Raw genomic sequence first — 61,054 nt, forward strand, 5'->3', positions numbered from 1 at the left:
TGTGAAACCTTTGGTGACTTTTGGATTCAGAATTTTTCACATTTTAGCAAAGTAATATAGAAGGTAGTCCAGTTACTGTGACTAAATAACAATTAACCCAAAATGTAGTAGCTTAAAACGGCAAAATAATAATAATAATTTTTCTCATGAATCTGCAGTTTGGGCAGGGCTTAGTGGCACCAGCTTGTATTTGCTCATTAGCCAACAGCAAATACCAAGGGCAGAGACCCCCCTGCAGGCTCACTCTCTTACATATCTGGTGATCAATACTGGCTGATGGTAGAGATTTTAGCAGGGCTTGTGGGATAGAATACCTTATGTGGTCTGGGCATCCTCACAACATGATGGCTGGTTTCTAAAAGTGAGCATTTTGAAGAAGGAAAGAAAAACAGACAGAAGCCATATTGCCTTTTACGACCTAGACTTAGAAATTAAGCAGTGTCATTTCTACTGCTTTTATTCATTGAAGCAGTCATAAAATCACTCCCACTTTCAAGAGGAAGAGGAAACGAACCTCATCACTTAGTGAGAAGTGAAAGTTTGGGAGGAATTTGTGGGATGAGCATTACTGTAGTAACCATTTCTGGAATGGGACCACTAGGTTATATAAGACCATCAGTGGGGCTGAAACTTCACTTTGTAAAGAAGTCCACTAATATTTCTGCAATAAAACTAATGAATATTCATACAAAGTGGACTCAGCTAAGATTATATTGGGTCAATGAAAAATTTGAGGTATTTTTATGTTTTTCTTTATATATATATGCACGTTATCTTCAATGATAATTACTCATTTCTTTGTCCCGTAAGTGCTATGCTTTTCTATTTTTCTCCTTAATGTCTTTCCTCAGATGCTCCTCCTTCACCCACCCTCTGTCCACACTGTATCTGATATTTATAACCATTTTCTATGTTTCTATATCCTCTAGTCATTCAGTTTTGGCCATAGAGTGCAGACACTCCATATATATTAAATGGAGACATACAATGTCTCTCCTTCATAGCCTGGCTTGCTTTACTCAGCAGTAAATCTTCCATATTCATCCACTTTCTATCGAAAGCCAGGGTCTTCTTGTTTTTATTTATTTATTTTTGTAATGGCTGAGTAGTAGTCCCTAGAGTATATGTGCCACAATTTTTCAATCCATTCCTCTGTTTATCGACATTTGGGTTGGTTCCATGTCTTAGCAATTGTGAATAAATGCCACAATAAACATCGAGGTGCAAGCACTTTTCCGACTAAGGATTCTTCTGTCCTTTGTGTAGATACCAAGCAGTGGAATTGCTGGATCATATGGTAGTTCTATTTGTAGATCTTTGAGGAATCTCCATATTGTTCTCCACAGTGGCTGGACCAATTTACATTCCCACCAGCAGTGTAGGAGAGCTTCTCTTTCACCACCACACCCCGCCAGCACTTATCTATTTTTTTTTTAATCTTAGTCATTCTGACTGGAGTTAGGTGGTATCTCATTGTGGTTTTGATCTGCATCTCCCTTATAATGAGGGATGTTGAGCATTTTTTCATATGCCTTTTGGTTATTCGTATGTCATCTTTAGAGAGTGTTTTTTTGTTTGTTTGTTTTTCAACTCATTCTCCCATCTTTTAATTGGGTTGATCATCTTTTTTCGGGAAAGCTGCTTGAGTTCCCTGTGTATTCTGGTTATCAGTCCCTTATCTGAAGCATAGTTTACAAAAATATTTTTCCATTCTGAGGGCTGCCGATTCACATTAATTACTGTGTCTTTTGCCCTGCAGAAACTTCTTAATCTGATACAATCCCACTTGTCTATTTTGGGGGTTTTGTGGGGTCTTATTTAAGAAGTCTTTACCTACCCCAATGTCTCTCAGAGTTTTCCCAGTATTTCCACCAGTATTTTATAGTTTGAGGTCTTGGGTTTAGATCTTTGATCCTCTTTAAGTTGATATTTGTCAGTGGTGAGAGTTGGGGGTTCCAATTCATCTTTCTGCAGGTGTATATCCAGTTTTTCCAGCACTATTTGATAATGAGCTTTTCCTTTCCCCACTGGATTGACTGGTACCCTTTGTCAAAAATCAGTTGGCTGTATGTTTGGGAGTTTATTTCTGGAGTCTCTATTCTGTTCCATTGGTCCACCTGTCTGTTTCTGTGCCAATACCATGCTGTTTTGATGATCGTAACTTTGTAGTATATTTTGGGGTCATGGAGTGAGATGCCACCCACTCCACTCTTCTTGCTCAAGATTGATTTGGCAATATGAGGTCTTTTCTGATTCCAGACAAATTGTATGATTGTTTTTTCTAGATCTGTGAAGAATGTCTCTAGCACTTTGATTGGGATTGTGTTAAATATGTAGATTAATTTGGATGATAGAATTGCCATTTTGATTATGTTAATTCTTCCAATCCAGGAACATGGGATGTCCTTCCACTTTTTTGTGGAAGTCATTCAGGAGTATGGTATTTAGTTTCCAAGTATTCGTGTATTTTTGATGATTTTTCTTGCAACTAATATCAAGTTTAATAATAGAAATAATATTTCTATTTATTTTCAATTTCTTTTTTAGCTTCTCATAGTTTTCCTTGTGGAGGTCTTTAACTTCTTTGGTTAGATTAATTCCTAGGTATCTTATATTTTTTGTGGCTATGGTAAATGAAATTACTGTCTTTAGTTCTATCTCAGTCTGCCTGCTGTTCATATATAGAAATGCTATAGATTTCTTTATGTTGATTTTGTGTCCTGCAACTTCATTGTATTATTACTTCCAGGAATTTTTTTGTGGATATCATTGGATCTTCTATGTATACAATCATGTCATCTGCAAATAGAGTTAATTTCACCTCTTCTTTTCCTATTTGAATGTCTTTTATTTTATTCTCTTTTCTGATTGTATTGGTGAGGACTTCCAGTACTATACTGAAAAGGAGTGGAGAAAGTGGGCATCCTTGTTTTGTACCAGTTTTTAGTGGAGAAGTTTTGAGCTTTTCTCCATTCAGGATGATGTTAGCTATGGGTTTCTCTTTGGTAGCTCTTATTGTGCTGAGGAATGACCCTTCTATGCCAATTTTGCTGAGAGTCTTGATCATGAAGGGATGTTGTATCTTATCAAATGCTTTTTCTTCATGAATTGATTTGATCATATGGTTTTTATCTTTCTGTTAATATGATGTATTACATTTATGGTTATACATATGTTTAACCAACCTTGCATCCCTGGAATAAAGCCTACCTGGTTGTGATGTATACTTTTTTTTTTTATATGTTGTTGGATACAATATGCTAGTATCTTGTTGAGAATTTTTGTGTCTTTATTCTTCAGAGATATTGGTCTATGTTTTTCCTTCCTTGTCCTGTCCTTGTCTGTTTTAAGAATAAACATGATGGAGGCTTCATAGAATGAATTTGGGAGAGTTCCACCCTTTTGGATCTTTAGAAATAACTTGAGTAGAATGGGGGTTAACTCTTCTTTAAAAGTTTTGTAGAATTCAGAGGTAAAGCCATCAGGACCAGTGCTTTTCTTTGTTGGGAGGTTAATTATTACTGATTCAATCTCCTGGCTTGTTATGGGTCTATTCAGACTTTTTACATCCTTCTGACTCAATCTCAGTAGATTATATGTGTCCAGGAATTTGTCCATTTGATCTAGACTTTCTTGTTTGTTGGCATATAGTTGTTCACAGTATCCTTTAGTGAAATTTTCTGTTTCTATTATGTCTGTTGTTATATTGCCTGCTTCATTGTAAATTTGATTTACCTGGTTCCTTTCTTTTCTTCTTAATTAGTCTAGTTATTGGTGTATCAATTTTGTTTATCTTTTCAAACAACCAGCTTTTACTTTCATTTATTTTCTGTATAGCTCGTTTATTTTCTATTTCATTTATTTCTGCTTGGATCTTTATTGTTTCTTTTCTCCTGGAATCTCTTTTGATACTATTGCTCTTGCTTTTCCAATTCTCTGAGGCATGATGTTAGGTGACCCATTTGCCTTCTTTCCATCTTCTTCTTATGTGCACTAATTGCTATGGATTTCCCTCTTATGACTGCTTTTGCAATGTCTCAGAGATTATGGAAACTCATGTACTCATTGGCTTCCATGAATCTTTTGATTTGTCTTTTATTTCTTCAGTAGTTGTGAAGTCATTCAGGAGTACGATATTTAGTTTCCATGTATTTGTGTATTTTTGAGGATTTTCCTTGAAATTAATATCAAGTTTAATTCCATCATGGTCAGAGAAGATGCTAAATATAGTTCCTATGCCTTTGAATCCGTAGAGGCTTGTTTTGTGCCCTACCATGTGGTCAATCTTCAAAAAGGTTCCATGTGGGGGTGAGAAAAAAGTGTATCTCATGGTTTTGGGGTGAAGGTTCTATAGATGTCTGTTAAGTCCATTTGATTTATGGTATAATTTAGATCTTTTATCTCTTTACTTACTTTTTGTCTAGATGATCTGTCCAGAGGAGATGGTGGGATGTTGAGGTTCCTGACAACTAGTGTGTTGCAGTCTATCTCTCCTTGTAGATCTAACAGTATTTCCTTCACGTATTTGGGTGCTCCTGAGTTAGTTGCATAGATATTTATAAGCATTATACCTTCCTGATGGATTAGCCCTTTTACTACTGTATAGTGCCCTTTTTTGGTCTCTTTGTACAGTTTTTGTTTTAAAGCCTATTTTGTCAGAAATTAGTATAGTGACTCCAGCTCTTTTTTGGTTTCCATTCACATAGAATACCTTTTTCTAGTCATTTACTTTTAGTCTATATATGTCTTTATCCATGAGATGCATTTCTTGTAGGCAACAGATAGAAGATTTCTGGTTTTTTTTTTTTTTTTTTTTTCATTCAGCCAGTCTGTGTCTCTTGATTGGAGAACTTAATACACTAAAATTCAATGTTATTATCAATATTTCTGGACTTATATCTTGCTGGATATAATAATTTTGGTTTAACTTGTTTCTCACTTAACATTTTCAATATGTCTTCTCATTCCTTGCTTGCATTGTTTCTGTTGAAAGGTCCGATATTAGCCTGATGGGATGACCTTTGTAAGTCACTTGACATTTCTCTCTTGCCAATTTTAGTTTCTTGTCTTTATCTGTGGTTTTGGCCAGTCTGGCTAAGATGAGCCTGAGGAGGATCTTCTTAGGTATCCTTTGTATTTCTTGGGTCTGGATGTTTGTGTGCTTCTCTAGACTTGGAAAAATTTTCTTCCAAGATTTCATAGAATAGCTTTTTCATATTAGTTTCTTCACCTTCTGGGATACCAATTATTTGGATGTTTAATGGAATTTAGTATTTCTTGTATATTATCCTCAATTTTTTTTGTTATTTTCTCTATCATTTTAGTGTTTTTCCCCCTAGGTCAGAGATTTTATCTTCTACATCCAAGATTCAATCTTCAGCATGGTTTAATCAGCTTTTAATACTGTTGAGAGAGTTTTTGATTTCCTATATTACAGACTTCATCTCTAATAGTTCCATTTAATTCTTTCTTATAGTGTCCATTTCTTCTTTCAAATCGTGGAAGGATTTCCTCATCTCCTGGAGTTTGTTGTCTCTTTTCTGCTGCAGCTCATAGACTTTTATCACTATGAGTGTTCTGAATTCTTTCTCTGACATTTCAGTGACTTCTGTTTTTTGTTTTGTTTTGTTTTATTTTTTTAAGAGATGAAGGGGAGTTATTGTGTTCTTTTTATGAAGACCTATTTCCTGATTTCTTCAGACCTGAGGCTCTTCTTCAACTTCTAGCCACTGGGTGATGTATTCATTTTTGGATACCTTTTTGGAGAATGTTTCTGCCACTGGGAACAAGTTTGCTTCCTTTTGGCTGTGGATTGATGAGTGCCGAAGTCTCTCTTCTGCTGTGTTTAGCAATGTGATCCCCACGGGAGGAAGCAAACCAAGATGTCCTTCAATAGATAAATGGATAAATAGACTGCTATACAGTGATGAAAAGAAATCAGATATCGAGCCACAGAAAGACATGGAAGAACTTTAACTGTATATATCTGAATGAAAGAAGCCAATATGAAAAGGGTATGTACTATATTATTAAAACTATACGACATTATAAAAAAAGCAAAACTATGGAGACAGTAAAAAGAACAGTGGTTGCCAGGGGCCTGGGTGGAGGAAAGATGAATAGATGGAACATGGATTTTCAGGGCATGGAAAACTATTCTATATGACACTGTAGTTGTGGATGCATGACATTATGCATTTGTCAAAATGAATAGAATGTACAACACTATGAATGAATCCTAATGTAAACTATAGACTTTAGTAATAATAATAATGTATTTATATTGGCTCATCAATTATAACAAGCTATCAAGGTTGCTGTGAAGGTATATTTTTAGATGTGGTTAACATTCAAATTGGTAGGCTTTGAGTAAAGTGATTACCCTCCATAACATAGGTAGGTCTCATGGAATCAGATGAAGATCTTGAGAGAAAAAGACTGAGGTCCTCTGAAGATGAAGGAATTCCACTTGCAATCTTCAGGTACTACATGAATGCAAGATGTTAATAATAAGGGAAATGAGAGGGTAAGGTGGTCTATGGGAACTCTGTACTTTCTGCTCATATTTCTGTCCTATAGTCATTCTATTCTATACAGTCTATAGTTTATCCAGTCTGTTAAATATTTTTTAATTAAAATTAGGAGCCAGGAGGTGGTGTGGTGGTTAAGGTTCTGTATCCCACATGACTGACTCTGTGGTTTGAGTTCCAGACCTGTCAACTTGAAAATCATGCTAGGCACATGTGTGTGTGTGTGCCCCAAATCCCCAGAGGAGACTGGAGGAGAAGGGATTGCAGAGTGACCATCCTCCTGGGGGGTGATTTCTCACTTTCCCTCTTTCTGTCACTCTGTCTGTCTCTGGCGAATGCTCAAGCCCTATAGCAAAAACCTAAAAATAATTAAATGAAAAGAAAAATTAGAAGAAATTTAAAAACCAATTCCATGAGGAACTTTTAAAAAAACAATGATTTTATTTAACTTTATTTATTTATTTATTTATTATCATTATTATTATTTTCCAGGTTGATTAGAGAGAGATAGAGAAAGAGAAAAAGGAAAAGTGAGAAAGCAAGTCACCAGGTCCAGGACTTGAACCGAGGGAGTCTGGCACCATTAACCACCATGCCACCTCCTGGGCCCAAGGAATTTTTATAGTGATATAAAGTGATCTCTTTTTTAAAAAAATATTTTATTTTATTTATTCATTCATTTATTTTAATTTGACAGAGAGAGAGAGAGAGAGAGAGAGAGAGAGAGAAAATGAGAAAGCAAGCCAGTAGGTCCAGGTATTGAACCATGATCAGCTCTGTGGGACTGTCCAGCACCTTAACCACCATGCCACCTGCTGGTCCCGATATAAATATATCTTAACTAGGTTGGTGGCTATATATGTATATATGTCAAAACTCTATGTATGCACTTAATACATTTTGCTGTACATAAATTTATATCTCACTGTATATAATTTTTCCCTCAATAATAAAAATCAACTATTATCATTTGTTGTTTGATTTGACTGCAGTCAACTAAATATATGATTCAATACTGAAAAGGTAAAAGAAAGCAGAACTCAGCTATAAATACATGTTTTTGACCTTGAGGAGAAATAAAGAAGCACTGCCGTGTTCATGAGCACATGAATAGGTGGAGAATAGCTCACTCAAATATATTCCCTTGTGAGGCTGGTCTTCTTTTAGCTTAGTTAATATGCAGAGGGAAAATTTTTAGTTCCAGGTTTCAGTTCTCTGACTGTGACTTGTTGATATCTCATTTTATCTCTTCTTTTGTATGTAGTTAGAAGGGAAATACCACGTTAGGGTTTGAGCCCACACATCAAGGACATTTTGGTGGAGAAGTACTCTTGTGAGCTTGTTCTTGAATGAAGCAGGAGGGCTGAGTAGGCGGAGAAGTATGGAATGCCTGGCAACAAGACTAGCCATAGTCCCCTAGTGTACGCCAGTGAACAGGGAAAAGGAAGAGAGTTGGTTCTTGGAGTGGAGGTTTACATTCAGGGACCACAGAAAGCATCCTTTAGTATAAGAATGAGAAGTATGGGCTTGGCAAACAATCTGGAAAGAATTGGAAGAAGGTGCATTTGCTTTTATCTTTCTCCCATACATAGTTATTCAGAGACCCTGATTTGTTTCATATCTGTGATGGTTAATCTTTTTTAAAAAGTTTTTGCCATAAGGCATGTGTGCTTGCCAGAGAGAGACAGAGACAGTGAAGGGGAAAGTGAGAAATCACCCCCCGCCCCAGGGGGAAAGGCCATGCCACAATCCCTTCCTCTCCATTCTCCTTCTGGCATCTTGGGCATGCATGCACATGCACCCAGTATGATTTTCAAGTCACCAGGTATGAGACTTGAACTGTAGCCGACCATGTGGGAGTTCAGTGACATAACCACTATTCCATCTGCTGGCCCCAGTGATGGTTAATCTTATATATCAATTTGACTGGGTTATGGTAACCAGCTGTTTGGCCAAACACCAGTTTAACTGTTGCTGTGAAGGTATTTTTTTAGATAAGGTTAACATTCAAATCAGTTGTGTGCGAGTAAAGCAGAATACCCTCTCTAATGTGGGTAGGTCTCATGCAATCTCTCCTAAGAGATAAAGCCCGAGGTCCTCTAAAGAAGAAGGGATTCCACCTGCAGACTGTCTTCAGGATCAAGACTGCAGCATTAGCTATTCCCTAGGTCTCCAATCTGCTGGTCTGTCCTGAAGTTTTGGAACTTGCTAGCCCCACCCATTCATGAGCCAATTTTAGAAAGTGTTTTTTGTTTTGTTTGTTTGTTTGTTTGGCTAATTGGTTTTGTTTCTCTGGAAAACCCTAATACAATGGTAATTGTCTATAACCAGTTCTATATCCCTCATGCTTCCTTCTTTACCTCGACACCAATCAGTTTTCAGTCAATCCTGTTTATGGAGAAATAGATAATATACAATAAGATTCTGTTTATAGGTTGGACCAGCAGATGGCATAATGGTTACATTGCTGGACTCCCACATAGTCGACTGTGGTTTGAGTACTGGACCTGGCAACTTAAAACTCACTCAGGGCGTGTGTGTACGTGCATACCCAAACTCTCGAGAGGAGATTGAAGGAAAAAGGATTGCAGTATAGCTATCCCGCTGAGGGATGATTTCTTACTTTCTTTTTGTCTCTCTCTCTGTGTCTCTGGTGAGCACACATGCCCTATAGCAAAAATCTCTCTCTCTCTCAAAAAAAAAAAAGATGCTGTTTTTGTGAGATTGATAGGGCTTTATATATATTTTAATATTAATGCCTTCAAACCAAAAGGAAGGAGTGCTAAAAAATAAAATTTTATTTCACCAAGTTAACAGGCTATGCCACACATATATATATTTGATTCTATATACATGGATGTGTGTTTTTACTTATTTTGGTTTTGATTAGAGGACCTTTCTGGCTGTTAGTCTCTGCAAACTACAGGTAGTGGGCACTAACATCAGCAGGCTATCTCTTGCAGTCTCTAGGTCATAGATTTTTTAACCCATAGGCAGTAGATTAAGAACCCAGGCCCACTAGTTTCAGACATAACCTACTGCTCCAAACCAGACATTCTGTATGGCAATTCCCTCAAAAACCTGACTTCTTCTATGTTTGTCTGTTGCCTATAGGCTGCAGCCTTCCCTCCCTCTCACTGAGAAAGCCTAGCTCATTCAGCTGGGCTTCTGCCCTGGTTTCTTGTTTGCACTCTAGTGATCTCATAGTTTTCAGAACCATGCCACGAATCTGGGTCTATTTGGCTGAGCTGTGTTTGATGACTTCTGGGCCCCAGAATGTCTCTCTGACATGGCTCATTCTACTTCTATTTCAGCCTAGATAAATGGACTGCAACTGTGACTCACACAGTAGTCTTACTGCTACTCGCTCAGTGACTACTGACACCATGTCTTCACTTACCAGATGAGACCTCCTGGATGGATACAAGATTAACCTGAACCCAGTCCCTTTTGTCCAGAGGATGCTGTGAAATCATCTTGGGATCCAGCATTTGTGTGTGGGTTGGGTGTATCCTAAACCTAGTCCCACTGGTTCCAATTTATTCCCAATTCCTGATGGATAGATTTGGGACCCAACATGCTTCACATTTTGATCTTATTGAGTAGTCAAATCATATCACACAGAAAATGGGCAGATAAACACAAAAGGAACTTTAAAGTAAGAAAGTGATATTAAGGAAGTGGAATTTTAGGATGGTTAATCTAGTGTTAGGCAGACTAGATCAGAACAGGGGACCCTGGATACTGTGTTAATCCATTAATTATGTTGGGCTTAAGATCTGGCATGGGGTGTTGGTGAATATAAGAAGTAATAGGCCTAAAATACTTTGTGCAAATAAGATGCTATTTGCATAAAGATGTTCACTACAGAATAATTTATAATAGCAAAACCTTGCAATGACCTGGACATCCAACAGCAGGGGAATGATTTAAATAAACTCTGGTTATAGCCCACCTAGTAAAATATTATATAATTTATTAACTAAATAAACCACTATGAAGACTACAAATCACAATGGGAAAGTAGATATAGTAAATTTTATATATATCAAATAAGAGGGATACAAAATAACATGTGACAATTATTACAAAGTCTATACATAGGCCTCTAAAATTTACACAAAAGTTGTATCAAATGGCAATGACTGCGTGATAGTTAGAATTATGTGTGATTTTATTTTATCTATTTCAGAAATGCCTATAATATTTTTATCTTAGTTTTTAAGATTCTCTAATCCTAACTTCCTATTTGACTAATTTTATCTTTAAGTGATCATTTTGATAAATTTATTGGTGCCATGATGTCTCCTTGGTCCTAGAATGGGTCTTGAAAGAGTGTAAACATAACCATTTTGAGAAAGTCACCACTTAATGTCCAAAAACAGGTTTGGCCCTTGATCAAAACAAAACAAAACAAAACAAAACAAAACACAACCTTTTTATTTAGAATTGTTTTTTTTTATTAACTTTATTTATTTATTTATTTTAATTTGACCAGAGAGGGACAGAGTCAGAAAGAGAAAGAGAGGGAGAGAGATAAAGCAAGCCGCCAGGTCTGGGACTCAAACTGCAGTCGGCGATGTGGGAGTCCAGTGCCTTTAACCACCAGCTACCTGCAGGCCCCAATAAAAAAATTTTTAAAAAGTGAATTAACATCAACGAAACATATTTTTCCAGACATCTCAAAGAAGAACTATTCACTGAAGATCTGTGCATTGTATTTATATTGGTTTCTAACCAAGTTGGACCCCAGCTTCCTTCCAGTCCCCCAGGTGCCCTTAAGTTGTACTCACTTTCTCTTTTTTTTCTTGACCATGATGGCCATAATGTTTAAATCAATGAGCCCTAACTATTGTCTGACTGACATGGCTTTCCTCTAAAGCTTTTCTTCACCTTTATCTTGAGACAGTGTTAACTTCATTGATAAAATCATGGTCTTTGAAATATGACAGGCTCGTAGTTCAAATTCTGGGTCCTGGGATCATAGCTGTGTGACACCTCAGGGAGCAGCTCCTTCTTCCATTAAGAAAACCTAGATGGGAAACATTGGGCTTATCCTGTCTAAAAGGAAGGATCTATTGGAAGAGGTTACCTGGTTCCATGTCTTTAAACTGACCAGGCAGACCAGGCAGCCGTAGCACATTAGTCCAGTGCTCAGTGTAAAGGAACTCCTGCTCTGACCCGTGTGCACAGCCTGGAACACCAAACATTTATTTCATGATTGCACTCTTTTGTGACAATATTTCTGTATATTGAAATATTGTCAATATATTGAACCCATTGATTCTTGATCCTTGATGTCTCCTGTTTATGGTTGTGTACTATCCCTCCAAAATGGTGGGAATGTCAGAGAAAAACCATGGAGGGAGAAGAATAATTATGAAGTCATTTAGGTAATATTTTAGGGACAAAACACTTCAAAGAACAAGAATGAGTGGTAAATGGCATTCTGTGAAGAACAAAACGAAGTATGTGGAGGTGAGAATTAAAAATAGGAAAAGAAAGTGGGTGTGATGAGTTAGGATAGAGGTGTGTGGCGGGAGAAAAGTGGAATAGATGGGATACAGGGCCATTGCAAGATGAAATTAGAAGGTGTGGAACTGAAACAATTAGCAAATGATTGCATTAGAAGGTGGTATAATAGTTCTTGTTTTCAAGAAATGTGTATTTTAAAAGATGGCTTTGGGCCAAAGGGTGGTGTAGCAGTAAAATGAAATGATGCTCTGAGGCTGACCCATATGGGAAGGTGCTGAGTTCATGTCTGAAGACCTCCCTGAGCACACTGGGCATACTCATGCTCACCCATGATCAGTGCTACCAGAAGCTGAGGGTGGACTGTGGCATCAAGACACTGTTGGAGGCGCTGTCTCTCTGTATGTTTGTCTATCTCACTCCTGAAAAGAAATAAATTAACTTTTAAAAAATAGATGGCTTAGGGACCAGCAGTTAGCGTAATGGCTATGTTGCTGGACTCCCATGTAGTCGACCGTGGTTCGAGTCCTGGACCTGGTGGCTTAAACTCAACGCCGGGCACGTGTGCGTGCGTGCCCAAGATCCCAAGAGGAGAATGGAGGAGAAGGGATTGCGGTGTGGCCATCCCCCCTGGGGGGTGATTTCTTGGTTTCTGTCTCTCTGTCTCTCTCTGTCTGTCTGGTGAGTGCACACACCCTATAGCGAAAACCTCTCCAAAAAAAAAAAAAAAGATGGCTTAAATACACACACAAAAATAACTGAAAATAAGACAGACTATTAATCACAATGAGAAAAGTATAAATAAAGAGTGGTGGGGATATACAAAAAGGATGCTGTGACCTTCAGCACTTAGTACAGTATTATCCCTTAAAACTCCTATTTTTTTAAACAATTATTTTATTTAACTTTTTATTTATTATTATTATCATTATTATTTTCCAGTTCGATCAGAGAGAGACAGAGAGAGAGAGAGAGAAGAGGAGAGGAGATCAGAGACTTGAACTGTGGTCGGCCATGTGGGAGTCCAGCGCCACATGCCGCTTGCCAGCCCAAAAACTCCCATTTTAAGAGAGAAGCTGACATTAAAAATGTCCTGGGGTGTGGTGATGAAGGCACTGGACTCCCACATGGCCAGCTGTGGTTTGAGTCCCAGACGCAATGGTTTGCTTTCTCACTTTCCCTTTCTCTCTCTGTTTCTCTGATAAAATAAATAAATAATAATGGTAATAAATCAAATGAAATAGTTATTTTTTAAAAGTGTCTTGTATTACATATAGTCTTACAGACTTTCAAATTGCGTGGCTGACTTTTCATTCTCCATAGTGGATGCGCCTTAGACTCACCTGGTATGATGTCCAGTCTCCACTTCAGAGATTCTGACATTAGGGTGAGGCCTGGGTAGTAGTTTTTTTCAAATGCTCTTGGATAATGCCATCAAGCAGCCAGGACTGAGAACCTCTAGTCTATATGTATATTTCCCCCTTTGGAAAGTCAAGGGGAGCCAAGAGGAGATATGCAAGCTTGGGAACTAAGAAGTACAGGTTCTAGATCAAACACTAGTGCCCATTAATAAACCATGAATAATTTCTTCTCATCAATGCAATAAAAAATGGCCTATAAACTAAGAATAATGTATTTTTTTCTCAGGAATTCTGAGACTGAAATTTGAGGGTTCTTTAGTAGGAAGCGATTATGTAAATATATTTAACTACTCGAAATCTTCAGCATGCAAAAGGATATTGTTATTTTTTAACAGAAACTCACTGTGATGTAAAGTCTGCTTATAACAAATTTGTGCATTTTCATACTTTCCTTACCTCATTTGTTTGTTTCAAAATTTGTGCCAGCTAATTATCATCTTTATTTTGTGAATGATTGGCCTAGTATCTTAATTGATAGTCATTTTCTTTTTCCTTTTTAAATATTTTTCTTTATTCATGATAGAGTACATGCCCATGAAAATGAGAGTGAGGGGGAGAGAGAGAGAGAGAAAGAAGCATCCCCACAGGTTTGATCATACCACAATCCCCTTCAACTAGTCCTCTAGCCCGTTTGCTCTGAGCGCTGGTGTGTGTGCCCAATGTGTTTCAGGCTGACCAGGCTGAGGATTCCAATTACAGTTGCTATATGGGATCAGGTTTCTCTTGATCAACGCATTACCATTGCACCCTGGAGCCAGCGCAAAGCCGCTTATAAAAAAATAATTTATTTTATATTAGTTTTTCTTTCTTTCTCTCTCTCTCTCTTTTTTTTTTTTCCCCATAGGGCACATGTGCTCACCAAAGACAGAGAAAGGAAAAGTGAGAACTCAACCCCCAAGGGGTTGTTAATTATGGTTGACCATACCACAATCCCTTCTCCTCCATTCTCCTCTCAGGATTTTGTGCCTCGTGTGCTTTTCAAGCTGCTGGGTCTGACTTAAACAGTGGTTTGCCATGTGGGCATCCAACACCTTAACCACCACGCCACCTACTGGCCCCTCCCAAAGTCACTTTCTCTTTGCTTTTGCTTTTTTTCCTAGGCTTTTGTGTTTTCCTAGATCATTGTTGGCATATTAAATCGTGGTCTAGTCTATTATTTTTAGTGTAAAGAGTAAAAAGACTCTGACCCTGTTTTCAACTAATGGCTTAACTTGCAGGGTGATGGAACAGAAATAAAATACATTGTGGAGGTTATGTAAAAAGTTATGAGGAAGTGGTTCATAGCACTGGCCCTTTCTAAAGGAATTAGAAAAAAACATAAAGAACAATAATGAAATGCAATAAACTATTCTGCTCCCAGCATCATAATCATAACTGCTAAAGAAATGTTTGTTGAAATAATGGATGGATGAATTGTAAAACATTTGTGGAAATTACCATCATAATACATAAAATTATTGTATTTACCATATGCCAGGCACTATATTTTAGTCCACTATATGCATTACATCTTTTTAATCAGTACACCAATTCTGTTACGTAGGTGCCTCATTTCTCAGGTGGAGAAACTGAAGTACAGAAAGATTAGGTAATTATATACCTAGGCCCTGTTCCACTTCTTCCTAGTTTCTTAATAGGAAGTTCTTAATTTCATAATAGCATTTTGGCAAGATACCTAATTTAAGAATGTAATCGGCCAGCCACTCTCTTCCGGAGCCAGCCAAGCCCAAGACCATGTATGTCTGTCTTCTGTTTGTGGTGCCACCTGCTGGTGATGCGACCTGCTCTTGTAACCTTACCCTCCACTATGTGTCCCAGCTTGGTTTGTGACTCTTATTCCAAGGCTACTGGCACCACTTACCAGTCAGTGCACTCTCTCAGCCTTAAAGAGGGATAGGGAACAGGGCTGTTAATTTCAACAAGAACATAGAGGCTATAGTTTCAGACTTGGGTTCCAGGCCTCTAGATTCTGCCTTGACTCTCACCTCTGCTATCTTGCGTCTGTAAGTTGAAGCAAAATCCTGTGCATGCTGTGTCCAGTCATTCTGCAGCTTATTGACGCTCAGGAAGTCATCAATTCAAAGATTCTGATGTAATTGGCCTAATGTAAAAAAGGCACACATTTAACTAATTATCTTTAAGAAAAGAAAATAGGGGCCAGCAGGTGGTGTGGTGGTTAAGGTGCTGGACTCCCACAGGCCAGATGCAGTTCGAGTCCTGGACCTGGTGGCTTTCTCTCTCTCTCTCTCTCTCTCTCTCTCTCTTTCAGTCTTGGTCTTTCTCTGGTCAAATTAAAATACAATAATAAATAAAATAATTCTTTAAAAGAAAAAAAAACACACTCAATTATAGTTGCATGATGTCATCCATTGAAAGATGTATCCCCGTTTTAGAAAAGTGAAAACATGAAAATAAAGGATATCTTTTCTTTTTCTTTTTCTTTTTTTGGAGAGGTTTTTGCTATAGAGTGCATGCGCTTGACAGAAAGACAGAGACAGACAGAGACAGAAAGTGAGAATTCACCCACTTGGGAAGATGGCCACGCCGCAATCCCTTCTCCTCCATTCTCCTCTCGGGATCTTGGGCATGCACGCACACGTGCCTGGCATGAGTTCAATGAGTTCAAGCCGCCGGGTCCGAGACTCGAACCGCAGTCGACTATGTGGGAGTCCAGCGACATAGCCATTACGCTAACTGCTGGTCCCAATAAAGGATATTTTAACATGGATAAAATATGGTACATAAGGTATCTTCATATTTCCTTTTTTTTTGGAGAGGTTTTTGCTATAGGGTGTGTGCACTCGCCAGACAGAGAGAGAGAGAGAGAGACAGAGAGACAGAAAGTGAGAAATCGCCCTCCAGGTGGGATGGCCATGCCGCAATCCCTTCTCCTCCATTCTCCTCTCAGGATCTTGGGCACGCACACACACACGCCCGGCGTGAGTTTTAAGCCACTGGGTCTGGGACGCGAACCACAGTTGACTACGTGGGAGTCCAGCGACATAGCCATTACGCTAACTGCTGGTCCCAGTATCTTCATATTTCTAACATCAGGGAGATGTTGATAGCTAGCTTCCTCCATGTACATGGTCAACCTGCAATGTTTCATCCCGCCTTTCAGGTGCTATAGCATCTGTTGTCACTAATAGCACTCTCTTCTCAAAACCATTGAAGTATGTGTATTTTGGTCTGGTGCTTAACAGAGGAGGGTTTGTGTGGTGTGATAGAGGATGCTCAGAGTGGATACGATAGGCAGAATATATATCAGAAACTATAATGCTTAGTATCTTTTTTACCACTTACTGATACAAAAATGCTTTCATTTCTCTCCTCTTCCCAGAGAAGGTCCTTCATTCCAATAGTATATTGATAGATACAGTATTCTGGTTATTTATCCAATACAGTGGGGATCCATTCAGTCTTCCACTAAATAAGATGTTAGCTGTAGGCTTTTGTAAATGTTCTTTTCTAGTTTTCTGTGAATTTGTGCGTATGCATGTAAATGTTTATTGTAATTGCTGATTTATATATCATTGTTGCACATCTTTGTAGGGCACAGTATGTTCAAAGCATGCACACGGTGTGTAATAATCACATCAAGAGTTTACATATATTCACCATCGTCAACATTTATCATTACATTATGTTGTGCACATTTGAAATTTGCTCTATTAGTTGTTTTGGGAGTATGTGTATTAACTCGCCACTGAAGTCCTTTATTCTACTGTGATATGATGTTCTATTACCTATTCCATTTGTTTACACACTTTTGTGTCTTTAAACCAATTTCTCCCTATCTTCCCAGCTACCCCAAAACCTCACCCCATTCTGGTATCTACCATTACTATCCCTTCTATGCTATTGAGTATTTCAGGTTCTGTGGATAAGTGAGGGAATTCAGTATATTAGGTAAGTCAGGACATACAGTATTTGTTTTTCATAGCCTGATTTATTTCACTAACCATTATACTTTTCAGGTTCATCCATTTTGTCTTCAATGACAGGAATTCATTTTTTATGACTGAATAGTATTCCATTGCATATATATGCCATATTTTCTTTATCCACCCATCAGTTGTTGGGTGCTATGAGTTTTTTTAAATTAAAACAATGTTAATTTTATTCATTATTATTATTATTATTTTAATTTGAACAGAGAGAGAGAGAGAAAGTGAGAAAGTAAGCCTCTGGGTCCAAGACTCAAACCGCAGGCAGCCATGTGGGAGTCCAGCATCTCAACCACCAGGCCACCTGCTGACACTGGGTACTATGAGTTTTTTATCATGAATGAGTATTAGATTTTTGTCAAATGTGTTTTTCTTCATCAGTTGCAATGTATATGATTTTTCTTCTTTATCCTGTTGATATGGTAGATTACATTGTTTGATTTTCTTCTTTTCTTTTCGAGAGATTTTTGCTATTCAGCATGTGTGCTCGCCAGAGAGACAGACAGAAAGCAAGAAATCACCTCCCAGGAGGCCTGGTCACATGGTAATCTCTTCTCCTCCATTCTCCTCTCAGGATTTTGGGCATGCACACACATGCCCCTGGTGTGAGTTTTAAGCCACTGGGTCCAAGACTTGAACCACTGTTCACTATGTGGGAGTCCAGCGGCATAACCATTACGCCATCTATTGGCCCCTGTATTGTTTGATTTTTCAAATGTTGAACTATCCTTGCATACCTGGAGTAAATCCCACTTTGTGATAGTGTATAATTCTTTTTATGCATTGCTTAATTAAATTTGCTAACAGCTTGCTGAAGAATTTTATGTGTAAATTTATGAGATATGGGTCTATAATTTTTCCATATTGTTTTTGTCTTGGCTTGCTGTCAGAGGAATACTGGTCTCACAAAATGAGTTGGGCAGTATCCCTTTTTCTTCTAATTTTTGGAAGAAACTGCAAGATTGGTGTTAATATTTCTTTAAATATTTGGTAAGTTCTCCAGTGAAATCATCAGTGCCTGGAGATTTGTGTTTCCATCCCACAGATTTTTATGTTTTGCTTTCATTTTCATAAATTCAAAATACTTTCTAATTTATTTCATGATTTCCTTTTTAACATTGAGTTATTTAAGAGTTTGTTTTGCTTTTTTTTTAGAGAGAGATTTTTGCTATAGGGAATATGCACTCACCAGAGAGACAGAGAGAGACAGAGAGACAGAAACTGAAAAAAATCACATCCCACCCCATCCCGAGGGGATGGCCATGCCACAATCCCTTCTCCTCCATTTTCCTCTCAGGATTTTGGGCATGCACACACAGGCACCCGTCACACACAGGTCTGGGATTCAAACTGCAGTCAGCCATGTGGGAGTCCAGCGACATAACTACTACACATCTGCTGGTCCCTGTTTTGTAATTTCCAAAATTTGGAGATTTTCTAGATTTTTTTACATTACTGATTTGTAGTTTAATTACATTATTGTCAGAGAATGTACATTCCATGATTTTAATTTCCTTAAATTTATTTACATTGTTTAATGTTGTATTCTGTTGTATTCCTTTAAAAATATTGACTTTTGATTTTGCATACAATTAAACCACTTGGAATAAGTTTGATCTTTTTGAAGCTTGCTCTTAGACTTTATCAGAGTGAGTTAGAGCAACCTTTTGTTCAAGGATGATTTAGGCCCACTACTTGGGTATTGCCTTATGAAGACTCTGTCCTCTGCCTAGTGTATGCCAGTTTCTGTGTGAATTTGGGATTGTCTGGCCTACTGCTGAATGGTGGGTTTTTTTGTTTGTTTTCTTTTTTTTACCTAGTCTTGAGAGTTTCACCCAAATATATGCAGATAAAGATTTAGCTAATGACTTAAAGAAACCCCCTCTGTAGTTGTCTGGTGATCTCTTCCTGTATACCTGCTCCTTTGTAGGATCTGTTCTATAAATGTTGCCTCCTCAGTCTCTCAGAACCACAGTCTTTTTCTCCAACTCAGTGAGACAGCTGAGCTCTGCTTGGGTTTTCCTGCCTGTGCTGTATCCTGAAAACTGCCTCGAGGTAGTAATCCGGTGTGAGGACTCACTTCATTTGTTTCTTTTCTCTCAGCAATAACAGTCCTTTGTTGCTTATTATTCAATATCTGAAAAACAGTTGTTTCATTGATATTATGGGTTTTTTTTTTTTTTGTTTTGTTTTGTAGTGTTCATGGTGGGAGGACAGTTCTTCTGGAAGTTATTTCTCCAGGCCAGTAGCAGAATTTCAATATGCCATTTTATAATTTTCATGACTATTACTGGAAATTTATACTTCTGTATTATCTTTAAGATCATTTTCTCCTATTGCAAAAACCGACCACATAAAAACTGTAAGCGATACATGGACTTTATATATTACTTTCTGGAAAATTGACTTTATGTTGTTATGCCTCTTTGGCCAAGAACATATTTTGCTATTCCTTTTTTGGGTCTTGTTTTATATCCTTCCATAACATTTTATAAATCTATCTCCATATAATTCAGATTTTTAAAGGTTCAATTTATTTCTAAGACTTTGTAGTTTATGAATACCTCCCCACTTCTATTTCCATGTCATTACTACATATATAGAAGAAGACATTAATTTTGAGCTTATCTTTAATATAACTGTACTACCACATTTCCTTGTTAATTCTAGTTTTTATTTATTTAATTTATATAATTCTAATTTTTAAAAAAATCAATGGCTATACAGTTTTGCATGAAAATGATCTCATCATCAGCAGAATGCAATACGTTCATCTTTTCTTTTCCAATGTTAATATTCATTGTTAATTTTTAAAATTTCTTTCACAGAATGTCCAAAACAAGATTGAATGATTATGGTGACAGTGATGATCCATATCATATTATTTTCATCTTTTACCATTTAGAATGGCAAATGATGTCTGAGACCAGCAGATGGCACAATGGCTATGCCGTTGTACTCCCATGTAGTCGACCGCAATTCGAGTCCCGGACCTGGTGGCTTAAACTCATGCCAGGCATGTGTGCAGGTGTGCCCAAGATCCTGAGAGAATGGAGGAGAAGGGATTGTGGCATGGCCATCCCTCCTGGGGGGGGTGTGATTTCTTGCTTTCTGTCTTTCTGTCTCTCTTTCTGGCAAGCGCATGCTCCCTATAGCAAAAACTTCTCCAAAAAAAAAAAAAAAAGAATGGTAAATGATGTCTATGATTTCATATTGTTATATAATTTTATTATATTATAATTTTTTAGTTTTGTTGAAGGATGTGTGCACTTGCTGAAGAGAGACAGAGAAAGAGAGAAAAAAAAAAATGAGAACACACCCCCGGGGGAATGGCCACACCTAATCTTTTCTCTTACATTCTCTTCTCTGGATTTTGGGCATGCACACACATGTGCCATGTGTGTTTTTCAAGCTTCTGGGTCTAGGACTCAAACAATAAAGTCGGCCATGTGGGATACAGTTGCTTTAACCACCATGCCACTGGCTGGCTCCAAATAATTAATTATTTAGGTAGATTTTCTTGGAATAAATCCTACAAAGTCTTGGTGTATGTTTTTGATACAAAGCTAAGTTTTGTTTGCTAATCATTTTTTGTCAGTGGGTGTATGAGTTCCCCAGAGAAAGACAGAGACAGAGGGAAAGGAACAAAGTACCCCAAACAGGGTAAGTTCACAGCACAGTCCCACCTTCTCCATTGCTCCTTCCTGTTAAGATTTTGAGCACATGTGCACATGTGCCTAGCATGTTTTTCAAGCCACCAGGGCCAGGATTCAAACAGCATGTTTAGCCATATGGGAACCAGCTTCTTCAGCCACCATACCATAGCACCAGCCCTATTTGCCAATATTCTAAGCACAGATTTTTAACCTGTATTTATAAATGCAACCAGGATATATCATTTTTTTCATGTTCTTGTATCAAGTTTCAGTGTTACACTTAATGGTTGCATAAAATGCATTGGAGAGCTTTCCAAATTTTTCTGTAGTCTAGAATAGTTTTTAGATCAGCAGTTTTCAAAGTATGGTCCATTCAGGGGATTGGTGAGGTCAGAGCTATTTTTACAATAATACTCAGACATTATTTGTCCTTTTCACTACATTGAATTTACAGGGAAGGTACAAAAACAATAGTAAGTTCACTGATGCATGAGTATCAGTCAAACCACTGGCAACGAACTATTGATATACCAGTACTCATAGGCTTTGCTGCCCTGTGCTCACAGGAAAAAAAATAATAATAAAGCCAATTTCACATAAGAATTGTCTGAAATAAAGCAGTAAAAATAGTTAATTTTATTAAATCTTTTAAAAATCTTTTACTTAATTTTATTCATTGTTATTATTTTATTTTATTTTTTTGAAGTTGACCAGAAAGAGACAGAGAGAAGGAAAGTGAGAAAGTAAGTTACCAGGTCTGGGACTTAAACCACTGTCCATGTGGGAGTCCAGTTGCCTTAACCACCACGCCACCTGCCGGCCCCAATTTTATTAAATCTTGACACTGTGTAGGCATCTTTTCAAAATTCTGTGTGATGAAACAGGAAGTACACGTAAAGCACTTCTGCTGTATACAGAAGTATGATGGTTGGCTTTAGGAAAAGCACCCTGTGATGGTTTGAATCACAAGCTGAACGAGTTCTTTTTTTCACTGAGCACTACTTTTACTTGAAAGAATAACCAGTAGACAAACTTATGGTTATTCAGGCTAGGGTACGTGGTAGATGTTTTCTTACAAATGAACAAGGTGAGGCCCTATCGCTTAAAGAAAACATCTGGTAATATTTGTTGCTAGTGATAAAATGTGAGTTTTCAGTAAAAATTAGCATTTTGTAAAACTGTATATGTCAACATGAGTTTGAAATCTTCCCAATCATTTTTCAAAGGCTTTTCTGGGGCTGGCAGTTGGTATAGTGGTTTAGGTGGCTGGATCCCACATGGCTGACTGTGCAGTTCAAGTCCCAGACTTGGTGGCTTGAAAAACATGCCAGGTGCATGTTAGTGCATGCCCAAAATCCTGAGAAGAAATGGAGGAGAATGGATTGTGGAGTGGCCATCACTCCTGGGGCATGCTTTCTCATTTTCTTCTCTGTCTCTCTGTGCCTCTGTGGCAAGCACACTCACCCTAAAGCTAAATAAATAAATAAATAAATACAAACCCAAAACAAACAAAAAAGAAGTGAATTTTTAAAAAGGCTCTTCTAGGGCCAGCAGTTACTGCAGTGGTTGAGGTGCTGGACTCCCACATGGCCAACCATGGTTCGAGTCCTGGACCTAGTGCCTTGGTTTCTCACTCTCTCTCTGGTGAGTGCACATGCCCTATACCAAATTAAAATCAACAGTAATAGAGACAAGCAGTTAGTGTGATGGCTATGTTGCTGGACTCCCACGTAGTAGACCGCAGTTTGAGTCCTGGACCCGGTGGCTTAAACTCACGTCGGGCACGTGTGCGTGCATGCCCAAGATCCCAAGAGGAGAATGGAGGAGAAGGGATTGCGGCGTGGCCATCCTCCCTAGGGGGTGATTTCTTGCTTTCTGTTTCTCTGTCTCTGTCTGTCTGGTGAGCGCACACGCCCTATAGCAAAAACCTCTCCAAAAAAATAAATAAATAAAAAATAAGGAATATAATTAAATAAATAAATAAATGTTCTTCTGATGATAGAATAATATTAATGAATGTGATTTTTAAAAATAATGCATAATAAAATGTATCAGCATTTGGAAGAACCTGCATAAATTAGTGAACTGATATTTTCCAGATAAACAATGTGTGATGTTACGAAATCATATGTGAGTAAAAGATCTTTTCCAAGTTCAAGATGAAATAATGAATTTATAATGTTGGACTTCGAAAAGTTCATTCATATAGTTTCAGATTCCACATTGCAGCTAACTTTTTCAAAACTATTGTTATTGGGGGCCAGTGGATGGCATGGTGGTTAAGGCACTGGACACTCCCACACGGCTGACCATGGTTTGGGTCCTGGACCTGGTGGCTTACTTTCTCGCTTTCTCTCTTTCTCTCTCTCTGTGTCTCTCTCTGGTCAAATGAAAATGAATGAATGAATGAATAAAATTAAATAAATAATTCTTTTAAAAAAGCAATAAACTATTGCTACTTAAGTTTGGGTGTAGTATCAAAGAATATCTACAATGATCTATGATATACTTCCCTTTTCCAACTACATATCTCTGTGAGGCTAAATTTCTTCATCAACTTCAACCAAAATAATATATTGCATCAGACTGCATGCAGAAGTAGATAAGAGAATCCAGTTTTCTTCTATTAATATTAAAGTAGACATGAAAGGGCCGGTAGGTGGAGTGGTGGTTGGAGTGCTGGACTCTCACATGGCCTACTATGGTTCAAGTCCCAGTCCTGGTGGCTTTCTCACTTTCCCTCTCTTTTTCTCTGTCTCTTTCTGGTGAGGACATGTGTCTTATAGCAAATTTTAAAATAATAATAATAAATTAATTAAATAAATCTTTTAAGAAAGAGACATTAAGGAGGTTCACAATGATATAAGACAATGTCACTCTTTTCACTAAGTTTTTCAAAAATAATAGTTATTTTTCGTAAGATACCATTAATATATAATGTGTTCTTTATATTATCTTCAAGTGAATTAGCATTTTTTTCAGTTGATCTGTTTCTTTCATCAGAGAGACAGGCATCCCCCAACAGGGCCCTCATGTCACAGTCTACTCGACCACCAGTTTCATTGTCACCTTTTGTTTCCCTGTTGGATCACAGGCACAACACAGTCAGTGTGTTCAGGGAGGTCCTGGGATGTGAATCCAGCACCTTTCCTATGTGAGGTCAGTTGCGATACTACTGTTCCACTGCCCAGTCCCTGAATTAGTAATTTAAAAAATTTTGTTTCCATTTCTAGTATGATAAATATTGATAGCTATAACTTACACGAGCAAAGGTTTTTGAGATCCCAAGAATTTGTCAGGATGGAAAGGGGCTCTATGAACAGGACGTTTGGGAACAACTGTTCTAAATAATGTTAGAATGACCTGTTCTTTGAAGATTATATAGCTCTGGGCCAGCAGGTGGCATGGATGTTAAGGTGGGTGAATCCCACTTGGCCATATCCCACATGGCTGACTGAGTGGTTTGAATCCCAAACCAGGCAGCTTGAAAATCACACCAGGTACATGTGTGTGCATGCCCAAAATCCTGAAAGGGGAATGGAAGAGAAGGATATGCAGGATGGCCATCCTGTGCTAGGGAGGCGATTTCTCACTTCCTCTCTTTCTGTGTCTATCTCCAGTGAGCACACATACTCTGTAACAACAAAAAGATTATGCAGATCAACAGTGAAAATATCTGGATCTGGTGTCGTTTTTTGTTATATTTTTAAAAAGTTTTTAAGTTGGGACCAGCAGTTAGCATAATGGCTGTCACTGAACTCCCATGTAGTCGACCGTGCGGTGGCTTAAACTCACGCCGGGCACGTGTGCGTGTGTGCCCAAGATCCCAAGAATGGAGAAGGGATTGGGACATGGCCATCCCCTCGGGGTATGATTTCTCGCTTTCTGTCTCTCTGTCTCTCTCTGTCTTCCTGGCGAGTGCACACATCCTATAGCAAAAACCTGTAAAAATTTTTTTTTAAGTTAACATATAACAATTGAATAATCATACATATTTATAGGGGTATGATGTGTTTACAGTACAAGAATACGATGTAAGTGTCAATTGGTAGCATGGTGGTTAAAGTGGTTGAATCCCATATGCCAACCCTGAGGTTCAAGTCCTAGAGCCAGCAGCTTGAGAAACACCAGGTACATGTGTGTGCATGCCCAAAATTCTGAGTGGAGAATGGAGGAGAAGGGACTGTGATGTGACCATCCCCCAGGAAGGGGTGTTTTTTCACTTTCTCTCTCTGTCTCTCTTTAGCAAGTGCATAAAATAAAAACAAAACAAACAATACAACATGAAGTGATTCATTCAGGATAGTTAGCATATCCACCATCTCAATCATTTTCTATTATTTGTTTTTGAAACATTCAAAATGCACCCTTTTAGTTACTTTGAGATACACAGCAAGTTGTTGCTGTCTGTATTCTTTCCGCTGTATTTTACAACAGTAGGAATTGCTCCTCCTATCTATCTGCAATTTATTTCCATCAACCAACATTTCTCTATCCCCTCCCCCATTCTCTGGTGCCTTTTTAAATGGAGGATCAATAATCACCCCCGCCCCCCCATTGTGATTGATTACTTAAGTCTCCTACTTTATCTTGGTCTATTTCAGTAACTTAATCATCTCTCAGAAAATCATCTTTTTATTCTCTATTTTAGAGTATTTCCGTTGAGTTGCAGGTATATCATCCCTGTGGAGACTCAGTCCATGGAGGTCTGTGCCCCGAGCTGTGAGAGTCTGGTTTTGTGTAGGAAAGAATTCAAGAGTGAGCCTTTGAGGGGGAGTGAAAGTAAGTTTAGTAAGGAAAGCAGAAAAAGCAGATTACTCTGTAAGTGGAGCAGCCCTGGAAGAGGAGATGGGTGAAGAGTTCCATTCCTTCTTTAGGTGGACAGGATCAGGGAATTAGTCGAAGACTGGCTTCTGCTACCCATGGCTCTCCTGGCTGCAAGCCTCGAGAAGGGAGAACTGTTACCCAAAAGGAAAGACTAAAGAACTACCCTAGAGGGACCAGCAGATGGCGTGGTGGTTAAGGCGCTGGACACTCCCACATAGCCGACCACAGTTTGAATCCTGGACCTGGTGGCTTGCTTTCTCACTTTCCTCTCTCTCTCTCTCTCTCTCTCTCTCTCGGTGTGTGTGTGTGTGTGTGTGTGTGTGTGTGTGTGTGTGTGTGTGTGTGTCTGGTCAAATTTTAAAAATGAAGGATGAATGAATGAATAAATAAATCTTTAAAAAAAAAAAAGAAAAAAAAAGAACTACCCTAGAAATGAAGCAGCCCCAAACTTCTAACTTCAGTGTCTGGTTTATATGGCTTATCTGAATACCAAGCTAAGTAAGAGTGGTTTATTCATGGCTTTTCAAGGCAAAAGGCAGTGGTTTTCCTGAAACCACTGTCCCTCCCATTTTCTGGCCTAATTAAGGTAGTTCTGGTGGTTGCCATGGTTACTCCAAACTGTTGCTGCACAGGTGGGAATGTCCTCTAGCAAGCAAAGTACTACAGTGATGGTATAATGAGTTGAAGGTTAGGCTCCCGCCATTCCAGGCACCATCTTGGTTTCTAATGGTTCAGACCCAGTCTCTCATCTACCTCCTGTCTGTTAGGTTTCATTGCAGGTGTTTGTAATGCTCCTCACTTCAGTCCTCCCATCTCAATATTTATTATATTTCCCTTAACAGATTTCAAATACTAAAAGAATATTTTCCCCAAATTATTTTTGTCCTATTTACTAAGCAATGACTATAGACCCCACACTTCTTAAAATTTAACTTTTACCAGTGGTGTTGTGTTACCCTGGAGAGAGAGTTTTTCTCCTTAAGGGACATTTGACAACCCAGAGATATCGTTGGTTGTCACCAGGGCAGGGCACTACAGGCATCTAATGAGTGGAGAACAGTGACATCTCTCCTACAATATAGAATGATCTGGCCCAGGGGCTGGCAGGTGGCATGGTGGTAAGACACTAGATTCCCATATGGCCGACCACAATTTGCGTCCCAAACCTGGTGTCTTGCTTTCTCACTTTTCTTCTCTCTCTCTCTGCTAAGCACGCATGCTCATAGCAAAATAAAAATAAATAAGTAAATAATAATAATAAGTAAAATTAAATAAAGGATTCTTTTAAAACAAATTATCTGGCCATGATTGAAAAACTCTGATCTCTATTACTAGCATTTCCTCCATAAAATGTAAAGTTTAGGCAATTGACAAAATGATAACTCAAGACCAGATTTGTAATGTCTGTTGAATTCTGTGGTATGAATACTCCCATAAGGATGGTTAATTTTATGTCTCCACTGGACTAGGCTAAGGGATATCTAGATGGCAGATCACCATTCTTTGTGGATATATCTGCGGGGGTGTTCAGGAAGAGGTCTGTGTTTTCATAGGAGACTGACTAAAGCAGATCCTCCTCCCCAACCTGGGTGGGCTCATCAAAGCCTTGAGGGCAGATTCTCCCTCCCTTTGGGCTGAGGTAGCATCTTCTTTTGCCCTTGGATTTTAGAGCTCCTTGTTCTCAGGCCTTCAGGCTCTGAGGTAGCCCTGATCCCTACTCCTCCCCCCTACTTAGTTCTCAGGCCTCTGGACTCCAGTTATCCCACACGGTTTCCTGATCCTCCAGCTGACAGAGGGCAGACTGTGGGGCTTCCTGGCTTCCACAATTGTATAAGACAGTTCCCATAATAAATTTCCTCTCAGAAATATCCACATATATCCCAGTGGTTGTTGCTCTGGAGAGACCTGGTTAACACAGTCAGTACGGCTGATTTCAGGTTACCGATGTGATAAAATGTGCAGTAGCCTCCTTTGTCTACTGTATCTACCTCAAAGAGACAGCAGTCATAAATAACCCTGAGAGCATAAATAATAGTGAAATAAAACGAGTAAGTGATCAGTATTATTTTGTATAGATTATCTTTATTTATAACACTATTTATTAAGTACGTAAGCTTATATAATGTTAATAATGGCCAGGTTTGGGGTCAACAGGTGGCATGATGGTTAAGGCACTGGACTCCCACAAGGCTAACCACAGTTCAAGTCCTGGACCTGGCAGCTTGCTTTCTCACTTCCCTTCTCTCTTACTCTGGTGAGTTTAAACAGGTAATAAAAATACTTAAAAAAAATAAAATAAAATAAATAATTCTTTAAAAAATAATGTTCATGTTTAATAACCAACTTAAAATTATTTTTTAAGAATGATTTTATTTATTATTATTATTTAATTTGACCAGAGAAAGACAGAGAGAAAGTGAGAAAGCAAGCCTCCAGTTCCCTGACTCTAACCCTAAGTCATGTGGGAGTCCAGTGCCTCAACCATCTCAGCACCTGCCAGTCCTACTCAAAATTCTTGAAAACGTAACAGCTGGCTGGGTATGGAGCAGCGTGGCTCTAGCATGCCGCTGAAATGGCTTTCTAGCGTTCTCAAATTTGCATCTTAAACTTTGGGCATCTTGGAAAGACAGGCTGGATTCCAATTTCGATTTTCTAGCCAGGGAACTCGGACTGTCCCAGATTGGATTAGGTACCCACTCAGCACCTAACCACACTGAGCAGCCTGTAACAGGGGCCTGCCGCTTGCTATGGGAGGTCCCCGGGCGTTGCTGGGCGAGCAGGGGCACACTCAGGGGCCCTGTGACGGTCGCAGGCACGAGGACACACGCTCCCTCCTCTGCCTCTCAAGGCTCCACACTGACTGCCATTCTGATTTACTCAGCCCTCCTCACTCTCCCCAGGAAATGGCAAATCACGTGTTAGATCTGTGGTTCTCAAAGTGTGGTCCCTGGATCAATGGTACCCACTCCCCTGGGGAATTTGTTCAAAAAGCATCTTCTTGGGGGCCCACCGGCGGCATTGTGGTTGAGGTGCTAAACTCCCACATGGCCAACTGAGGTTTGAGTCCTGGACCTGGCGACTTGCTTTCTCACTTTCTCTCGCTCTGCGGCTCTCTGGTCCAATTAAAATAAGTAAATAAATAAATAAAATGAAATAAGATGGACTCAGCAGTTTGTGTTTAAAAAGTCCTTCAGGTTATCCTGAGCTGTGATTGAGAACCTCCGTATTAGATTATATAATGTTCCTTTTCTTTTCAAAGCTCTATTCTAGTGGGCCTGCGGGTAGTGTGGTGGTTAAGGTGCTAGTTTCCCACAAGGCCGACTGCACTTCTAATCCCGGACCTGGCAGCTTGCTCTCACTTTCCCTTTCTCTCCTGGTCAAATAAAAATAAATAAATAAATACATACATACATAAAATTGAATAATTCTTTTTTTAAGAAGTTATATTCTATCCATAAGGCCAGCAACAAAACAAATCCAAGTCATCCTTATTAAATTTGGTATTTCACGCCAGTCTCTAGAAATGACAAATGGTTTCTTAGTATGAATTATCCCTAAGAGGAAAATCTCATCATATATTGATTTTTTTTCCCCTATTCTTTTAGAACATGACTGATTTTTAATTTCTGTGAATATTTTATTATGCCTCTTATGCACTATTAAGTCATAGATACACTAACTTGAAGAAATATGTTTCTTGTTTCCCCAACTAGCCAGTAGTCTCAAGAGTAGAGACTATGTTTTTGTATGTGGTTTAGGTCACAGAGTCTAATGTCATAAAGAGCTCATGTAAGATACTTAAATACCATTTGAAATAATTAAGAAAATAAAAAAAATTCTTCACTATCTAAACCTTTGCTTTAAAAGAAAAAAAAAAAAACACTTTAGGGTGCATGCGCTTACTGGAGAGGGAAAGTGAGAAAGAAGCACCCAAGAGGAGGGCCACGCCACAATCCCTTCTCCTCCATTTCTCCCCCCTTTTGAGATTTGGGGCATGCCCCTACACGTGCTGGTGTGTTTTTCAAGTTTCTAGTTTTGGGATTCCAACCATGCTGTCAGCCACGTGGGATCCAGTTGCGTTAACCACCATGCCATTGGCCAGCCTGGCAGGCTTTATCTAAAACTTGTCATATAAAATTTTTTAAAGTTTATTATTTATGTCTTCCATGAGAGACCAGAGAGAGAGACAGACACCCCCCAGCAGAGTCTTCATGCTGTGATCCCCTCAGTCTCAGCCTGCCTGGACTGTGGATACCCCTATGTGTGCACCCGGGGTACTCTGGGAGACCTTGGGTCGTGCACCTAGGACCTGTCCCATCTGAGTCTGGTTCTGCCACCACTGCACCACCACCGCCTCCTCCCTCATATGTAATTTCTTCTTTTTTTTTCTTTAAAGTAGTATTGATTTAATTTTATCTATAATTATCATTATCTAGTGAATTATTTATTTATTTTTGTTATTATTATTTATTTATTTTAGTTTGACACGAGAGAGAGAAAGAGAAAGTAAGAAAGCAAGCTGCCAGGTCCAGGACTTGAATCATGGTTGGCCAGGAGGGAGTCTAGCTGCGGAAGGCCACATATTGGATCTTGCACATGAGCAACCGTTCGTCCATTTTGTTCCCTTACCCTAACATGACTGCTTCTGTGAACCTGCTTGCTCTTCCCATGAGAAAATAGCTTGTGCTAGCCATACACAAAACTGCATCCGGGATGACACCCTATACCTGCTACTGTCTTTGCTACCTAGCCCGAAACCCTTTTGTTTAGCAATGTAACTGCTTGCATGGAAACCCCACTCCCCTCAGAAATAATTAACCTGCTTGAGTCAGCTTCTGTAACTGATTGCATAGAACCCCCTGGTAACTGCCCCCCTAGAAAAAGACTACTAAGACTTTGGTTGGGGTTGCAGTTCTGACTCTCACCCCCGAGCCTCAGGCTGTGGTCACTGGCCAGCTAATAAAGGCTCCCTTTAACCTTAATCTGGCTTTGGTGGTCACTCATTTGGTTGCACTCTACAATACAACATCTTAACCACCTGCCACCTGCCAGCCCATTATTATTATTTTTTATTTATTAATTTATTTTTTTTAACATTAATATGCTATACATCATTACAGTATACAAAATGAATTTTTCATCCAAAATACACTGTCTGTTGGCTCAATCAAGCACATCAACATACGTGTTATCAGCAAACAATTTTTCATTTCTTATGTCTTGTATATTTTGCAGGTTTTTTTTTTTTTTTTGCCATCCTTGATTCCCTATCCCTAACCCTCTGCCCTGTCCAACCCTCCTCCTCCCATTGTCTCTGGTATTCATGCGATCTAGCCATTTTGGGAGAAAGGAAGATGTCCCACTGATAACTGGGCCTCCAGCATACAAAACTCGCATGAACAGCCCTTCTTCAAGAGACAGTCAGCCCCATTATTATTTTTTAAAAATTTGCTACAGGACATGCACACTTACCAGAGAGAGATGGGGAGAGAGAGAAAGAGAGGGAGTAAGAGAGAGAGAGACAGGGAGAGAGAGAGAAAGTGAGAAAGAAACTCAGCACATCTGAGACTCAAACCACAGTCGGCCATGTGGGAGTCCAGCACCTCAACCACCACACCACCTGCTGGTCCCCCTTAGATGTGATTTTTAACATAGATGTGCTGTAGATTGTATAGTAATTTCAATAAATAATATATTTTAGAAAGTTTTTTGCTATAGGGCACATGTGCTCACTAGAGAGACAGAGAGAGAGACAGACAGACAGACAGAAAGTGAGAAATCCCCCCCCCCCCCAGGGAGGGGGATGGTCATGCTGCAATCCCTCCTTCCCCATTCTCCTCTCAGGATTTTGGGCACACATGCACACACACCTGGCAGGAGTTGAAGCTCCTGGGTCTGAGACTTGAACTGCAGTTTGTCATGTGGGAGTCCAGTGATGTAACCATTACACCAGCTGCTGGTCCCTCAATAATAATTTAATAAGGAGAAAGTAACTGATAACTGGATTTCACCAAGTATGGAATTTGTACTAATTTGTGCATCAGAAGCACATGAGACTCACCCCCGGTTCTTCTGCACAGATAGAACCACTTGATACTTTTATATGTTTCCTTCTAGTCATTTTTATGTTCCTATGCTTCTGTTACGAGACAGAGAGGATATGTTTATAGTTTTAGTATTCCACTGCTTCTACTAAACATTCTATCATTGTATCATTGACTATTTTTGAAACACAGTTTTTCATATTATTCAGTTGTATATATGAGCTATAATTTATTTAGCTATTCCCCCATTTAGGATGTGGGGGTTATCCCTGTGTTTCACTTTTGAAATAACTATTGTGATGAGATAGGGTGCATATTTAAAAAAAACAAGCAAACAAACGAACAACAACAAAAAAAAAACCCTTTCTCATTTAAAGTCAGGATTGACTGGTTGTTTTGAGTGTTTCTAAATTCTCCAGGCACCCCCCACCTCATTTTATATTAAAAAGCTTGCGGGCCAGCTTGTGGTGTAGTGGTTAAGGCGGCTGGATCCCACATGGCCTCCTGTGTGGTTGGAGTCCTGGACTTTGGTGGCTTGTGAAATGCCAGCCACTTGTGCGTGTATGCCCAAAATCCTCACAGAAGAATGGAAGAGAAGGGTTATGGCCTGGCTGTCTCCTCTGGGGGTTGCTTTCTCTCTCTCTGTCTCTGTCTGTCTCTCTGATGGGTACATGCACCTTATAGCAAACTCAAAAAAAAAAGGGAAAGTTTGCTCACCACTGTGTTCAAAGACTCCTCTCTATCCCTCTTGGATATACGAGTCCTTAATCAGGATTTAATGAACATATTTATATAAACATCAAAAGCCATGGGAAGCTGAAATTTGGAAGGAGCTCCGCTAGCTGGTGTGCACTGACGGCCTCCCCCTGGCTACTGTTCCTTGTGTTCTTTGTGAACTTGTGCTACTGTTGCTATCATCCTGGCAACTCTCAGATTTGTGTGCTACAATCCCTAAACCCTAAATCGGGAAAATGCTAGTAGATTATATGTAATCCAGGAAACAGATACCCATGTAAGAGAGTTTTGTTTGAGGGCCTTTTCCTTGTAAAATATCTTAAGCTTTCAAAAGCTCTAAAAATCAGCTAAGCATCTTAGGTAAGAGAGTAAATTAACCTCCTATGTTGGTTTATTTATAGCAGAAGCCAGATAGCTTTCAGATAAAATGTAACACCCCCTCCAACTTCCTAAATTGAAATGAAAAATTGTCTACTGTCTTTTGTTCTGATATATCATCTTTTTTTTTTTTGAGAGGTTTTTACGCTATAGGGCGCGTATGCTCGCCAGACAGAGACAGACAGAGAGACAGAAAGAGAAAAATCATCCCCCAGGGGGGATGGCCATGCCGCAATCCCTTCTCCATTCTCCTCTTGGAATCTTGGGCACGCACGCACACTCGCCTGGCATGAGTTTTAAGCTACCGGGTCCGGGACACGAACTGCGGTCGACTACATGGGAGTCCAGTGACATAGCCATTACGCTAACTGCTGGTTCCCAAGATATATCATGTTTTAAAAAATTATTTTATTTAACTCTTTATTTATTTATTTTAATTTGACGAGACAGGGACACAGATAAAGAGAGGGAAAATGAGAAAGCAAGATGCCTGCTCTGGGACTCAAACTATGGTCGGCCATGTGGAAGTCCAGTGTCCTTAACCACCATGCCACCTGCCATCATCCCCCTCCCTTTTTTTTTTAAGAGATATTTTTGCTATAGGGCACATGTGCTTGCCAGAGAGGCAGGGAGACATAAAATGAGAAATCACCGCCAAGGGGGGTGACCGTACTGTCATCCTTTCCCTTCCATTTGCCTCTCTGGGATTTGGGGCATACATGTGCATGTGCCTGGTGTGTTTTAAGCAGCCAGGTCAAGACTTGAACTGCGGTTGACTACATGAGAGTCTAGCAACTTGACCATTACACCCTTTGCTGGTCCCCTCAAACATCATCTTATCCATTATCAATTGAACTGAATGTATTTTTTACCTTTTTGAGAGGGAAAAAATGTTGTCAAATACTGTTCAATTATGACAACAACAAAGATATTTTTCTTTTTTGGAGAGGCTTTTTGCTATAGGGCATGTGCGCTCGCCAGAAAGACAGAGACAGACAGAAAGCGAGAAATCACCCTGGGGGGATAGTCACGCCGCAATCCCTTCTCCTCCATTCTCCTCTCGGGATCTTGGGCACGCACGCACACGCGCCTGGCATGAGTTTTAACCTACCGGATCCGGGACACGAACCGCAGTCGACTACATGGGAGTCCAGCGACATAGCCATTACGCTAACTGCTGGTCCCCCCCAAAATTTTTAAAATACTTCAATGGCATGGAACCCAAAATAAATACATTGTAAAAAGTTTGAAGGGTCTTAAAAAAATTCCTGACAAAATTTTTTCTCTCCAATTTAATTTTATTCTTGGGTTGGACTTAAAATAGAAAGGGCACATGACCAAACAGATAATATCAGTAACCTTGAAGTAAACATCCGGTTTTCACCAAGGTATGCAAGCAATCTGATCCTGAAATGCCTTAAATGAGCGTAGTTTAAATTCACAGGAAATTTAATGTTCAGGATAGAGATGAACACCACCTTTTCACCCTATATGCATATACTAGTGAGCAAGCTTTTATTTTATTTTTAGATTTTTTTGCCATAGGACACTTGCACTCACCAGCGTGGGGCAGAAAGAGACACAGAGAGAGAAGGAAAGTGAAGATTCCAGCCCCCCTTCCCCACTTCCTAGGGAATGGCCACTTCGTAGTCCCCTCTCCTCTATTCTCTTCTTGGATTTGGGGCCCACATGTACACGTGCACCTGGCATGATTTTCAAGCTGTAGGATCAGCCATGTGGCATCCAGTGCCTAAGCTAGCATTATTATTTTGGCTTTTCTTAGCCTCTAGTACATTTCTTTTTCTGTTAAAGTTTCATTATAGGCCAGTACATTCATCTTAAAGTTTTTTATATTATAGATCTTACATACAAATATCTCCTGTCTGTTATGAAGTGATCATTATGATATTAATAGTTCAGTTACAATGACAAGCAAGTAACTTTAGGAAGTGAACTTTAGTATAATAAGTGTCTTGCCTTAAATGACATAATCGAGGTATTTTTACTAGGAGGCCTTTGGGTCTGAACCTGGCAGGTACAATAATAATTTAAAAACGCTGCATACCGACCTTAATAGCATCTGGAAGACCTTGATTTCTGTCCTCATCATTCATATCTATCAGGAGACGCTACATACGCGCTTCCGGAGGGCGCCGCCAGGTGGCGCGTAACCGCAGCCGCTTCCCCAATGCAGCCCCGGAGCGCTCTCTTCCCTCCTCTCGTTCACCTCAGTTTCCTCCGGAAGTGGCTCCGTCAGTTGTTGTCTTCCCGTATTTAGAGTTCCAGCGACTGGTGAAGTCTAGGCAGCCGGCGGTTCGGCTACGTACGTGGTGAGGGAGCTGAAAACTCCGCTTTCACTCGGGAGGACGAGATGGACGTTCTAAAATCGGAAATCCTTCGGAAGCGGCAGCTGGTGTAGGACAGGAATCTGCTGGTGGTGAGGGTCCTTGGGGCGATTGGGGGCCGAAGAGGTGTGTTGTGCGTGTGTGTGTGTGTGTGTGTGGGGGGGGCTGGAAAGGATTCAGGGAGGGGATGGGGCGAGACGAGAGCCTTCCGCCCTCCGAGGAGAGTCCCTTCTTATCCACACCTCGGCACCTCACTCGGGATGGGAGTGTGGGAGTCTCAGGGAACCCCGAGGTGTTGGCACCCCCTCCCGCCCCGTCCCCCAGGTGTCCCAGTTCTCTGTGCCGTTTACCTGACTGCCCCCAGCAGGCTGCCATCTGTTGGTATTCTTTGGCATGTCTCGGCCATTCTTACGGCTCACTCCTGTGATCCAGGACTTGTGCCCATCTGAAACCGAAATGGCAGCCTCAGAAATCAGCCCTCTTTAAAAGTTCCTATTCTTAAAAGCCAATCTTTTAGTTTTATTTTCTGCTTTTCTCTTCCCCCGCACATACGAAGTCTGTAGTTCAGCTCTTAGAAGGCTAAGATTTTCGGAGAAATACTGATATAGACAAGAACGAATTACGTGATTTAGGAACGTTCTTACGTTGATTTCTATTGCTTAATTGCATAACATAGACGGCGGTTCTCAAAGCCTTTGGTCTAAGGACTTCTTTACACTCTTAGAAGTTATTGAGGATCCCAGGGAGCGTCCATGAGTTTCATCTTTTCATAACATATTAGAAGTTAAAACTGAGAAACTTAAATATATATATTCATTGATCACTTGGAAATTGGTTCAGTTGGTTCACTGATTTATGCAGGTTTCCCCCATTGTTGATACATTGTATTACATTTTTAAACAGCCGCTGATACATGAATCCTGGCTAAGTATTGGGGAACCATCAAGCTGGTAACACTTTCAATTCTCCCTTGAAAACTGAAGTCCTGTCATAGGCAACAGATATTCAGTTGGTTTCCTGATGATAGTCTCACTTTGTTCAGTTGTGTGAAATTGTCTGCGGAATATTCGTCTGAGGAGCCTGTCAGGTATTCTTGCATGTGAGAAAAGAAGCTAGTGGAGTTTGCAATCAGTTGCACAGTTTGGTTTTCCTACAGACATCTGGCATACTTTGGTATAAATAGAAAGTACATTATGTATACTTCCTGTCTTGTCACACAGGACATTAACGGATGTGTCAAGGATCAAGACTTAATAGACTTAATGATTTGAAGACTTCGTCGAGTGAAGTCATCATCCAGCTAAGTGAACCTGGCTCCCTCCAAAGGCAACGTCAGTTTAGGTTCTCTGCCTTGGTGCTCGCCAGGGCTTCAGCAGACTTCGCATTGCTTTTCACTCCCAGTGCAGGTGTCAGCAGAGGGAATAGGCTAACTGATGCTTACCAGGGGATGGGGATTTTTCAGCTCCATTTCAATCCTTTCGGACCACTGTCATCTATGACAATGTATATATGTATTTTTTTTTAGCAGAACTGTTCTTTTTTACAGCCAGTTACTTAAATAGATTCTAATTTATTAATAAATAAATCTAATTCATTCTGTTATTTGATACAGTCTGACTTGTGTCTCCATCATGCTGAATCCACTTTGACAGGGATATGAGAGACCTCCAGGTCTTTACTCCTCTGACAGCATTCGACAGTGTTCCCTGGTCTTCCACTTTTCCCTGGGCATCTTTTCTACCACAGCAGCTTTATTCTTGATCTTCTTTAAAGGCTGCTACTGCTGTTGCTTTTGTTATTGCTGTTTCTAGTATGTTGGTTTTCCTTAAAGTTAAGAACTAGCCTTCCCCCGCCCCCAGGTCGAATATTCTTTTTCTAACCCTATATTCACCTCTATGGTTTCAGTTACCATTTATATTGGGAGATCTAATTGAGGCCTTGGGATAGACTTCAGAGTATCCATCAGGTTTTTGAAATTTTATGTACAGTTTAGCACGTTCGTATGTACATGCCTCTCTCCCTCTCACCCTGTGTATGACTTCTTTCGAGGGAGCTTTGACTCAAGAAGGTTGGTGCTAGCTGTGACTCCCAGATGTCTGGCCATCCCTCCTTGCACTGTGTTCCAGCACTGCTGACTCTCTTTCATTCCTGCAGTTCTTTGAGTTTGCTTCCCCCTCACATACACTTTTCATCCTTTTACTTGAAACAGTCTTATGTTAGGTCATCGGGAAAGTCATGAAATATTTTTCTGTTTTTTTTTTTTTTTTTGAGAGATTTTTACTATAGGGCGCGTGTGCTCACCAGACAGACAGAAAGAGACATAGAGACAGAAAGTGAGAAATCACACCCCAGGGGGGATGGTCACGCCGCAATCCCTTCTCCTCCATTCTCCTCTCGGGATCTTGGGCACACACGCACACACGCCCGGCGTGAGTTTTAAGCCACTGGATCTGGGATGCGAACCGCGGTCGACTACGTGGGAGTCCAGCGACATAGCCATTACACTAACTGCTGGTTCCCTTTTTCTGATTTTTAAATGCAAAAATGCATCATGACCTTCCCAATGACCCAAAATAATTATTTTCAGCTCCTCTTTTTCTGTGGTAGACAGTGAGGATCCTTTGAAAGTTTTTACTGTTACTAAAAAGCAGTGTTGTGAGGAGTTTCTTGCCATGTTGATACTGTATTGTGTGATGTACTAACAAGAGAATTTTTTCTTTAACATCTTACTGTGAAAATTTTCAGTTGCACACAAAATGTGAAAGAATTTAAATTATTTGAATACTCTTCTGCCTGTCACCTAGAGTGCACAGTTAAATCTGGAATCAACATATTACTACATTTGCTTTATCACATAACTCCCTCTCTCTCCATCAGTCAGTTTGTTAATCTGTATAGCAGTGCACGTCAGAGTAGTTATACCAGGCAGGACATTTTAAGACAGGTGATATTAACTTCTTCACAGTTTGACAAAGAGGCACTCATAAACTATGTGTTAGTAATTTCAACTATCACAGATTAACGATAGAAAGTTAGAACACCACTTGAAATGATCAAAGATGAGGTGGCCCTTTTGGAGGAGCAACACCATGTGGACAGGTATGTTTCAGCTAAAGAAAGGGTGATCAGGACAGTTTACTAATCGTTATATGTTCCACATCAAGCTGCAGACATCAGTGCGCCCTACTCCTTAACAAAGAGAGATTTTTTTAAAAAGAGAGATTTTTGCTATAGGGTGCTTGTACTCATCAGAGAGAAAAAAAGTGAGAAATCACACCCCTTCTCCCCCAGGGGGAGGGGATGTGGCCACGCTGCAGTCCCTTCTCCTCCAGTCTCCTCTTGGGATCTTGGACATGTATGCACATGCATCCGGTGTGAGTTTTAAACCACCAGGTCCTGTACTCAAATCGTGGTCAACTGTAGGAGTCCAGTGATATAACCATTATGTCATCTGCTGGTCCCAGCATTTACACTGTTAACTTGAATTCTTATCCTGCAATGAGGTTTGACAAATGCATATGTATACCTGTATGTTGAGTCAATTTTTTGTATGACATTGGGTAGGAGTTGTGGTTTGTTTTCCATACAGATAGCAATTATTATCACCACCATTTGCTGAAAGTATTTTTTTCCCCTACTTGGATAATTTTGGCATCTTAATCAGAAGTCCCATAACTTTGTTAAGTGTGTTCCCATACTAAGTGCCTTATGTCAGTTTAGTGAAGTATTTGTTGATCCTATGCCACACTGTTGTGATTACTGTAGTGTTTGGTAAGTCTTAAGTCAGGTACTGTAACTAACATCACCACTACTACTACTTATTTCTTCTCTGTCTTTTCTTCCCCTCCTTCCTTTCACCTTGTCCTCCCTCCCAGTATTTCCAATTTTTCTTGTTTGTGGTTTATTTTTAAAAGCAGTTTTGGTGAGCTGTAACTGACCTACGGTAAGCCACACAGATTTAAAGTGTAAACTGTGTGTTCTGACACATGAGTAAACGCCCATCAGCACAGTGAGCACCCTGCACAGGTGTCCTTAAGCCTCTTTGTAATCCCTGCCACTGGCCCCTCTCCTTATCCTTTCTACACCCTGTCCGTGGGCATCCACTAGGTCTGCTTTCTTTTACTTTAGTTTGCATTTTTTAGAATTCAATGTGAATGCAATCATTTAATATGTTCTCGAGCTTGTATTCAGCGTGATATTTTTGAGATTCAGTGACATCACTGAAAAAATACATTGCCTAGCTACCAGGATTCATTGACACTTGATTCTTTCATTTTGAAAAGTCTATTTCTCTTTGTGTGTTCGTGTGTGTCCTGCTATTTGGTATATTGCTTCAGGCTCTTTAAGGCTTATCTTCATTCTTCAACAAGGATGTTGACCCTGCCATGTGGCCTGTGATTTGCTTTGTATGTGCACGTTGTATATGTGTTACCTCCCCATATCTTTTTGCAGAACTTTTGCTGATGCTCGTATTCCATTTATATAATCACTAAAAAACTTACCGTGATTGAAGAAATGATGATTTTAAATAAATGTTGGCATTCACAGTTATGTTATTTGCAACTTTTGATTTTTCTTCCTCGATGTGGGCAGACATTGCAGGTGATGTGGTAGGAAGGTTTGTGTACTGTAGGCTTAGGAATCTCAGTTTTGTAATCCAGAAGGTACAAGATGGACAGAGTCCAAGGAAAACATTTGTAAAGCAGCATGTGGGAATTAGGTTGTATCTTCAAAAGGAGAAACATTTTTTATGTTTCTTTTCATACCCTTTTCTGTTTTTTTTTTTTTTAAACTTGTCAGGATTAAAGAAATGTTAAGTGCTTTAAGAGAGAGTCCAAGGTAATTTAACCGTCTTTGTATGCTGTCTTAAAATATATACCAGCCACTTCTAGACTTGTGTCTGTAGGACTGTATTGTACATTGTATAGGTAATCCAACAAACTTTAGTTGAAAAGTTGCTAGTATAGATAGGAAAATAAATTTGTAAAATGAGTGAGAGTCATGAAGTTAATCTTGGCTTCATTACTAGATGACTCTTTCACTTAAGGTAAATATCAGTGCTGCATAAATTACTTACGAAGAGGTTACATTACCAATACTTAAGTTCTTTTTTTTTTTAAGTTTACTAATTGTATTCATGAGAGATAAAGAGAGACATACACTTGGCGGACAGGGTCTTGTCATGCTAGAGTCCCCTTTCTCTAGCCCTCCAGCTCTGAATCGGAGTTTGGGGCACACATGCACCTGGTGTTTTTGCAGGTGAAATTGGGATCTAACCCCTTGGTCAGCCATGTGGCTTCCATTACTGCAGTTCAATAAACTACTGCTTGTGCCAGTATCCCAGTGCTTAAGTTTTACAATGCTACCATTTTGGGGTGAGCAGATGGTATAATGGTTGTGTCACTAGTTGTGTTGCGTGCCCAAGATCCTGAGAGGAGAATGAAGAAGGCATTGTGGCGTGGCCATCCCTTCTGCTGGGTGATTTCTCCTTTTCTGTCTCTGACTCTCTCTGTCTCTCTGGTGAGCACATGTGTCCTATAGCAAAAAATCTCAAAAAAATTAATGAAGTGAAATGCTATCATTTTAATTTGTCATAAATGTATCTACCCCATTGTGTGTGTGTGTGTGTGTGTGTGTGTGTGTGTAGACACACACATATATATAGACACAACCATCATTGATAAAGCAACTATATATATATTATACACACACACACACACACACACACACACATATATGTATATATAGTAATTGGTAAAGCCATGATGCATTTTTAACAATTAATTAATTAATTAATTAATTGTAATTTGACCAGAGAGGGACAGATCAAGAGAGAGAGAGGGAATGTGAGAAAGCAAGCCGCTAGGTCTAAGACTCGAACCATGGTTGGCCATGTGGGAGTCTGGTGCCCCTAACCACTATACCACCTGCTGGTCCCCATGATGCATTTTTTAATAGAAAAACATAGAAAAATACTTCATGACTTTGCTGATGACTATATATATCTTTTTTTTTTTTTTTTAATTTGCCAGAGGGCACATGTCGCTTGCTGGAAAGAGAGATGAGAGAGAGAGAGAGAGGGAAAATGATAAAGCACCCCACAGGGAATGGTCATACTGTAGTTCCTTCTTCATTTCTACATCTTTTGGGGGTTGTGGGCATGTGTGCACATGTGCCCAACGTTTTTTTCAAGCTGCGGGCCTGAAACTCTTCAGCCATATGAGGTCGAGCTACCTTAACTACCATACCACCAGCTGGTCTAAGCACCTTATGTTTTAAAGTATATTTTTATTGTACACTTGGCTTTCTTTATCTGCAGATTCTACACCTGTGATTCTGAATCTACAGAGTCAGCCAAATACGGACCAAAAATAATTACAAAATAAGAAATAACCATACAATAGTAAAAGTAATAGAAATTTAAAAATATAGTTTAATGGAACCAGCACATGGCATAATAGTTACTTCTCTGGACTCCTCACTTAGTTGTTTGTGGTTTGAGTCCCAACCCTGCAGCTTAAAACTCATGCTGCGCCATGTATGTGTGTGTGTGAGTGTGTCCAAACTCCTGAGAGGAAAATGGAGAAAGTATTGTGGTGTGATATGCTTGCTCCATTGGGTGGTGCTTTCTTCCTCCTGACCTCTGCTCTTGTCTCTTTAGGGTGACTGAGCATACCCTCTGAGAAATTATTAAAAAAAAATCACTATTTTGAATTGCCTTTCTTTCTTTCTTTTTTCTTTCTTTTTTAAAGAGAGATTTTTGCTATAGGACGCATGTGCTCACCAGAGAGACAGAGAGACAGAAAGTGAGAAATCATACCCCCTTGCCCCTCCCCCCACCCCCAGGATGGCCACACCACCATCCCTTCTCCTCTGTTTTCCTCTCAGGACTTTGGGCATGCATGCACAGATGCCCAGCATGCTCAGGCACCCAGCTAGAGTTTTAAGCCGCCAGGTTCGGGACTCGAACCACAGTCCCCTATGTGGGTGTCCAGCAACATAACAATTACACTATCTGCTGATCCTGAGTTGATTTTTCTATAAACGGTTCTTTTATTTCTAAAGAAATTAATAAAAAAATAAGTTTCTTGCTAATAGATTGTAAAGTTCAAAGCATACTGAATATGTACAATAAATAACTTCCTTCTTACCCCTGTCCCCTTGCTGCCCAGTCCCCCTTTCCAAAGCTGCCGATGGTCTCAGTTTTTGTGTCATACATATAAAAGCAAATGTGGAAAAAAAGCAAATATATGTACCCTTTTTAAAATATGCATGGTAGTATGTTAAATCTACTCTGCTGCACTTGCCTCTTTCACTTATTAACTTATGAAAGCACCTTAATTTTTAAAAATTCTCCTTTAACAGAAATTGACAAAATTCTGATATCAAACACTAACGGGAGGAACTATGATAACTATTATGAAAGACACTGAAAAATAAAATCATTACAGAGAATGATGTATTAATACATTGTAATAAACTGGAAAATCTAAGTGAAGTAAATGACTAAAAAATAAAAGAAAAAAGAAAATCTGAACAAACCAGTGAAGAAGAAATAAGAAGAGCTGTCTACAGAGAAGAAAGTTATTAAAGAAGAAAAGAATTAGCAGTTCAATTGAAGATTGACTGAGATCAGTCATAATAGTGTCTTTGTATACCTTACACATTATTAATGACCCCAAAAAGGGTCTTTTAGTGAAACAATAACAGACACCCAGGGGCCAGCAGGTGCCCCTGGTAGTTAAGGTGCTGGACTCCCACATGGCTGACTGTGGTTTGAGTCCCAGACCTGGCAACTTGAAACTCATGCCAGATGTGTTTGCATGTGTGCATGCCCAAAATCCAGAGAGGAGAATGGAAAAGAAGGTATTGTGGTGTGGGGTTGGGGGTGATTTCTCATTTTCTCTCTCCTTATCTCTCTGGCAAGCACATGCACCCTATAGCAAAAACTCTCTCTTAAAAAAATAAAGAATAGACACTCAATTCTTAGGGATCTGCAATGAGAATTGGAGGTGAGAATGCAGAGACAGTAGAAAAAACACTTTTATGTAGTCCTGGTTTAAGTAGTACTTGGTAGACTAAAGAGGTTTTCCGTTAAAGTTGGAGAATCTTTTTTGCTTTTCTTTTTCTTTCTTTCTCTTTCTCTCTCTCTCTCTTTTTTTTTCCTTCTGTTTGGTTTTGCTGTAGGATGCCATAAGGGAAGGTCCTGAGTTCACATCCCTAAGTATTCTTGTACATGCTGGATGTGTACATGTACCCGTGATTGTGTTGGCTGAGGATGAGGGTGAAGACTCTGTTAGGAGTACTTATCTCTCTCTCTCTCACTCTCTCTCATGGTAGAAATACACTTAAAAAAAAAATCCAAATACTGGGGCCGATAGGTGATGTGGTGTTTAAACGGATTAAATTAATCCATGCTGGATTCCCACATGGCTGACTGTGGTTTGAGTCCCAGACCTGGTGTCTTTCTTTTTCACTTTCTCTTTCTGTCTCTGATCAAATTTAAAAAATAATAACAATAACAAATGGAATTAAATAAATAACTTTTTAAAAAATCCAAATACCTTTCAAATATCTTTTTATAAAAAGATTCATCAAGACCATTCTGTATCTAGGTTATTTTAGGGACTGGTTCATATAATAAGATTGCAGATAACAAAATAATTTAGACTTACTCTTAGAGCTCTTTTGTTAATGGGATTTCAGATATTGGTTGTAGATGCCATAATTTTTTTTTTTTTTAAAGAGGGGTTTTTGCTATAGGGCATGTTTATTCACCAGAGAGACAGAAAGCAAGAAATCACCCCCCAGGGGGATGGTCATGCTGTAGTCCCTTCTCCTCTATTCTCTTCTTGGGATCTTGGGAGCACACACACATGTGCCTAGTGAGTATTAAACAACCCAGTCTGGGACTTGAACTGTGGATGACTATGGTTTCAGCAACGCAACCATTATACCATCTGCTGGTCCCTGCTGGTCCCTGTGCCATAATTTTTATGTGATTGTTTTCATTAAGAGAAGATAAAGTATACTATTTTATGTAGTTCATATGAACCCATTTGTAAAAATTATTATTATTTTTTTAGAGGTTTTCGCTATAGGGCACGTGCACTCACCAGACAGACAGAGAGAGACAGAGAGATAGAGAGACAGAAAGTGAGAAATCACCCCCCAGAGGGGATGGTCACGCTGCAATCCCTTCTCCTCCATTCTCCTCTCGATATCTTGGGCACGCACGTACACGTGCCTGGCGTGAGTTTTAAGCCACCAGGTCCGGGACGCGAACCATGGTTGACTATGTGGGAGTCCAGCGACAGCCATTACGCTAACTGCTGGTTCCCTAAAAATTATTTTTGAGCTCCAAACAGTGAGAAATTAAAACAATATGAACATTTGGAATATATCATTGACCTATTCTTTTTGCTGTTGGACATGCCTAGTAAAATTATACTGAAAGAAGAATACTTCAATATTTATTGCACATCAGTACTTATACCCAAAGCGGAGGAGGAGTGGTGTGTTTGGGGAGTAAATTAAATCACTTCTGGAACCCCAAAAAATGTTTATTAAACTCTTGAGAAACTGAAGAGTATTTTCAAAGATTTTTAAAGGGATTTGCTGACTAATGGGACATGGAATTTTCCCCAAGTATATATTATTAATTTGTTCTTTTCTTTAATTAGGAAAATAAAAAATATTTCAAGCGTAGTGAGCTTGCCAAAAAAGAAGAGGAAGCATATTTTGAACGATGTGGCTATAAGGTATGAATGCCTGTTTTTATGTTAAGTTGTATATTTCTGAGTTTAAATTTATACAGCTGTTGTTAAATGACAAATTTATACAACTGTTGTTAAATGACAAAATGATTGATCTTTGTTCAATTTATCAATGTTATACATTAGCCTGTAAATGAGAAGCCATCTGGAGAGGTATGAGTTTTTGGTTTTGTCTTTAAATTTTCTTTTAGTCTTTTATTCAGGAAAATACATGCATGACTTTTGGCTTGGAATGGTTTGGCTTTTTGTGGACAGCATGAAGTGGCTTGAGATTAAAGCTTGAATTTTTTTTTAAATGAAATCGTGGATCTGATACTGCCTTATTTTCATCTCCACCATAACTCCTATTCCCTGCCTCTCCCAATAAACAAGTCTATTTTGGAAGAGTTCAAAACACTTTTTTCATTAAACAACACTTATATTAGCAGTGGTATTTTCTCTGCTTTTCCCTGAATATTTTGAGCCATCAATTTTATATCTGCATATTAAATCCCTTTTGGGTCCAAAGTACCCCTGAAATATAGCACCATATACAGTGATACACTTTTGTTGTAATAAGATACCACATTTTAGCCACTGCCTGGTCTATTGGATACCAGACATAATTTTGAAATTAATTTTTTTAGAAACAAGTAAATTTTCCAGAAGGCTTTTGTTTATATATTTTAGAAGCATAACTGAAATTGTATTTGAATTTACCTAGGTGTTAATACTGGATTTTTATTGGGAGGGGTTAACGGTTATGAGGTGGAGAAGGTATATTTAAATTATGTTAAAAGAAGGCTATCTTGTTCAAAACTTATTATTATAAAGTTAACTGGTTCTAGCAAAATACTTTTGCCAAATCATAAATTTGAAGTCAACCTTTGCTCGTGAACTGTTGTTATAAAATAATATTCTTGTGCATGTCATGGGGATGTTCTGGAAATTAATTTATCTGGCAAGGAATTTCCAGAAGGAAGCATGAGGAATGTGAATGGTATGTATACGCATTTGGATTTATTCTGTAGTGTGGGGAGAAAGCAAGAGTTAAACGTGTAGTTATCTTTCCAATAGGTTTTTAAAATATGAACGTTTATATTTGTATTTTGATAGTTTCCCACAAAGATACTGATTTCACTTGCTTCTATCATTAGTGTAAGAAATTAAAGTAAGGTTTATGTAGACAAACATTGAGTTGATACTCTGAGAGAAGAGTTCTCATTTTTCACTTACCCAACATGGTCCAACTCAGACTTGAGCTGGACTAAGAATCACTGACCACGGATTTAGTTTGCTGATGTGGTGCATTCCCAGATCCCTAAATTTGAATCTTTTCAACTTTTTGATAAGGAAGGAATATTATTTGATATAGTGATTATTTAGATAGTCTCAGTAATAGTAAAGTGCTTTTATTTTCCTTTTTTGCTTATATAGACAAAAGCACTGAAGCAAAATGCTTATTGTAAAGACATTGCTTGTCACTTTGAATCTGGCTGACAGAATGTCTTAGATCTTTCCCCAGAGCTACTAACGGCCATTATATAATTGAAAATGATTTTAGTTGTGAGATATTCTAGGGAAATAAAAAGGTAAGCACAGGTTTTACTTTATAAACATTTTAAAAAATATTTCCTTCTTGGTGGTAATGGTGATATAGTATTCATTGCTTTTATTTTTTTAAGAGTTATTTTATTTAACTTTATTTATTTTAATTTGACCAGAGAGAGAGACAGAGTGAGAGAGAGAGAGGGAAAGTACAAAAGGAAGCCACCAGGTCTGGGACTCAAACTGTGGTCAGCCATGTGGGAGTCCAGTGCCCTTAACCACCATACTTAACTGCCGGACCCGCTTTTATTCTTTTAATAGAAGATTTTTTTTTTTTTGGAGAGGTTTTCGCTATAGGGCGCATGCGCTCGCCAGACAAACAGAGAGAGACATAGAGACAGAAAGTGAGAAATCACCCCCCAGGGGGGATGGTCACGCCGCAATCCCTTCTCCTTCATTCTCCTCTCGGGATCTTGGGCACGCACGCACACGCGCCCGGCGTGAGTTTTAAGCCACCGGGTTCGGAACGCAAACCGTGGTCGACTACGTGAGAGTCCAGCAACATAACTATTATGCTAACTGCTGGTTCCCAATAGAAGATTATTAACCATTTTTAAAGAGCGGATGCTGATTTGGCCTGTGAAAATATAACTCAGTTAACTCTATCAATTAGTTATGATAAACATAATCTTTACCTAGCTGTAGAATCACAAATTATATAATTCTCATCATAGAGTTTTTCATAATTGAATGTGAATTTTTTCCTTAGTGTTAATCTTTTATATTCTTTTTCACTCCTACTTTGACATTTTAGATCTGTCTTTATTCAGATGGGAAACCATGTTTTATTATCTTTTTACAGACCACACAGTGGGGCTGAACTGTTTTCCTAAATTGTAACTTGGGCCAGAGATTCAAGATAATATATGAAGAGACTTTTTTCTCCTGGAGGTTCCTAGGACCAAGCATGTCCACCTCTTCCTTGGGTGGCATGAGCAGATAGATGCTGTTTTTCATTAGATTTCTGCAAGGTTCATAGCTCAGTTTATGGGCCAGTTTTGTATAGCTCTGGGAAATTTCCTACAGGTCCATGGTTTCTGTGCATTTGGAATAATGCATAACCTCTCAAAAAGCACAATAGGAAAAAAACTAGAACTTGAAGTTTCACAGATTTCTGTTGGAAAGTGATTGTTTTGTGTAGAGCTCATTTCGAAGGTAAGCAAGCATCAGATAACCTTTTAAGATGATTTTCTCAAAGGAGAAAAGCAAGTTGATTTTTTAAGAAAAAAGAATAATTCTTTAGACTCTGGAGAGAAAGTGAGTGCAAATCTCAGCCCTGTTAAGTTTTGATTTTGGAAACCATTATAGTTTATGTTTCTCTTTTATTGCAAGAATGCTGTCTCCTACATGCATGCTTTTTACTTGTGATGTCTCTGAAATAGATATGTTTGATAAGCTCTTAATAGCATGTACATTTATTATGAGCTCTTTCTTCAGAGGGATATTTAGAAAACCTTCAATATTTAAAACATGTTTAATTTCCACTAATAGCTAAGAGAATGGTAAATAATGAGGTATCTCTTAAAAGCTGAATTTCATTTATTTTGGCTATTAATATAGATACAGCCAAAAGAAGAGGACCAGAAACCATTAACATCGTCAAATCCAGTATTAGAACTTGAACTGGCAGAGGAAAAATTACCCATGACTCTTTCTAGGCAAGAGGTAAGTTTATATATGAGTATTTTGTGGGGGGAAAAAAAAAGATTAGATAAAAAGAAAAGACAAATCTTTGCAATGCTTTAATTTTTCTCTATTTTTTTCCAGTAAGTTATTTGTCATTATTTTCCATATAAAATTATTTACTGATCTAAAAATGCTTCGTAGCCAGACAGTTTTATGAAGTTCTAAATTAATACCTGCTTTTTTTCCTTGACACTGTTATCTTTTATTTTATTTTATTATTTTTTTTAATAAGGGGGGGACAGGATCCTCATCTAACAGGATCTTATCATACTATGATCCTCCTCACCCCAGCTTTCTAGCCAGCCAGGATCATAGGTGCACCCACAGGTGTACCCAGCATGGTCAGGTTGACCTGGGATCTGAACCTCAGACCTTTTTGTGTGGCTCCAGCTTTGAGTAGCAGTGCCTTACCACCACTATGACCTTAACTGTTTTGTAGTATATAGTCTCCTGAACTTTAAGAAATAAACATATGTTCTAAATTTGTATAATGTAATGTATAATATGTTTTGAATAATTTAAATTATTATTGGTCTAAATTTGTTTTCTCTATTTTTAATTGTAAGAGAGTACATGCACTCACTGAGGAGTGAGAGAGGGGGGTGGGGGGAGAATACTCCTGAGTGGGACATAGTCACACTGCAATCCCTTCCTCCATTTCTTCATCCTGTTAGGATTTTGGGCATGCGTGCAAACTGCCCCTCTCCCCAACCCCCGGCACCTTGCAAGCCTCTAGGGCTGGGATTCAAATCCTGGTCAGCCATGTGGGATCTGGCTCCCTTTAACCACTAGGCCATGGGGTTGGCCCAGTCTAAATTACTTTAACCAATGTATTATTTTGAACTTACTTCACTTTTCTTTATGTAATAGTATATCTCTCTAGGTTAAAATATAGAGATCTACATAATTTTTTTCCAGATATATCTTTTACTGGTAAATGTATGGTTTTGGGAAAATTATTTTCTGTCTTGATATTCTTATGTATGAATAAGGATAATAATAGGGTCTATCTTATGAGATTTTCATGATGGATTGAGGTAGTAAGTACCCAGTACATTGAGATATTATTTTAATATTACTTTTGTAATTTATTAAATTAGCCCTTTACCAATGGATATTTAGGTTATTTCCAGCTAATTACTATTATAAACAATGCTAAGGGATTTTAGCAGTAGGATAATTTCCAGAAAATAAATTTCTGATCAAGAGTATGTCCATTTAATTTTTGATGATATATCAAATTGTCCTATAAAGAAGCTCTGCCAATTTATTTTCTCCTGCAGTACCTGAGAGTACCATTTAAAATGTTTTGCCTTTGCCAGCCTGAAAGTAGTATTTTTTTTTAAATTTTGCCAAACTGATTTGTGAAAAGAGTATCTTATTTCTTAGTAATTATTAGAATTGAAGATGTTCTCATGTGTACAATGGTCATTAAAAGCTCTTCTTTCATGAAATTGGTCTTTCTGTTAATTTGTAAATCAATCTGTTTAATATTAAAGGTAAAGCATATTTTCATAGCGTATATAGTCAGAAGCACATATAATATGTATTCTTTATTCAGTCTGGTTTTTAAAAATAATTATTTTATTTAACTTGATTTATTTATTTATGTATTATTATTTGACCAGAGAGGGACAGAGCGAGAGAGAGAGAGAAGGAAAGTGAGAAAGCAAGTCACCAGGTCTGGGACTCAAACTATGCTCGGCCATGTAGGAGTCCAGTGCCCCTAATCACCACGCCACCTGCTGACCCTTACTCTGTTGTTTTTTGAAGTGCCAAAGTTTTAAATTTATATATAATCATATCAATTGTTTTTAGCATGTTTTGCCTTGGTGTCATACTTAAAAAGTTTTCTCCCATCCCCATGAGTCAAAAAATGGTATGTTAATGTTTTTTCACATCTTTATAAACTCATTCTTTGGAGTTTTTCTTTATATTTCAATTAATTTTGTATCTAATCTGAGTATAAATTATTTTTGTAATTATAAATGTACTTAAAATTTCACATCACCTTTTTTTTTTTCCTTAAGATGAGGAAGAGGAGGACTGTCTCTTCTTTCTTGTCTTTTATTTATTTGTTTGCTATAGGGCACATGTGCTCATTGGAGACAGAGGGAGAAACAGAGAGAGAGAGAAGGAAAGTGAGAAATCACCCCCAAGGGGCATGGCCACACTGCAGTCCCTCCTTCTCCATTCTTCTCTTTGGATTTTGGGCATATATACACATGTGCCTGGCTTGTCTTGTATTTTTTTTTTTTTCCTTTCTATGAGAGGATTTTGCTATAAGGTGTGTGTGTTTGCCAGAGAGACAGAGAGGCAGAAAGTGAGAAATCACCTCCCAGAGGGTATGGTCATGCTGCAGTCCCTTCTCCTTCAGTCTCCTCTCGGGATTTTGGGCACACACACACACACACACACACACACACATGCCCAGTGGGAGTTTTAAGTCATCAGGTCTGAGACTTGAATCACGGCCAACTATGTTGGAGTCCAGTCATGTAATCATTATGCCATCTGCTGGTCCCCTCCCAGCTTGTATTTTAAGTCACCTAGTTTGGGACTCGAACTACTCAGTTGGCTATGTGGGATCCATTTTCCTCTACACTACCTGCTGGCCCCTCATGTCACATTTTTTCTTTCAGTTAAGGTTTTTGCCATAGGATGTGTACACTCACCTGAAAGAAACAAAGATAGTGAGAGGGAAAGTGAGAAATCACCTTCAAGGGGGAATGACCAAATCTCCATCCTTTCTCCTCCATTCTCTTGGGATTTGGGGCACATACACACACACACACACACACACACACACACACACACACACACACACACACACGCGCCTCGCACGTAAGCTGCCAGGTCCAGGACTTGAACCACAGTCAGCCATGTTGGAGTCCAGCACCTTAACTACCATGCCACCTGCTGGCCCCTCTATCTGATTTTGAACGTTGAAAAGTTTAGACTAAATGGCAAAATAGTTTTAAGAAGTTGGTCATTTTCTGAGATTCAGGATTGTTAAATCTGTTTCTGATTAATAGTTCTATTTTAATTAAACACTAAACATCATTTAGGAAGATACTACTCCAGCTTTCACTTAAGGAGCTTCTGTTGAAATAGTAGAGAACTCAGAACTTTAAATTCTTTCCCTGGTGTCACTTTTGGTCTGTGTCATTAAAAAAAAGTCTCAGTTTCTGTATTTAAAAAATTAGAATATGCCCAGCTATTGTGGCACAGTGGTAATATAAGTGCCCTGCAGTGCTGGAAGCCATATGGCCAGCCACTGGTTTGGATCCCCAGAATGGCCTGAAAACAAGCCTGATGTGCATGCAGATGCTGAGGAGGATCTTGAGGCTGGAGGCCTAGGGAAAGGGTTGTGATGTGACAGGACCCTACTGAGGGTGCTTCTCTCCCCTTCTTTTTTCACTCTTTAACATGCTTGTGCACATGCTATCATTTAAAAAAAGATAGTAGAATTCTTACACTGAAAGGAGTTTTGAGGTCAGATAGTGTATTCTCTTTCGCTTTGGCAGAGCAACAGTTACATAATCCCAGATATATGCAAAGTAGCTATTTAAACTGATAACCAGAAAAATATTACATAATCCTCATAATTTGGTCTGAGTTAATAGCCCCCAATTTAAAAAAAAAAACTTTTTATTTGTTAGTAATATTATTATTTTTAAATTTATTTTCAGAGACAGAGAGAAGGGCGGAAAATAAGAAAGCAAACTACCAGGTCTAGGACTCAAATAGCGGTTGGCCATGTGGGAGTCCAGTGCCACCTACCAGTCCCAATAGCCACAATTTTAAGTTTGTTTTAAAGTGATAATTAGCTCACATTCCCCTTCCACACCTGTATTTTTTTTCCCTGTTTAGGTTTTTTAGTCTTTGATGGACTCATACTGAAACAGTCACCTTTGATTTTTGAGAGCCCTCACTCAGCTCCATCTATGTGTTGTACAGATCTAGTTGTAGATAGGACTGGACGGGAAATATAGAAATACAGCATCTAGATTGAAAGATTGTGTATTTTGAGCTTCTCACAGATTGACACATTTGCAGTACTTTTAGTTCTGAATAACACATTTTTAGGGTGGATATTGCACAGAAGGAAATTTTCAGAGGAATGTTGACTGGCTAGGAAGCTATTGAGAAATTTAGGTGAAGAAATTTGGAATACTTAACCTGAAGAGAGAATTATTAGAGACATTTTTAAAAACCTGTAGAAGCAGCTCTAATTTTGGAAAAGAACTGAATGTTCTCTGTGGTTTCATGAAATAGAACAAGGGTAAATGGACAGAAGTTTGAGAGACGTAGCTTTTGGTTCTGAGATGCAAAATATTAATGTATCTGTCCAAACTGGGATGGGGTGTTTTTTTATAAAGAAATGTAATTCCTGTCCCTTGTTAAGGCTCTAACAAGGATTTTCTTAGGTCATTTCTGTATTGATTGGATATAGCACTGGATAGCACCTCTTATATTTCTGTTTTAATTCCCAACTTTTGTTAATCCAGTGGAAGCCCTACTACCGTTTTGTAGATGTGATGGTATTTATGCCTCAGATATAGTTGTTGGTGTTTGTAATTTTTAAAAATTTTTTATTAACCTTTATTTTCCTAATTACATTTTTCTCTTTTTTTGAACTATAGTGTGTATACAAAGAGTATATAAATCATACATGTGAGATATAATGGGTAATTGTAATACATATACCCACATAACCATTACCCAAGTCAAGAAATATAGTAGTAGACTGGCCCTGTAGCCCAGTGGTTATGCAGAGGAGTCTGATCCCATGTGTCTGACTGGGTTCATGTCCCCATTGACTTCACACCAACCCCATGAGCCTGACATGACAGAGAATTGGAGGAAAAAAGGATTGTGGCATGACCGAGCCTGTTGAGGGACGTTTGTTCTCTCTCGAGTCTGCTATAATAGAGTATATTAGCACTTCAAAAGCCCTGCATGTGCTCCGCTCATCATAACACACTTTTTTTTTTTTTGGGGGGGGGGGGAAGTTTTACTGTAGAATTAAATGCCAGCTCTCTGTTACGGTTATTGAGTTACCAACTGACACAAACTTTACTTTCCTTACCTCTTTTTTTTTTTTTCTGGAGAGAGAGATTTTTGCTATAGGGCATATACGCTTGCCGGAGAGACCGAAAGTGAGAAATCACCCCCCAGGGGGGATGGCCACATTGCAATCCTGTCTCCTACATTCTCCTCTTGGTATTTTGGGCAGGCACGCACACGTACCTGGTGTGAGTTTTAAGCCTCTGGATCTGGAACTCGAACCATAGTCAACTATGTGGGAGTCCAGCAATGTAACAATTACGCCATCTTCTGGTCCCTACTTTCCTTCTCTTCATAATTATCCTCATTTCCTCCTATCTTAATGTTTTTCCTGGGTAACCTATACTTAATTACTGGTCTGTACTGGCACAGCCCCCCAAAGGACCTAAACTGTTATCACTATTTCAGGCATGATGATAATACAGTAGATCTGTTCCTGAAAAATTGAACAAAAATAAACACTACTTACTTTTTCCATCTGCATTTCAAAATAAATGTTTAGTCACCTAAAATATGTTCATTTAAGAGATTACTATTATCTTTTGGTATTATTCTTTAAAGAGGACTCAGAACAGTGGTAATTATATAAATAAGGACCCAAAGTGTATTTCTTTTCTACATTCCTACAAAGCAGGACTTTTTTTGGTCTTCTAGAAAAAGGATGGTTTATATTAGGGGCTTCCTTTAGATATGAATCATAGATTCATGGTTTAGACCACTTTCTAGGAGCTGTTCAGTAATAAAGCTTACAATATTTCAGTCAAAATAGATTTTTACTAAAATACTTGATTTTTCTTTCCTTCACAAACATCTTTGCTTAACAAAATTGAAACAAATATTTGAAGCTTATATTTTACTTAGACATTCATCCTGCTTGCTTTGTTTAGCAGTAAATCTTTCATATTCATCCACTTTCTATCATAAGCTAGGGTCTCATTGTTTTTTTATGACTGAGTAGCTGAGTAGTGGTCCATGGTGTTTATGTGATACACCTTTTCAATCCATTTGGAAAATTAAATTAACTTTATTAAATCCAGATTTCAATTTTAAGATGTGCCAATATTGGGTCAACAGAGGGCATGGTGGTTAAGGTGCTGGTCTTAGCACATGCCCAACTGTGGTTCGAGTCCTAGATCTGGTGACTTGCTTTCTCAGTTTCCCTTACTCTCTCTGTCTCTCTCTGGTGAGCTCATGTGTCTTCTAGCAAATTAAATAATAATAAGAGTAGTAAATTAGATAAATAATTCTTAAACAAACAAACAAAAAACAAAAACATGTGCAGGAGTTCCAGCAGCTCGGGCGGCAGGAGGAGCAGTAGGGTCTATCCGCTCAGCTCCACTAAGGTTCTAGGCGTGCCACAGTCCCCCTGGCACTCAGCACACACCCTGTCTGCAGCCAAGATGCCCAAGAGGAAGGTCAGCTCAGCCCAGGGGGCAGCCAAGGAAGAGCCCAAGTGGAGATTGGTGAGGTTGTCAGCTAAACCTGATCTTGCAAAAGTGGAGACAAAGCCAAAAATGGCAGCAGGGAAGGATAAATCTTCAGACAAAAGAGTGCCAACAAAAGGGAAAAGGGGAGCAAAGGGGAAACAGGCTGAAGGGGCCAGCCCAGACACCTGCAGAAAATGGAGAAACTGAAAATAAGGAGAGCCCATACTCTGATGAAGCAGGCGAGAAAGAAGTCAAGTCAAGTCTGAATAATGTCATATACCATGTCTTATCTATGGTCCCTGTCTCCCTTCTTGTACAATGCAGAGGAATATTTCTATCAACTATTTTATAAATGCAAGCTTTTTAGTAGCTCTAGAAACATTTTTAAGAAGGAGGATATCTCACCTCACCCCATTTTTTAAGTGTAAATCCTTTTTTTTTTTTTTAAGAGGTAAAATAATTTACTGGTTATTTATTTTTGGTACAACCAGAAAATAGTGGGATATTGACTTATAGGAGGCTTTGACTCTCTTGCATGTCAGCTTAACATTCCGTAGGTGGGGGTGGGTGGGTAGTTTTTATATCCTAAATACAAAGCATACTAAAGGGCAGTTTGGAGTCACGGTCTTGCATTTAATGTGTCTTGAATATTTTAAATTACTTTTATTATGTTTTTTTAGTAGTATTGTTTCCTAAAGAAAACTACTCTTCGATTTTTGCTCTCCCTGTCAAAATCGTGTGCACTCTATAACATCTTTGGTCATGGTAGTCCAGTTTTCCTAATAGTTTTGTTAATGTGCTGCAAAAGATTGGAAATTTGAGTATGTAGTGCGTATGATACTAAATTGTGATTTGGTGTGACCTACATAACAGCTATCAACATTTGAAGACAGTGGTACTTAATATCCTCTTAATTTGCCTACAAATTTGAAGCTGGAATGTCACTGGAATAACTTAAAAAGAATTATGATACTTGGCTTTTAAAATTTTGGGTATGTATGTTAAGGAATTGGGTACAAGCTAAAATGTCTGTACGGGTCCTCGCTACAACCAATAAATTTCAATTACAACAAATAAAAAGATGTGCAAATATTTTTAAGATGATTAGTTTTTTTCCTCTCCTTGAAGTTATTTGTTTGTTTGTTTGTTTGTTTTTATAGGTTATCAGAAGATTGAGAGAAAGAGGAGAACCAATCAGACTATTTGGAGAAACTGACTATGATGCTTTTCAACGTTTAAGAAAAATAGAGATCCTCACGCCAGAAGTTAACAAGGTAGGAAGTTGGAATAAATCTAGAAAAACAACACTGCATTGCATCAACTAGTAGTATGGAGCCGACTGCTTGCATCATTGTAGGTGAAAATGGAAAAATAAAATTGGCAGGTCACTATTGCTGAAAGTACTTTTTAAATAAGGGTTACAGATCTGAAGTGTACAGTTCAGTGCATTTTGACAAGTACCTATGAGCATATAACTACTACCCTTATAAAGCTCTAGGACATTTTCATAGCCCAGGAAAGTTCGCCAGTGCCCCTTCTCAGCCAGTGCTCATCTCTCTCTCTTTTTTTTTTTTGATAAGTTTTTGCTATAGAGCGTGTGCGCTCGCCAGAAAGACAGAGAGGGATGGAAAGCGAGAAATCACCCCTGGGCGGGATGGCTAAACTGCAATCCCTTCTCCTCCATTCTCCTCTCAGGATCTTGGGCATGCACACACACGCGCCCAGTGTGAGTTTAAGCCACTGGGTCCCGGACTCTAACTGCAGTTGACTACATGGGAGTCCAGTGACATAGCCATTACGCTAACTGCCGGTCCCACTCATCTCCTTTATTCCTGGGCAACACCACATCCTTTTGAATTCTGTCATAAAAGTTAGTTTTATTTGTTCTAGCATTTCATAGAGTTTGTGTCTGGCTTTTGCTCATGAAACACTTTTTAGATTGATCCATGTATTTACAGATCTCGTTTTCTTTTATCTACTAGCTCTATCCATCACTGAGAGACAGCTACCTATGACTGTAAAACACATAGATCACCCCAAAACTTGGCAGTGTAAACTATTATTGCAAAGTCTTTTTTGGTTATTTGTGACTGTAACAAGTCACCCTGAAACCTGGCAGCTTAAGAGAATTTATTATTGTCTCTTATAGTTCTGTGGTTTGATTAAGCTAAACCGGACAATTTTAGGCTTAGGGTCTTTCATCTGAAAGCTTCCTGGACTGGTCATCTTAGATGGTATCCTCACTCATGTGTCTGGCATCTCAATTGGAATAGCTGAGGCTGACCAGGCGTCTCTTTGTTTCCACATGTTCTCATTGGCTAGCTTGGGCTTCTTCCCTGATTTCCTTATTTATTGCCAAATCACTTTCCAGCTTCCTTTCTCAACATTGGCATTCCAGTCCCTTGTACTTACGGTTGCTCTAACACTTTCAGTCCTGTTTGTCTGTAATGACAAATTTCCTGTGCCTGCTGTGCTGCTTTCTTTATGCCTTCATTGAAATCTTGTACTTACACTTTCAGACACAATTAAAACATTACATTTCTTTCTGAACTTACTATTCTTGGTCCCAGTTAGAATTAATTGCTTCCTTCTCCGTGCTCCTATAATAAGCAACTGTCTGTGCACTTACTGTGTTCATTAGTAGTAGAGTGGGCATGGTCTGTTTTATTTTTGTGTGCTGGGTCTAGTGCCTTGCATATAGAGGTTTTGAGGAAAAAGCATAGGAGGACAAGACTGGGTTTATGTTCCTGGGTTATAATTGTCAATTATGTGACCATTGGCAAGTCTTTTAACCTACTTGGTTCTTAGAATCCTCATTTGTAAATAGCGGCAGTGTTATCTGGCTTACCGGAATTTTTGACAATCAGGCAACCTTTGAGAACACTTGGCATTATACATGGCAGGTACTCAGTGTTTAGTAAATTAGAAGTATTTTGCATTGTTTGCTTGTCTTTTGTGTTTATGGAAGAACAGTAGACAATGATCAGATACTTCTAATACAGTCACAGAGTTAGCATTTGTTAAATGTGTGTAGTGGTCTGATAGCTGTTCAAAATGCACTATATGTTTATTAACATACTCAAATGACTTGGTATTTGTAGGGCTTTGGGAGCAGTTCCAACACATAGAACATGTTAAATAAAAGATATTTTCACAGTAACCCTACATAGTAGATGGCATTATTATTTCCATTTTATGGGTGAGTTACTGAGGCATACAGGGCTTACAGTAAGCTATCCAAGAGTTAATTAAGTGGCAAATATTGAACTCAGATAACCTTCACTCTCAACCATTACACCACAAGCCATCTCTTAGCCATACTTTATGGCTTGTAAATCTCATTGCTGATTCTCATTCATGTTGAGGAAACTGAGGCTTTCATTTTTTTTTAAGTGTTCATAAACTGAATATTCCTGGAATGTGGAATTTGTTTGTTAGAGACATTGTTGAATGCGTAGGGTAAAGATGAGATACCAGCTTTCTTTTCATTGCCATTTTTGAATGTTTAAGGAGTTCAAAGTAGTTTCATGTGAACTGGAAAAATGAGTTGGATACTCTAATGGAGACCTGATCACTTTCACTATGCCTCATTAGAAAATTACACACATATGAAGATTTTTATTTGAATTATTATTCATATATTCTGTGTTTCTGGCCATCAGACTGGTCGTTGTGCTTTTACATTAAATATATTCTTAAGCATTAACTTTAAAGAGATAGTAATGATAGTATCAATATTATAGATGGTATTGTAAATTGGTATCTTGTTTTAGTTCTGAATTTGCTGAACTCTTAATTCTTTGTGGAGAAATAAATGAATTGTACTTTTTAAAAAAATTAATGAAATTTCATAGATATATTACTTTTTCACTTTTTTTAGGGGTTGAGGAATGATCTGAAGGCAGCTTTGGATAAGATTGATCAGCAATACCTCAATGAAATTGTGGGTGGTCAGGAACCCGGAGAGGAAGACACACAGAATGACTTGAAAGTTCATGAGGAGAATACCACCATTGAAGAGTTAGAGGTATTCCATACCCAGCGCAGACCATTCCCCATCACACCTTTTGTCTTTGGAGCAGATGGTTGAGTTAATCAGATAATTCAGTTCCGAGCATACTATCATTTTTGGTCAGTGCAAAGGCCCCTTTCTTGTTTCATGCCTTTATCCATTATTCTCCATTCATATTCCCCTACTTCCTGCCTTCAGAAGTAATCATTCTAATACATTCAATGTGGAATCTTTTATCCCTTGGCATTCTTGTAAAAGCCTGTAGTGTTTTGTGTACATATATTTTTGATTTACATAAATAGATATTGTGCCATGAAATTCTTTATTCTATTTTTTAACTTTTCTCTACTAAGTCTTGTTTTTCAGATTCACCTTTTTTTTTTTTTTTTAAGAGATTTTTGCCTTAGGGATCATGGGCTCACCAGAGAGAGAGACAGACAGACGATGAGAGGGAAAGTGAGAATCACCCCCTAGAGAGGATGGCCACACCGCAATCTTTTCTCTATTCTCTTCCTGGGATCTTGGGCTTGCACGCTTGCGCACCTGCTTGAGTTTCAAACTACAGAGTCTGGGACTCAAACTGCAGTTGACCATGGGGGAGTCCAGCCACGTAACTGCTCTGCCATCTGCTGGCCCCTTTAGATTCTTCCTTAATAGTTTATGTACATTTAATCCTTTGCTTTTAATTGCTACATGATGGTCAGTATAATATTTCCTACATTTTACCTTTACTCCTTGCCAGCCCCTACCTGTGATGGACAGTAGGATTGCACCCACTTCCCTATTATCACAAACAGCTTTGTAAAGAATATTCTTGTTTATAATCACTATGGACCAAAAAATCAGGATTGTGGGATTTATGTCCACATATATTTAACTTGTCTAAATATTGCCAGGTTGCTTTCTGGAATGGCTGACCCGGTCTACACGACTGCCAGCAGCGTGCAAGGGTCTTGTGGCCTCATATCCCTGTTAGCACTTGTCTTTCTGATTGTTGCCAGTGTTGAGTATGGGATGAAATATGTCTTGATAATTAAAAGGCAGTGTGGTATTGTATAAGTATCTGGCATGTGAAAAAATGGTTTAAAGTTCTTAAAGTTTAATAAAACATAAGCTGTTATTTTTTTGTTTCCTCTGATTGTTGGCTCTTGGATATATCTCAGTCTCTGTGAGTGAGATCATAATTGCGGAAGATGCCATTCTGATAACCTCTCACTCTAACACCTGTCTGGGGACCCCAGATTTTACTGGTGTTGACAACCAGTGTGGTCCTGTTGTCCTTCCTTCCCTTTTTTCTTTCCATTTTTCCTTTTTTTTTTTTTTAACAGTTTATTGAAGTATTCATATGCCATACAGTAAAGTATACAATTCACTGTTTTATTTTTATATGCTCATAGGGTGTTGCAGTCATCATCACAATTTAATTTTAAAACATGTTTATTTTCCCAGAAATAAATCTTATATCCATTAACAATCACTTTTCTTACCCTTTTCTTTTGATTCATAAAAGATAGTATGTTCTCTAAATGTAAGTGGCAAATTTGTGTTTTTTAACTAGTGTTAATAATTTTTTTTTGAAGATTTTTGCCATAGGGCATGTACACTCACCAGAGAGAGAGTAAGAGAGCAAGTGAGAACCTTACCTCCACACCCTCCAGGGATGGTCATGCCGCAGTTCTTTCCCCTCCTTTCTCCTGGAATTTTGGGCACACATGCACATGCACTGCAGTTGACCATGTGGGAGTCTTAACACCTTACTCACCACGCCACCTGCTGGCCCCTGTGCTAATAATTTTTAACGTACATAGAAATCCCATCAGGTTTTTAAATAAAAGTTGACCAGTATATGTAACAAAGAACCATATTTAGATTGTTATTGATAATATATATACTTAGTTTTTGCTCTTTTTTAAAAGAATTATTCATTTAATTCCATTTGTTGTTGTTATTATTATTATTATTATTTTAATTTAACCAGAGAGTAAGAGAAAGGGAAGGTAAGAAAGCAAGTCACCAGGTCTGGGACTCCAGCTGCTGTTGGCCACATGGGAATCCAGCACCTTTAACCACCATGCCACTTGCTGGCCCCTGCTGTTTATTATTGAACAGAAACACTGTTGCTATTACTGCCTTTTTTTTTT

The 61,054-nt window shown here is 38.7% G+C and overlaps 1 protein-coding gene and 1 long non-coding RNA gene across 2 annotated transcripts; both read left to right on the plus strand.

The window, feature by feature from the left end:
• The first annotated feature begins 35,267 nt into the window (after positions 1 to 35,267).
• LOC114006481 (uncharacterized) lies at positions 35,268 to 36,687 on the plus strand. Its single transcript, XR_003548190.1, has 2 exons — positions 35,268 to 35,447; positions 36,576 to 36,687. It is a non-coding gene; the product is annotated as an uncharacterized LOC114006481 (long non-coding RNA).
• A 3,697-nt stretch (positions 36,688 to 40,384) lies between these two features.
• Positions 40,385 to 59,006, plus strand: LOC102481996 (pre-mRNA-splicing factor 18-like). Its single transcript, XM_027769042.1, has 5 exons — positions 40,385 to 40,402; positions 45,039 to 45,116; positions 48,279 to 48,383; positions 56,062 to 56,175; positions 58,782 to 59,006. Exons 1-5 carry the CDS (start codon positions 40,385 to 40,387, stop codon positions 58,989 to 58,991), a joined length of 525 nt encoding a protein of 174 aa, XP_027624843.1. The 3' UTR covers positions 58,992 to 59,006.
• Positions 59,007 to 61,054: the final 2,048 nt, after the last annotated feature.

The sequence above is a fragment of the Tupaia chinensis genome, unplaced genomic scaffold (assembly GCF_000334495.1).
Source record: "Tupaia chinensis unplaced genomic scaffold, TupChi_1.0 Scaffold148242_1, whole genome shotgun sequence".
Taxonomy (NCBI): domain Eukaryota; kingdom Metazoa; phylum Chordata; class Mammalia; order Scandentia; family Tupaiidae; genus Tupaia; species Tupaia belangeri.

What these genes read in the sequence shown, in the direction of transcription:
- LOC102481996 (XM_027769042.1), top strand. An exon ending in TTGAACGATGTGGCTATAAG is followed by an intron (nt 45,117 to 48,278) that starts GTATGAATGCCT and finishes CTATTAATATAG; the next exon opens with ATACAGCCAAAAGAAGAGGA. An exon ending in TGACTCTTTCTAGGCAAGAG is followed by an intron (nt 48,384 to 56,061) that starts GTAAGTTTATAT and finishes TTGTTTTTATAG; the next exon opens with GTTATCAGAAGATTGAGAGA.